Source organism: Artemia sp. Qi Xiang Cuo, chromosome 2 (genome assembly GCF_049724085.1).
Source record: "Artemia sp. Qi Xiang Cuo chromosome 2, ASM4972408v1, whole genome shotgun sequence".
In the NCBI taxonomy this organism is placed as follows: Eukaryota; Metazoa; Arthropoda; class Branchiopoda; order Anostraca; family Artemiidae; genus Artemia; species Artemia sp. Qi Xiang Cuo.
Window position 1 is genome coordinate 11,909,762 of NC_142795.1, and position 72,089 is coordinate 11,981,850.

General features: G+C 35.3%; 1 protein-coding gene across 1 annotated transcript; it reads right to left on the minus strand.

Annotated features, from left to right (window-relative positions):
• Positions 1 to 5,052: 5,052 nt before the first annotated feature.
• On the minus strand, positions 5,053 to 53,623 carry byn (T-domain transcriptional activator brachyenteron). Its single transcript, XM_089107980.1, has 8 exons — positions 53,375 to 53,623; positions 45,126 to 45,224; positions 38,113 to 38,281; positions 36,411 to 36,545; positions 31,678 to 31,792; positions 29,701 to 29,859; positions 7,760 to 8,031; positions 5,053 to 5,962 (listed from the first exon to the last, which is right to left on the minus strand). Exons 1-8 carry the CDS (start codon positions 53,578 to 53,580, stop codon positions 5,732 to 5,734), a joined length of 1,386 nt encoding a protein of 461 aa, XP_088964106.1. The 5' UTR covers positions 53,581 to 53,623; the 3' UTR covers positions 5,053 to 5,731.
• Positions 53,624 to 72,089: the final 18,466 nt, after the last annotated feature.

Below are 72,089 nucleotides of genomic sequence, written 5' to 3' on the forward strand. Positions count from 1 at the left end.
ATGTCAAAGCCAAGTTTCTCGTTCAAGAGAAATCTGACTTGTCTACCCGTGAAAAAATCGAATGTCGCTTATGTTTATAGTTGTTTAAATGTTCTTCGAGCACTTGCATCTCGGTCCGGGTTTTTATAACGGTTGAAATAGGGAAAGATCATACTGTCTTTTATTTATATACAGTGGTATTTATATGCCAACTAATTATCGAAATGCGACATCTAGCAGAAAATATGTGTCAGCTTGCGCGTCCCAGTCAAAATTAATGCACAAATTTAACTCATCAAATAAATCGCTTGTCATGTGTAGTGCCTTCAGCTCAGATCTAAAAGGTGCAGCTGCAGTTGCCCCTTTCTTCAATGCCAAGCGACATATTTTTCCTTTCCAAGCCCAAATCTTTCTCTTACGTTCAACATTCTGGTTCCACTTCCGATCTTTATTTTGTCCTCTCGAATATCCTGGAACACCAGAGTGTCATTATTGACGTGTCTGATGATATGTTAACAAGTGACCATTTACATTTAAAGTTTTGTATGAATTTGTTTATTCTACAAATGAATCAAAAGCCTCAGTGGTTTTGGAAGATGCATTGTAATAATATTGATATACCACTATATCAAAGTATTTTGGATTCTATGCTATCTAAAATCAAAATTCCTTTTCACCTTCTTTCTACAACGCTGAATGGCAGCATCCTGGATCTAGATTGCTATTAAATAAAAAAAAAAAAAGTTTTTTTTTTAACTGAAAGTAGGAAGCGACATTAAAACTTAAAACGAACAGAAATTATTCTGTATATGAAAGGGCCTGTCCCCTCCTCATTGCCTTGCTCTTTACGCTAAAGTCTTTAATTGTATTAAAAAGTAGAGTTGTGAGAAAGAGTCAAACTTTAACGTAAAGAGCGAGGCGTTGCGGAGAGGACAGCCCCTTTCATATACGGAATAATTTCTGTTCGTTTTAAGTTTTAATGTCGCTCCTTACTTTCAGTTAAAAATACTTGTTTTTTATTTAATTTCTGAACATTTTTGAATTAATGCAGGTTTTGAATTTGGCTCACCATACATGAATAATCAAAACAAAATTTTAATTTTACTTTTCTTTAAACTAATAATAACTTTTTTTTATTATTAACTAATAATAATCATTTTTTTTACAGCAAGGTTTTTTCTCTGACAAGGACTCCTGAATCACAAAGGCTGTTTAATTAGAATAATAACCTATTTTAAAAGTAAAAAAAACTTTAGCATAAGAGCGAGCTATTGAGGAGAGGCAGCTCCCCCTTATATACGTAATATTTTCTATTCGTTTTAAGTTTTAATGCTGGTCCTTACTTTCAGTTGAAAAACTTGTTTTTTTTTATTTAATTTCTGATTGTTTTTTAAATAATGCTGGGAAATTCAGCACCCCTTCATAGGAATTCTCTTCCCCCATGAAAAATTCCTACCTAAGAAATCATCCCACGTAGCTCCTCCCCCTGACCACCCACCACCAGAAAAAAGCCCCCGACAACGTCTGTATACTTCCCAATAACCAATACTATATGTAAACAATGGGCAAAGTTCATAACTTGCCACCCTTTCCCCTGGGACTTTAAGGGATTAAGTCGTCCTCAAAGACATGGTCATCATATTTTTCAGCTATGCTGAAGAAAATGGCTGCCTCAAAGTTTTGATCCGGTAGCTTTGTGAAAAAATGAGCGTGGAGGGGGCCTAGTTGCCCTCCAATTTTTTCGGTCACTTAAAAAGGGCACTAGAAATATGAATTTTCGTTCGAATGAGCCCTCTCATGACATTCTAGGACCACTGGGTTGATACAATCACACCTGAGTGAAAAAACAAGAAAGCAAACAAAAACAAAAAAAAAATAATCCGTGACCTTTCTTCTGGCAAAAAAATGCAAAATTCCACATTTTTGCAGATAGGAGCTTGAAACCTCTACATTAGTGTTATCTGATACGCTGAATCTGATAATGTGATTTTCATTAAGATTTTGTTGTAGATACTTAATATAGATGTTTAGAATTGTTTAATCTAACTTATTATTCCTTACTTTTGGTTTGGTAAAACAAATTTTTTCCTTTGAATGAAGAATTTCCTATTAATTTGAAATATTTGCCAAACACGCTCCTTTTTCTGTGAAATAGCCAGCTTCCTATTCGTACGCTTAGGGGAAAAAAAAACAACAACAAAACAAACAAACACGCATCCGTGATCTTTCTTCTGGCAAAAGTACAAAATTCCAAATTTTTGCTGATAGGAGCTTGAAACCTTTACAGTATACGTTGAATCTGATTATGTGATTTTCGTTAAGATTTTATGACCTTTAGGAAGTGTTTTCTCCCTTTATTTAAAAATAGGACAAATTTCTCAGGCTCGTAACTTTCGATGGGTAAGATTAAACTTGATGAAACTTATATATTTGAAATCAGCATAAAAGTACAATTTTTTTATGTATCTATTTGTATTAAAATTTAGTTTTTTAGAGTTTCAGTTACTATTGAGTCGGGTCGCTTGTTTTTTACAGTTCGTTACCACGAACTGTTTGATCTTGCTGAGATTACTCATTCGCTTGAAGTAGCCACCTCAGCGGCAGTACCATCTAAGAGAATTAGGATTGGTACACGGATAAAGAGCTGGAGCGATGACCCAGCAGCTAAGCTCCTGGCTCTGACGGACTCCATATGGCAATACTTTTCCAAGCTTGTAATGTGCAGCAATTTGTACTGACTGCACTGTGCGAGGGCATCGTGACGTGTCCCAAAAAAGAATAGGGACCCTCAATCTTGTGACTCTTATCGTCCGATTACAATTTGTTCAGCTTTTGCAAAACTATTTGAAAAGATTCTCCTTTTAAGAATCTAGAATAGGTGTGATCATGGAGACCATCAGTTTTGTTTTTGCGCGAGTCTTGACGTTGGGAATGCACATGGAGTATTTCTGTCTATTTTGGAGAGGTATGAAACCTTTATATGTTTGTGCAATATATCTTTCTAGAGCATTTGTTTCGATCCTACACTCCCAAGCTATTTTAGTACTTTTGAGGAATGGGGTAATCCATTTGTGCCTCTCTGTGGCAATGGTATCAAAACTTTTCTATTCCTGTCCGCGTCAAAAATCTTTACAGCAGCCGAATTTCTGTGCGTCTTAGAGCAAAATAGGGCTCAGTGTTAAGTCCTGCAAAATTCAATAATGCCATTCGTTGTGCAAACAGTAGAATACCATATTTTCTTATCAAGCCATCTATTGACGCGAGTCACCTTTCGTACGCGGATGACATTCTTCTGATGTCTGATATCCTGCAATCACTGTAGGCTGCTGTGAACAGCCTTTAAGCCGGATTGTCAGACATCGGGCTGTCAGTCGCTTCTGCTAAAACTGAATTTCTCCTTTTTGGTTGTCATCACCTTCCCGATTCCCAAATCGAGGTTGGCCCTGACTCAGTTTTTGCCACTGTGTCTCTCAAGCACCTTGGACTTGCATTCGATACCACGACAAGCGCTGGGTCGGCTTTATAGTTTGTTTTTTGCTCCCCGTGTACTTTTTCTGGTGCCATTATGGAAGGTTTTTACCACGTTAGAACGTCAATAAATTCGGTCTGTCTTTTTCAAATTTTATAAGTATTTGGTCTCGTAAAAGTTATATCTTCAAACGTTACGGAGTTTTTGAGATATGTGATAAGATGGATGTATTATAAGGCAGATTCAGACAGCGATCTGAATCAGTCGTAGATTTTCAGTTGGGTTGTATTAATCGTTTATGAGTCATTATTAGTGTATTTTTTAGTGTTTGCGAAAATAAGTGTTTTTATTATGTATGTTTCTTTCTCCATGCTCCTCTATGTGCATTTTTGTATGCATAGAGAGTTCAAATATATCATTATTAAAAGATGGAAAGGTGGAGAGAGGGCGTTATAAAACCCGCCAGAAAAGTTTCGAGGGGAGGGTGTACACCTTAAAAAACACGGAAAAATGATCCTATAATTAAGTTTAATATTTTCGATCCGTCCTAGCAAATATTTGGAGGGAAGCATCTTACCAGGAATGATTGTAGTTCTAATGTTATGTAAAAATTCAACTTGAATTTAAATTGGAAGTAAAGAGCAACCTCTGAGAATAGAAACCCCAAATCTAAAAACGTAGTTTTGATTATAATATATGCAACAACGAAATATATAATTCTTGTTGATTCTAAATATTCAAAATGTGTTAATTTTAATGCTACTCATGATTGATTGCAGCACATGAAAACTTGGTATGATTTTAATATCTCCTAAAAATGGAGCGATATTGATGGAAATTACGGAATGAAATTCAACTTATGAGTAGCTTAAAGTCACTATCTACAAGATATAAAATTTCGCATGAATTGAATAAATATCCAGATGATTAAGCATTTAACCTCTGATCATACCTTGACATTTATATCCCTCTAATTGCGTAGAAAATAGTTTATTTTGGATAATTATACTTTGTTTTGAAAATCTAATACACTAAATGGCTCTTTCTTGAAGCCTTGCTATGGAAAATTAATTTAAAGAATCGATTTTAAGGGTTGAAAACTGTTTTTGAATTTATCACTACCATGAATATGGCATTAAAACAAACAGAAATTAAATTTTAAAAAATTGAACCGACCTGAGGTCCAGTTCAGCCTTTCATTTTATTGGAGCCAGAACAAACCGAAATCAATTCCATTTTACACCACTTTCGTGAAAATCCATCCTTATTGGCAAATTGATAGGTTGGTAAGTTATGGAATGCCTCCATGGGTCCATGCTGCCTCCCCAAGTAACACCCCAGCTTGGAAATACAGTTTGTACTAGCTCTGGAATATTACTCTGTTCACAAACAATTGTTTAAAGCGTAATTGGCAATCGAGTAACCTGAGTTACCTTCTATTTCGAGGAATTTTCTTGTTTCGTTTGTAGGAGTCACTTTAAAGAACATACACATGAAAATTGATATTTTTAATTTCAGTGCTAAAATTATAAAGACAGAAAAAAATTCATTATCTTAAAATCTTTATTGCGAACCTTAAAAAACGGACGGATATAATTCACATACTCATAATAAAACATCTAACAATATATACAGCTGCATAACTTTTTTTTCGACAGCAATATAAGACTGAACTGAAAAAAGGCTTGGCTTGCAGGGCTGGTTATAGAGGTACTATAAAATATGTACTCATTAAGGGACGTACGTAGGTGGGGGGGATCTCGATACCAAGAACCCCTCCAAAATCCTACATTTCCCCAAGTTTCTGGGCACTTTTTGTTCAAATCATCAAAAAATTCCTTTTACTATTCCCCCCCCTAAAAAGTCCTGCTTATGTCCCTGTCCCATTTACAAGCCAAAGTTTCGTCCTTTTTTCTACTACTTCCCGCCCAATCAAAGTTTTGGTAGACTAAAGAACCTTGCTTCATTATCAATAGTCCATAAGAAATGGTCTGGTCACAAGCACTTGAAATTCTTAGCTACACTATCCATAGTAAAATACAAGATTCAGTGTACTTAGTCTTCACAGTCAACTATTCTGTCCTAGATTTGAGCTTTTCAATCTCCACTACTCCGGTGATCTGTTTTCCGGTTACCGGTTACCCGGTTGTTTGTTAATTTTACCAGCAGGTACTTACTTTGTGCACAAACTGTGGATCACAAATTGGATAAGGTGCAAAATACTCAACTGTATTTCCTATTCTGAGTCACTGAATATTGTTAAAATATGTTCACAAAGCACCACTAGAGACCTTCAATACTTTGTGATCCCCAATCCCCACTTTGAGGGGAGCTGTGATTGCTAAAAGAGTCACTTTCTAACTTTGGCACAAACTGGGAGTCATTTGTCGAACTATCTTCATGTGGTGAAGTTGTGTAGCGCCCAGAGTAGTGAGGGTAGTACTCATTTCGGTAAGGTTGCTGGTACGACGGGTAGGAGAAATCTCCTGCTGGACTTGGATATCCACTAGATACCTAAAAAGAATGCAATAAAATAGATTTAAACTACGGAACATATTTTAATTTCAGTGTGTTTTGAGAAGAGTGAATTTCACAATTTTTAAAAGGCAAGATATTATTGCTAATCGCTACATTCAAAAATACGATGAAATTATATGATATATTTTTCAACTTTCGAAAGCTTCAATGGTTTTCATGGAGACCTGTACAAGGGAAGGTGGGAGTATTTTGAGCATTCTATCATATCTTAATCTCTTCTTAAACAGACAAAAAAAAGACAAAATGCAAAACCTCCAAAAAAAAGGACAAATGTATCCCTCCAACATTTCATTGAACGTACATATGGGTTTACATTCTATCTAATTTCAGTAGCCAAACATGCAATTAAAGTGCTGTTAAATTTTATCAGTCAGTGGCCAGGATTTTGTCTGAATTAAACAAAGTCAGATTTTTGGATTTTTGTCTTCTGAATATAATCTTTCAAATTTTGTGTTTAAAACTTTCGCTGGAAAGTTGTGTCATTAAAGATAATTGTCTCATCCCGTTTGAGTACATGTTTGCCGAGCTGCAGAGAAACAAAACCTGTATTTGGACTTAGGGAACTAATATCAACGTAGGAAAGGCCAGAGGACCCATCACAAAGTATCCTTTTTTTTCAAATTTTCCATGATTTCCCTTGATTTTTCAGTAATTTGCCTTTTGCTGTTTTTTACGGATTTGAGCAACGTAAAATACAAACGCAATAACAAATTTAAGCTTAGTTACCGGGTAGAAATATAAAAAATCTTGACACGTTAAATTAGAGTAGATTTGTATAGTAAAATCCTATTGGTAATACTGTCCCGTAATTAGAAATATTTTACATTATTTTGTGAAGAAAATGTGTAAATATCACTTCACAAAAGTTGAGCTTTTGTATAAAGAGTCGAGGTTGATGGGATTGCAGTCCCCTTTACTCTTATAATAACATAGAAATTATATTAAAGAGGAAGAAGAATTAAATATCCTTTCCTCAAATCTTAGCAAAGAGCAAAATTAAAGGTTAAAGGTACTAGAAATTATCACAAATGTGAGTTGGGCTGCTGCCCTCCTCAAACTCAACTAAAACCTGAATTCTCATTTATGTTTTACAGGAAACTAAATACATTCTGAACGGCTTTATTTCGTTTTGTAACACTAATTCAGATACTAATAAAATTTCAAGGTAAAAAAAAAATACATAAAAAATTATTATTTGCTTTTATTCCATTTTATTCATAAGAATGGAAAATTTATTGCTCAATAAAACTTTTAGAGCGACGATTGGCAATTTTTAAAGGAATCTTCTTAGTTTTAAGTAAAGCACAAACGGTACATCGGTCATTTGGGGGTTTAAGGGGGGAGGCAATTATTGAGTTTTAAGCTTTAATGTATTTTTACTTTCATTTGGCAAAAATAATATTTTGGTTTTATTCAGAAGGCAGAGTTTATGATTTACTTTAAAGTTTCTTTTGAGCTGTAATAAATTGCTTGACAGTGTTGCTGCCTTGCTTAACCTAACTAGAACCTTGAATAAACAGAACTATTTTTGACTAACTGTAAATATTCCAGCTGCCAGGAAAGAACCAAGGAAGATGTTCAAGCCCATACACTCTCTTCTCCAATCAAATATCTCCAAGATTCTTTCTGATTATTCCAATATGCTCCTATAGTTCGTATGTTATTCGCTTTTTCTTTTCTTTTCGGAAAGCATTATCCCCTTCCCGAATTTTTTATTCGTCCTAAAATAAATTCTTCCACACATCCCTGACGATAATATCCTCTTTTTTTTACCTGGAATTGTTGCTGTTGATGAAATCCCGTTTGTCCTGCTGGTTGTAACAGCTGATTTTGATAGAAATAATATCCAGACTGTGATGCAGTATCGTACACAGAGGTTGGATATAAATGTGGAGCCCAAGTATGTATTCCTCCTTCTGGAGTTGAAGGAGTTCCGGGCCAATGTCCGTGACTTGGACCAAACAACCAGTTAGAAGTAGAAATTGTAGATGGATAATTGCTCGTTGGAAGTTGATGGTGCTGTACAGGAGAAGATGGGCTACCGTCTGAAATGACAGAAATTACAGAAATGACAGAAATTACAGAAATGAATTACAGAAAAGTATGCTGTATCCAAAATATTTTCACAAGTTTGCAATAACTATAATATTAAAACCATACTCCGTTAATGTTAAGGAATGGCTAAGGGAACTTAATTCATTATTGTTTACAATTTATTATAATAAGATATATCCTGTCAAACATTGCAGTAATATTGTCGTAGTTGGATCATCGCCAAAGTGAGGTTGAACTGAACAAAAGAGGTCTGATAGAGGTCTGCAATTTATTGGTCTATTAGAAAAGGTACTGAACTAAACATAATCCTGGCTCTGAAGTGGCTTTTTCCAGGAAAGAATGTACAGAGAAAGAAACAGTGGAAGATCTCTTCTCTACGACTTAGACTTATAAAAAATAAAGATGACGATTAAATGAAGTAGATCAGAGATGGCTCTATTGTACCAGATTTTTTTTCACTGAGATAACCATACCAGGAGTTGAGCTTTACATAATTAAATCTATTTTAAACAAAGTTTTTCGACTGAAAGTAAGGAGCAATATTAAATCTTAAAGTGAATAGAACTACTCCGTATAAGAGGGGGGCTACCAATTCCTCATCCATATCTCCTATCGCTAAAGTCTTAAAGCTCTTTCAGAACAGTTCTTATCCATATGCAACATCTCTTGTGTTTGAGCAGTTTTTCTTAAAGAATTGCAACAAAAAGTCAGACTTTAACGTAAAGATACAGGAATGAGGAAGGGGTGACCCTCCACACATGCGGAATCATTTCTGTGCGTTTTAAGTTTTAATGTTGCTTCTCACTTTCAGTTGAAAAACCCACTCTTTAAAACTTAATTTCTGAACATTTTCCTTATCATTTCAGAAAATCCCCCCCCCCCCCTGTGTAAGATTTTCCCATTGAATCACCTCCACAAAAAAATTATATATCCTAATAACAAGTACTACATATAAGCAATGGGCAAATTGCATAACTTACAACTCTTCCTCCAGGGACTATGGGGGGGGGGCATGTCATCTAAAAAAGCATAGATACTGGACTGGATACTGGCATGGGAGGGGAGGGTAGTTACCCTCCGAGATTTTTGGTCTCTTAAAAAGGGCACTAGAAACTTTTCATTTCCGGCTGAAGGAATTTTCTCTCAATCCTCTAGGACCATTGGTTCAGTACAATCACTTCTGAAAAAAAAAAAAAAACACACACATCCGTAATCTTTCCTCCGGCAAAAATTCCATATTTTTAAATAGAAGATTGAAACCTCAATAGTAAGGATGTCTGATGTTTTGAATCTGATGGTGTGATGTTCATTAGAGTCGCTTAACTTGCTGGCGGTGTTTAGGCCCTTTTTTTAATAATCAGGCAAATTTCTTAGGTTCGTAACTCTTGACGAGTAACATTAAACTTAGTGAATTTTATATGTTTGGAATCAGCATTGAATGCCAGTTTTTTGACGCATTAACTGTTTCATATGTATCACTAGCTACAATTAGCTAAAATTATACACCTTGTCAAAAGCTGCTTTGAATGTTGCTTGAATGGATGCTTTGAGTATCAATTAAATAAAAAAAGCAAGTTTTTTTTAACTGAAAGTAAGGAACGATGTTAAAACTTAAAACGAACAGAAATTATTCCGTATATGAAAGGGGCTGTCCTCTCCTCCATGCCTCGCTCTTTACGCTAAAGTTTTTTATTGTTTAAAAAAATAGAGTTTTGAGAAATTAAAACTATAGCGTAAAGAGCGAGGCGTTGTGGAGGGGACAGCCCCTTTCATATACGGAATAATTTCTGTTCGTTTTAACTTTTAACGTCGTTCCTTACTTTCAGTTAAAAAAAACTCCCCTAAAATAGTCTGAAGTAGTGTAACTTACTTAATTAACGCAAGTTTGCGTTAATTAAACTTGCTCCTAACGCAAGTTTATCGGATCAACCTATATTGCGCCCCCAACCCCCAAAATAAAATCCTGTATCCGCCACTGCTTGTAACGGTACTAATGCAAATTTTCCCCTACTTGTCTATCATTGATTCAGGTAAAGTAAGACCTGAATCAACAATTAATCTGTGCTCCACCTACGAAGCATGTTCTATAAACGTGTTTAAACTAATATCTAGATATTTGCCCCCCAAAAATTGTTCCTATTTTGCCCAAGGAAGAGCTATTAAAAACCCTAGTTTTCGAGCTATTTAGGAAATTCCGGAAAATCCTTTGATATACCCAGAAATGTGGGATATGTGCATTGATACATGGTAGTATATGTAAATGGCTCTGAAAAAAAAACGAAAACATCTGTCTCCATTAAAGATGACAAGCATTAATTTGTTAATGTAACTGATTTGAACTGACATCTGGATCCCTTCCCATCAGGTGCCATCTAAAACATAAGAATTCATTAAGTTTGGAAACCGTTTTGTAGGACGAGTTTGCCGCCATTCTCCATACTGCTTATCATTTCTTCCGTCTTGCTCCCCCCCCCCTGTCTAAGAAAAGGTTAAAAAGCTGATTCTGAACATACCGACGTACTATATAACCATATTAAAATGTTCCTTGAGGCTCGCTTGCAATTACAAGGATATAAGCATTATTGCGTCGGCAGAAAGAAAGCCGAATTTATAGCCGTGACTATAAGCTTTTACAGCCGATAATAGGTTGCGGTTCAGGTAAGTAGGTTGCATAAATGACAATCGAATCTTACACCCTCATCTTAGAGCCAAATAAAAAATAATGTTTGAATTGCTCTTTGAAGTTTCCTTTTTTGGGGCTGGTGACTATTTTGAATGTTGCTAAGTGGTTGTATATTTTTAAGATTTTTTAAAGTTTTTTCTTAAACAAGGTTGTATCCAGGGAGGAAGGAGTTTTGAACTCTTCCTTTGCCCAAAAATGTTTGCCTGACTCGTAAAAACGTAACAAAATGCATACAAACAAACTTTAATGTGTTTTTTAAAGTTTTTTTTGTAACCATTCTCCCCTCCAGAAAAAATTAACCCTCCCAGCAAAAATCCGAAACGGCCCTGGTTTTAAGCATGTGAAACATAGTTTATAGAAGTAAAATGACCTATAAATTCACTTTTTATTATACTCATCAGAATTGTATCCAATATTTTATTTTCGGGGGGGGGGGGGGTAAAAAAAGATTTTTTTTTGGGGGGGGGGATGGTGTGCAAAAAAAATTAAAAAACGCATTAAAAAAATTTTCATATTCATTTTTTGTTATGTTTTTATGAGCCAGATAAACATTTCGGGGGGTGGAGGGGGTTAACCCTCCCCCTCCCTAGATATGGCTTTGAAGCTCATTGGCGCTAATTTACCAGAATATATCAGCAGGTAGAAGCATTATCAATCCTGACGGCCAATACAAAACCGGTGGCCGGCGTTTACCCCCCCCCTCGGTGATTACCCCCCTTCGGAAAATACCCCCGGAAGATACGCCCCCCCATAAAAAATGAGGTTTTCCAAATTTGAGAATTTTATTTTCTGAATTTGCGTAGGTGGAAGGAGTTTTGGTACTTGTGTATTATGGGCCATTAACTCAATTTTACGCTGTGTACAATTCGAGAACACACCGGTATTTTCGTTAGTTTTTTTTTCAGCTTAGCGCGAGACAAGACAAAAACAAGTGACAGAATATATGGGAAATATATTCTTTGGGATATATATTTGCACGTATGGGGGGGGGGGGGTAAAGTACTTGGACAGTTTGAAGTAAGAAAACAATTTTTTCTAGGAATATATGGCCACAAAAAAATATAGAAGAATAGCGAGGTATCTGGAAATTTTGTTAACTAAAAACAATCCCTGTATAAAGCAAATGTAATGCTTCATTTAAGTGTTTTTTTTTCCAAATGTAAGTGTTTTTTTTTTCAATGACCGTTTTTCCAAGTATTAAGTACTATTATTAGGTTAATGTAATTTTTCATTCAAGTGTCTTATGATGATCGCTCATCAAAGCTTATGGTATTTGTGCCTCTCATTTATGTTATTTTACTGTGTTCATGGCCGTATATTTGGCTTTAAAATACACTTATCTATCTATCTATCTAATATGCAGAATAAATGTGCAAAACATATTTTGCATGCAGACTCGCTATACTTTATCCCCCCCCAATGTGCAAATCTATAGCCCAAATTTATTTGGGCTATAGTTAGAAACTAACAAAAAACCGATGTGCTCTCGAATTTTACGCAGCGTAAACTTGAGTGAATGGCGCATAATACACAAGTTCAAAAATTCCTTCCCACTACGGAAATTAAAAAAACTCAAATAAATTCTCAAATTTGGAAAGCCTTATTTTACACGGGGGGGGGGTATTTTCCGCGGGGGTATTTTACGGGGGGATATTTTCCGGGGGTATTTTTCGAGGGGGGTATTTTCCACGGGATATATTTTCCGGTGGATATTTTCTGCGAGGGGGATTTTCTGGGGGTGGGGGTAATCGCCGGGAGGGTAAACGCCTAGAACCGCAAAAACATGATATTTGCTTGGCTGTTATGATGTAATTCTGGGCTATTGTAGACAACCCCTCAGTTTCAAACATTATTTAGTCAGGTACAACCTGTGGATCTTACATTGTAATTAAATAAAAAAAAACACAGTGTTTTTAACTGAAACTAAGGAATGACGTTAAAACTTAAAACGAACAGAAATTATTCCGTATATGAAAGGGGCTGTCCCCTCCTCAGCGCCTCGCTCTTTACGCTAAAGTTTTCATTGTTTAAAAAAAATATAGTTGTGAGAAAGTCAAACTTTAGCGTAAAGAGCGAGGCGCTGAGGAGGGGACATCCCCTTTCATATACGGAATAATTTCTGTTCTTTATAAGTTTCAATGTCGTTCATTACTTTCAGTAAAAAAACTTGTTTTTATATATTTAATTTTTGAACGTTTTTAATTAATGCAGGTTTTGATTTTGGCTCACCGTACATGAATAATTAAAAAAAATTGAATATTAATTTTACTTTTCATTGGTTAAATGGCTTTCTCGAAACCTGTTCAATTTTATTTACTAACGTTTTTGTTAGTAATAAATATACGTAACTTACGAATTAACTTACGTAACGAACCTCTATATTCTTATATTTCTAATACGTATATTAGAGGGTTCACCTCCTAGTCAATACCTTGCTCTTTAAGCTAAAGTTCGAATTTTGTTCCAGTTCTTTAAAATTAACCCCTTAATCACAAGTGCCGTTAATTAGAATAAATAGCTCTTATGAAAGTACTAAATAACCTTTGGCTTAAAGAGCGTGGTATTGACTAGGGGATGAACCCAATAATATACGTAATGTTTTCTGTCGTTTTAAGTTTTGATGTTGCTCCTTACTTTCAGTTAAGAAACTTGTTTTTTTATATATATATAATTTCTGATCTTTATTTAAATAATGCTGGGAAATCCGGCGCCCCCTTCATAGCAATGTCCCTTCTCCCATGAAAACTTCCTTCATGGTGAGATCCTCCCACACAACCCCCGACCCACTCCCCCCACTACCAGAAAAAATCTCCTCTGGAAACGTCTGTATACTTTCCAATAACCAAAACTATATGTGAACATTGGGTAAAGTTCATAACTTTCAGCCCCCCCCCGGGGAATTCGGGGGATAAGTCATCCTAAAAGACATAGTTATCCTATTTTCGACCATGTTGAACAAAATGGCTATCTCAAAATTTTGATCGGGTGACTTTGGAAAAAAATGAGCGTGGGAGGGGGCCTAGTTACCCTCCATTTTTTTGGTCACTTAAAAAGGGCACTAGAACTTTTAAGTTCCGTTCGAATGAGCCCTCCCACGATATTCTAGGACCACTGGGTAATACGATCACCCCTGGGAAAAAAAAAACAAAGAAACAAACACGCATCGGTGATCTTTCTAATGGCAAAAAATGCAAAATTCCACATTTTCGTAGATAGGAGCTTGAAACCTCCGCAGTTGGGTTCTCTGATACGCTGAATTTGATGGTATGATTTTCATTAACTTTCTATAACTTTTAGGGGGTCTTTTCCCTTTTTTCGAAAATCAGCGAAATTTTCTCAGGCGTGTAACTTTTGATAAATAGGACTAAACTTGATAAAACTTATATATTTGAAATCAGCATTAAAATCTGATTCTTTTGATGTATCTATTGGTATCAAAATTCCGTTTTCTACAGTTTCGGTTACCATTGAGCCGGGTCGCTCCTTACTTACAGTTCGCTACCACGAACTGTTTGATAAAATGTTTTGTACAAAGAAAGCTTTCTTTCAATTTTTAAAACTCAGTGGTGCCAATTCGCGAAAATATAAAGATGGAGGTTGTGTTCGATTTTTAGATGAGGATACAAAAACCTACTTTTAAAATCTAGAGGGAAAGTTGAACCCCCGCCCCCCCCCCCAAATTAGAGCCACTAATTCTACTAAAATTAGAAAAGACAATCATAATTTTTCCTTCATGTCTTTGTTAATTGTTTTGAAAATCAACTTTTTAAAGATTGTGTTTTGTTAATTTAGAAGAACTCAAGTATTTTGAATTTAATTGTCATTGTTTTTTTTTAATATTCCAACGATGTTTCGTATTTTGGATTTAGAAGTTAAGGCTAATATGCCAATAAGCTATGGTTTAGTCAAATACCATAAATATGGCGAAGGCCAATGCTGGATTTTTGATTAGATAGCTAGAATATGTAACTCAAAAAAAGATTTTTTGCGCTAAATTTGATAATATAATTAGAATTTTTCGATCAATAATTATGCTTGCGTGGTGATTTTTTTGTTTTTTGTCCGAACACCAAATATACAATAAAAAAAAGCGTTATAAAGGAATTAAATTTCTGGAAAGATTTGATAGTATTGTATTATTTGGCATATAAATTTGTCTTGGAAGGCTTTCGTAAACAATAAGAAAATATAATTTGAAAGATCAAACATACCGAAATTTTACATAATCACAAATCTAAAATCCGTGTCCTAGGGTCTAATTAAGGTTTTAGGTGATGGAATTATTAATCTCAAATTGCGCACAATTTCTCACAAGACGTTTTTCGAATTACCGTTGAAGTTTAAACGTTAACGCGAGTATTGACCGACGCATATGTGTATCATTTCTAGGTTAGCCAACTTTATTATTTTAGCAAAAAAAGTTAATATTTTGAGCTACGGGTATACCCCCCCCCCCTCAATAAAAGGTTTAACAAATTACACCAACTTTTTAGTTACAGGGCGCGTGTGGTGTTTTTTTCTTTTATTGTGAAATCACCAATAAACAGTCAAATTGAGAAATGTGAGGGGGAGGGGAAAATTCTGAAAATAAGGACAACAAAAAGCGTACGTATCTTGTAGGGCACATGAGCAAAAGAATTTTGAAGTGTGACTTTATGAAAATAACGACCACAAAAAAGTTACATGCCTGGTTGGTGGATCTAATAAATAAATTCATTAGATTAGTTAGATTCTAACGTTATTAATATTATAGGATGACTTTATTATTAAAGTTAGGATAACTAATGAATATTATCTGCTTAATGCCTATTCACCGAAAACTGTTTAGTCTAAAATATGGAAAAAGCTTGTCATGGAAGCTGGGATTCAGTCAAACAGGCGTGTAACCTCTGTCACAAATCTATTTCGCTGGACTCGTAAAATACAACAATCGTTTTTGTGAAGTCTGGTTTATCAGTTTAAAAAAGACGGGATAGTAAAGCTTTAAAACTAAAATGTTTGAATAAAGGATAGAAATAATGATATTGTTTACATAATGACATAAAGTATCCCGATTTTAATACGCAAGGGGACAATTGCGATTTTGGAAGTCAAGTAAAGTTAATTAACACCTGGGACACAAAATCTATATAGCGTTTTCTTTTTCTTTTTACTTTTTTTTAAATTCGTTGAATCATGAATAAAGTCAAATAAGAAAACTGCGACAAGAAATTAAAAAATTAAGGACATCACAGCGCCTACGCGCCTGGTAGGTATCTCTTTAACAAATATAGATATTTAATAATATCTCCTTAACACCTATTCCCAGGAATAAGGGATTCAATCAAACAGCTATGGTACCACTGTCATATATTCAATATACTGGGCTCATGGAACACACCAATCGTTTTGTGAAATTTTCCTTTAAAAAACAAGTGGAGAAGATTAATATTAAAAGTGAAAACATAAATTTGACCTGAAGAAAACGGCATCAATTCACAGGAATTTAGGGGGGGGGCAAAATGTATTTTTCAATATATAGGTGGGACAATTTTAGCGTTTTTCATATTTCAATGAAAATACCAATAAAAGGTATTCTGGGAACCTAGGGGAGAAGAAACAAAAATATATAGGTCAATCCTCCCCCCCCCCCAATCGACACGCCTGCTTTAAGATTGATACATCATTTTAGATTTTTTAATGATTTGGATTATTCCAACCTTTAGTTGCAGAGCGGCAAGTGCGATTTAGGAAGTCAAATAAAGTTGATTAACACCTGGGAGACAAAGCCTATATAGTGGTTTTCCCTTTAATCCCATGTGTAAACCCCCAATAAATATTTATAGTCGCGCTCATTAACACTACTGCTCTAAAATCAACCGCGATGACCAACCCAACTCGCTAGGTAGTAAACGCTATGAGAGAACTGAACACACGACAGACAAATTCATTTAGTTTTAATTTTAAGTACTGTGTATTTACAGTTTTCAATTAAATTAAATAAACCTAGGGCAATATCAAGGGGGTGAGCACTCAAAACGAAAAATATCTTCAGCTCGTAAATTGATCGTAAAAATCCAGGTGAAACGACTATTTATCCCCAAAAAATGTTTCTCAGACTCGTCAACTGTATTTTAAAATGCAGGTAAAGAAATCCTCCACCCCCCCCCCCGCTTACCTGACAAAATTTGGTTTTGATAGCCCCTAGAATATTTTTTGTGGTATAACTCCTCCCTCGCCCAACTCTTAATCAGATATCTATTATATGGTCCTGGATAATTTTTTGCTTTACTGCAGAAAATTGTGAAGTCAACCTCCTAAAAAGTAATTTTATCGTTTAAATTGAATTTAAAACCCCTATTACCAAAAAAGGTATATTATGACATGAGGAGGTGTAGAAATTGCACAAAACATGTTTTGAGGAAACTTGCTTTTTCTCAGTTTTATAAAAGAAACATTTAATCAAAAAGGTTAAAAATTATTGGAATAATATTACTAAGCATCATGTTTTTGACTAGTTTATCTATAATTAAATGCAATCTTCATCAAAAATTTCTGTATAAGACAACGCTACTAGTCATACTATTGACAAGTCATCGCAGTACCCAACCGTGTCCGACCAACACTCCTGTGCACCCTCCACCTCCTGCCCACTCTTCAGAGCTATGTCACTCACTTCTTCTAGGGCCCGACTGATATATGGGTAAGTGTCATTAGCGGATATTAGAAAAAGAAAAATCGGATATCGGCCGATTATTATGATTATTATTGTTATTTTTTTTATGCGCAACTTATCTAGAAGATGGTGCCAGATTTCCTCATGTGGCTTTTGCTTGTACAGTACTTATGGGTATAGCCACCAGCCAGTGCCGAATTCAGGAGGGTGATGGGGGGGGGGACCTCGTTCCCCCCAAGACTTTTTTTGGCACCCTTGATCCTTGTGTTTTCTTTTTTACTCTTTTTTAGAATAAAATTCGTCAATATGGTCAATTATTGCCCCCCTATGTCACTTTGCACCTCCCCCATAAGATTTTGCTCATTGACAAACTTTTCACATTGGTCCTCCCCCAAGAGTTTGCTCTAGATCCACCACTGGGCACCCGCTAAGTTTGACCATGATGTAGACAGCAGCACAGGTGATTCAAATGAAGTAAAAAGTATGTTTGCTTTCAATACACACATGTTGCAGCAGCGTTCAAAATGTATGGTGAGTTCAAGAATGTACAATTTCTACCAAAACAACTAAAAAGAACACAAATATACCATAATTTTTGTTTAATGAAAGTTCACTTGCGTGGGTGAAAGATCCAATATTCAATCGATTAAATACCCAGTCTGGGGTGCAGCTAAGGTAGAGAGGGGGGTATCGCAAGGTGGAGAAGGGGGAATTTCCATGGTGTCGAAGTCACGTGCCGACACCTTGGAAAATTTACTCTGGAAATGTTGCTTATGTGTTCGTATTTGTCGGCATATTGGACGATTTTATCGACACATTCTTTAAATCCCTCCTCAAAACTTAAAACCCTAGCTACACTCCTGTATCCAAATCCCCCCTACAGAAAGATACTCAAGACAATTGCAATCAGTTAAAAATCCCCCCCCCCCTGAAGAATTTGCCTCAACCTCACCAGATTTAAAATTGAGTCGGCAAAAAGAAAGTAAGACAAATAAAAATAATTTTGTATAGGAATTCTGGCAAATACCCCCAGTCTAAAATCTCCTCTGGAAAGTTTACCTCCTGTAAACTTCCCTCCTCACTAAAAATTTCTCCCTTGGAAAATCAAACCATCTGAAAATTCACCCCTTCCCCCTTAAAAAAATGTCTGTATACTTCTTAAAAACAAATACTATACGTAAACAATGGAAAAATTTCACGACTTACAAACCTTTTTCCAGGGCTGTGAGGGGTCATGTTCAGCCACGTACGCAGGAATTTGTTATTTTTTTTATTTGGGGGGGGGGGGACCAAATCCTTCAAACCCTTATTTTGTGAGAAGTATCAGAAAGTTATGGGAAAATAAAAATCGTGGGATTTCGACCGGGGATGAGACCGGACCCCCCCCCCCTGCGTACATGCCATGTCATGTTTTCCCTAAAAGCATACTTATTGGGCTTTTTACATATTCTGAATGAAACGGATGTCTAAAGATTTTGATCGGACGACTTTAAGGAAAGAAGGGGGTAGGAGGGGAGCTAGTTGCCCTCAAATGTTTTTGGTAGCTTAAAAAGGGCACTAGAATTTTTAATTTCTCTTCAAATCTGTCCTTTCTCAATATTCTAGGACTATTGGTTCGATGCGATGAGTCCTGAAAAAAAAAACAACAAACAAACAAATCAACACGCATCCGTAATCTTTCTTGTGTCAAAAAATACAAAATTCAACATTTTGTGGATGTGAGTTTGAAACTTCTACAATAGGGTTGTCAGATACGCTGAATCTGATGCCGTGTTTTAACAGGCTTTATCCCCTTTTTAGAAGATCAGGCAAATTTTCTCAGGTACATGCGTTTTAATGGGTAACTCTAAATTTAGTGAATCTTATATATTTGAAATCAACATAATAAGCCGAGTCTTTTGATATGTCAATGATATTAAAATCCCATTTTTTAGAGTATCGGTTACTGTTGACCCGCGTCGCTCCTTACTTGCAGTCCGTTACCACGAACTGTTTGAAACTGCTGAAAAGCTGCACTTTTGCATTACAGCTTGCCCCAGTTGGACTGGACTTATTAAGCACTGTTCACACTAGAAATTTATTTGGTTTTAATTGTTTTTTGAAACCTTTTTTAAATAAATCTTGTTTGCATTATTTGGAATCCACAGTGAATTATTGAGGGTGTTCTTTGCTGTGTAATACACCAGGGAAAAGATAAGAGCATGAATGTGGGCAGAGAATGTAGGGTTTAAACTTTAGGTAAGTTTTCTTTCCGGGGGGGAATTTATCGGCAAATTATATCGGTGTCATATCGGTACGATATCGCCTATATCGGTATCGAATCCCAAAAATTCATATTGGTCGGACCTTAGTTCCTACTTCCTTAATGATTTTTTTCTTATCTCATTATTGTGTGAAATTCACCACCAAAAGGCACATTTGATCTTATATTTAAAATTTTAAAACCTATTTTAGCAATATGAGGCAGCATTAATAATGGGAAAAAATTTGTTGTGAATACCTTTATTTTTCTTAATGAAAAATGAAGGTTGTTCTGTAAAACAGAAATAAAGAACACAAACCGTTATCGGAACAGCAACACTACATTTACGTTTCTGACAAGTTTGTCCATATTAAAAAACAGTGGTTTCAATTCACAAGATTCCTGGGGGTGGGGGTGAAATTTATTTTTCAATATCTAGAAAGGGGGGCAAATTCGTCGTTTTCTTAAATTTTTCAACGAAAATACCAAAAAAAGGCATTTTTCTATGAAAACACCACTCAAAAAGTATTTTCAGAATCTAGAGGAAGCATAAAAATCAAAAGGGGGATCCCCACCCCCTAATAGATACCACTCTTAAGATGGAGTGTTTGGAATGCCATTCTGAAAAAAATGGTCCTATCCCTACTACCTCAATGCAGCACCAGTCTACTAGAGACCAGCCTTAAGTAGACGCTCTTACTCAAACCCACTCTTTTAAGAGCTGCGTTCCTGACTCCCTCTCATATAGATTCTAATTCCTTTAACTTTTTTCTTATGACCTCTTGAGAACCAATTCAAGGAGGTTTCATTTTTTCCCTATTTTCCATTTTAAGAAGGGAGGGGGTTTATATTAATTAAAACAGTAAACAAACGAAAAATTACACGAATATTCTAGAAAATTATGTGAAAAACGAAGATGCTCGGATATGTTTTTATGTTTTCGTCGATAACGAATGGATTTAAGAAATGGACACTAACCATAATAATTAAAATACTCATGATTTTATCATAATGGTCATTTTTCAATAATCTGAATGGTTTTATATTCATTTCATCCGAAGGGCACTAATTTCCCGCAAGACGGTGGACGTTTCAGAACGCCACGTGTGCTGCACACTTCCGCCAAGCTTTACTTACTCTTGAAAACACTTGGCACAGTTCAAACACCCTTGGTGTACAAGATTTCTAGAGAAAGTAATCCCTCGATTTCAATAGTATTAGAAATATTAAATCCTAGGTATCGACTAAATTGAAACTTTTCTACTAGAAATTGTATCACCATTAAATATATTTATTGTACTTTCTTTGATTTAAACAATCCATCCGGCTAAGTTCAAATAAAGGCGCCAAAATAAGAAAATCCGTCTCCTTTGAAACTTAAAATTAATTGTGCAGTTTTATGGGCCCTAAAAGACAAATGTTTTTCAGTAGGCGGAAAATATTGCACTGTGCCAGGTGTTATAAGGTAGTTTGTTGAAACAATTGTTTCCCGGGACAAACAATCGGGGAAATTAATCTCACTCTACTGTAAACAAACTTCCAAGAAAATAAACAATAATATTTATAGTCCTTTCCCAAGTCCTTTGCTTAATGATAGACAAGAAAAGGAATACAACTTCTGATTTAATTACTTTTATTATGTTTTATTTGGTGTTCCTCCATTCTTATACCTAAAAGACTTAACCCGAAGAAAACCTTAGATAACTAGGCCATATCCTAAAAGAACGACCCTCTTAAGCCTAGAATTGGCTCCAAGTTTTTTTTCAATTGAAAGTAAGAAGCAACATTAAAACTTAAAACGAACAAAAATTATTACGTATATGAGGAGAGTTGTCCCCTCCTCAACACCCCTTACTTCACGCTAAAGTATTTTAGTACTTTTAAAAAGGCTTCACATTGTTCTAATTAAACGAACCATATGTTTCAGGAGTTGTTCTTAAAGATTTTGGACAGAATTCAAACTTTAGCGTAAAGAGCGAGATGTTGAGAAGGAGCAACTTCCCTTATATACGGTATCATTTCTGTTCGTTTTAAGTTTCAATTTTGCTCTTTACCTTCAGTTGAAAAAACTTGTTTTTTTTAAATTTAATTTCTAATCGTTTTTTTTAAATAATGCCAGGAAATCTGGCTCCACCTCCAAGGAAAAATCCTGAATCCCCATGGATATATCCTCTAGATAATTCAACCCTGGTGAAAATATATCCGGGACACCTCCTTAACACCTCCTTAACACATCCATACGTAAAATTGAATCGGCAAAGAGAAAGCAAGACATAAGAAGAATTTCGTTTAGGAATTCTGGCAAATTCCCCTAGTGTCAAATTTCCCCTGAAAAACTCACCCCCCCCCCCGGACAAATCCCTCCCCCTCGAAAATTATCTTCGTGGGAAAACCTTCCAGCAGAAAATTCGTCTCCCCCCTACCCAAAAAAATGTATGCCTACTTCCAAATACCAAATACTACACGTTAACAATGGGCACATTTTACGACTTAAAAACCTTACCCCAGGGGCTGTGGCGGGTCATGTTATCTCCAAAAGCATAGTTATTCAGCCTTTCAACTATGCTGAACAAAATGGCTATCTCAAAATTTTGATCGTACCATTTTGAGAAAAAAGAACGTGGGAGGAGGCCTAATTGCCATCTTTTGGCCGCTTAAAAAGGGCACTAGGACTTTTAATTTCCGTCCGAATGAGCCCTCTCTCGATATTCTAGGACCACTGGGTCAATACAATCATCCCTGGTAAAACAACAACAATCATATACAAAATTCCACGCTTTGGCAGATAGGAGCTTGAAACAACTACAATAAGGTTTTCTGATACGCTGAATCGGATGGTGTATTTTCATCAAGATTCTGTCACTTTTAGGGGGGTGTATTCAATTTCTCTTTTCTAGAAAATCAGGCAAACTTTCTCAGGTTCGTGGTTTTCGATGAGTAAGGCTAAACTTAATGAAACTTATATATTGGCAATTAGCATAATAAGCAATTCTTTTTATATATATCAATTGGTAGCAAAATTCCCTTTTATAGAGTTTCGATTACTATTGAACCAGGTCGCTCCTTATTTGCTGTCCGTTACCACGAACTGTTTGAAAGCAATACCTTTGATTGGGCGCACAGTTCTTTATATACGGAATAATTTTTGTTCATTTTCAGTTTTTATGTCACTCTTTACTTTCATTTGGAAAAACTTGTTGTTTTTTCTAAATTTAATTTGTGTCGATCTTAATAGCATATCCAGGGTTACCCTAAATACCAAGAGGGCTACCGCCCCCTCAAACCCGACTCTACATCAAAATTGAATTTTTTCTGATGAATGGCTGTAGAAATGGAGCTTATTTAGCGTCTTTGCTTTTATCCCTTTTGGGGGAAATCCTGTCACTCTTTTTGGGGGTATTTCCCCTTTATCTCGCAAATTGAACAAATATTCTCACGCTCGTAGCTTTTGTTGAGTAACATCCAGATTATTGAAATTATGTATATGAAATCACCAAAAAATTCTGATTCTTTTATTGCATATATCGCTAACGAAAACCCCTTTCTTAGAGTTCTGGTTAGCATTATCACGAGTCGCTCCTTACTTTCATGTTGTTGCCAAACATTGTCAAAAATACAAAATAAACATAAAGCCCAATGTTTCCATTTAAACGTCGACAAAAACATAGTTCCCGGCAACACCTCCCCTCCTTGGAAATTCCTTTACGAAGCTCAAAATCCCAAAACAGAAGCTCAAAAAAGAGGGGGAAGCTCAAAATCCCCCTCTCCACCTTTTGTGCCGGTAAGCAAATATGAATGTAATCTTTTATGTTACTAAGAAAACATTTTTCTGCAATACGAAGGGAGCTATCACCCCGAAGCTCCTTCACCCCGCAAATTTAGGCTTAATCCAAATATAGGGATACTGAGATTAATTCATGCTCCCCCCTCCCCATGCTATCTTCTATATTTATCTAACGGCTTAAATAGCTAGAACATTTTGGCAACAAATTTACTTTTTGACGTATCAGGCTCAGCCCCCCCCAAAAAATTGACCCACCGGCCCAGCTCCATAATCGCTGATGCACAATTATCAGCTATAATTGATTACTTAAAAAGGGAACCAGCGCTTTCAATTTCCGTTTCAATCACCGTCTTCCAGTTTTTTAGGACTATTGATTGGATATGATCATCTCTAGGAAAACAAAATCAAATAAATTACGCATCGTGATCTTCCTTCTCGAAACAAATGCAAAACTTCGCGTTTATTTAAATCGAAGCTTCAAACCTCTACAAAGGGCTCTGTAATGTGCCAAATGTGATGGTGTAATTTCCACCAAGATCAGTTTCCTTCCTGGGAATGTCCCCCCCCTTTTTCCAAAATCAGGCAAAACTTCTCATGCTTGTGGCTTTTGATGAGTGACTTTAACCTTGATGAATGTAATATATTTGGAAACATATTGAAAAATCTAATTCTTTTGACGTATATATTGTTATCAACACTCCTTCTTTTAGAGTTTCGGTTACTATTAAGTCCAGGTCGCTCCGTACTTACAGTTCGTTACCATGAACTGTAATTCATGGTGCTGAAATCATGGTAAACATGAACTGTGTACCAAGATTTTATCTTTGGCGCCCTCATTCTTTTTTTTTCTTTCTTTCTTTCACTCTTTTTTTTATAAAAATTCATCAATTTGGTCAATTATTCGCACTTTTGTCACATTGCCCCCTCCCCAAGACTTTCCTCATTGGCACCCTTGCCACATTAGCCCCCCCCCAAGATTTTGACCTAGATCCACCCCTGATGCATTGGTTTTAAAGAGTTTTTGGTCTAACAAACATTTTTAAACTAAATCAATATTTAGTTGCCCAAAATGAAATATTTTTCCAGGATAAGTTGTATTTAAGTTCCAATTTCGAAGAAAGAAGCAGTATATTCTCAAGGAAATCGAAAGTGGATTGTTCTTCGATCTTACGGAGATAGAACATGACGACAAGGTTTGAAATTATAACTACGGTTGGTATTATCGGCCACTGGGCAAGACAGCGTCAATAGTCTTGAAATCAATTTGTTTCAACAACATAATGTAATTTTCACAAAAAGAGATGTCGCCGTAGAAAACTTACCAAGAAAATTATACATTATCCAAAGTAAGCAGTTAAAGCTAGACAATAGTTTTTTTTACCTAAAGCGTGCCCGGATGAGCCCACATAGCTTCTATTCGGGGGGACATTTGAATAATTTTGTTAAAAAGCTCGTGAAAGTGGTTCAAAACTGCAGAGATTCGGGCTTAGAAATGAATTTCCCTCTTTAGACTCAAATTCCCACATAAAATTCAGATGAGGAATTACAAAAAGGCTACAACAAAGCGAATAAGATATTACTTTGCTATAGCCCTGTTGTAAAAAGTGTGCTTTGATTTCATTGGTTTACGTCAAGACTTAGTTTCGGAAACTATCCACATTATTCCTTAAGTGTATATCAGACAAAGAAGCACTTCCGTAAACACAATTGGGCTCCGGATTACATTTTACGCCAGTGAAAAAAACTAAGAGGTGAATTCCACCGGATTAGTTCTTCTGTATAAAGTTTAAAGCCAATGAAAAGAATGAAAAGGTTTTGAATCACAAGATCTTGTACAAGCAGTCTCTGTGGTTGTATCTAGCACCTGGGATAGGCGTAATCCTTAGCACAAGTTTATGCTTGTCTCTATGATTTTGCTGCTTCAACCGCTAAACTGAGTACGAAAAAAAAAAAAAAAAAAAAAATCACGCAGCATCCAACGGATTGAAGTATGGGACTGAAATGAAACTGAAAAGGGTAAGGAATTTTTCTTATCGGTCATTAACTAACAATCACTAATGTTACTGTCTCAGTTATTTCCGTTTCTTTTGTCACTCTGTCGGCTGTGTAGGATAAATTTTAAACGCCAAAAGGCGTCAATGACGTGAACATCTGCCCCACTTGTTGGAAAAGCTTGGTCTACACCCAAAATATCCGTTTTGTGTAGAAAATTTTCTATTGGTTTCATTGGTCAATTGGTTTTAAGATTATGTCGATAGTCTCTTTGGGATAGTCTCTGCTTTGCGGAAAATCGGAAAATTTCGGGGATTTCCCTGAAAATCCACGGTTCGTACAAGTACTGCAGCTAGCCAAACTCTAGTCATGCTCACGCATATTTATGCCACAGCCACATTCAAAAGACCGAGGAGACAACTATGGCTTCGAAGCTGCGCTTCCACTGAGTCACACTGTAATGCCAATGAACAAACAAGGCAAAAGCAATGAGTATAAGAACCGAAAAAGGAATTTTTAAACGTTGACTACCCCCCTGAAGCCAGCTTCTGTGTATAGCTCGACCCCACTTTGTTGGATCACACACATCATAGGAGTGCATTACCAATCTTATACCATACACCTCTTTCAACATTTTCCGTTGCTTTCAATTTAACATCACTTTATTTAACAGTGTATTTTTCATGACGCAACACAGCTTGACTTATTACAGAATGTGTAAACTTAGTGGGAGGGTTACACCCATCTTTACTTAAGCAAATTAACCAGGAAAGATCCGAAAACCCCACGTCCGGTATAAAGTAGTTAAGGCAAGAGCTACCAAATTTTGTCTACCAGAATATCACACCTTACTGCTAATTTAAGCATTTTAATGAGCTGCTTTAAACACGAATCAGTATGAACATATTTGCAAAATAATATTTGAATGAAAGTAATCATTTTCTTCTATCCTGTATGCGCATTGATTGCAAAACGTAAGCAATTTTATTGCATAAGTTTAGAATACCGTCACGCTAAATACAAATAAAGGTTGTTCCTAAACTCGTAAAACATAGAAAAATAAACATTTTTAATGAAGTAATAATTAAGACATTCTATAGATAAGAAACTTAAATAAAGTAAAAAAAAATTGGTGTTTTTATTGGAAATTTCAACATTTTAATATGAAGTTAGATGAGCCTTGCGAGATCCCATGATTATTGCAAAACTGCACTAATCCACGGGTGCGCACTTGCTGTTCCGAATGGTATTGATCATTAGTCCTAACTCAGCAAAATTGTGATAAATTTGCCATTTTCTTGTATAAATGTAGCTAATTTTCAACAAACTATTTACCCGATGCAAACCCAGTGGTAGCACAGTGGATTGATTTCCTGGTTGGTAACATGAGGTCCAGGGATCAATCCCAACTAAAGGGATCCTTTAAAAGGACCCTTTTAAAAGCAGGCCCATGAACTAGAACGTTGATTCGACGCTCTTTGCGCCAGCAATGGCTCTGGAGGATGTTTATCCTATATACCCGACGGAACCAACTTTTATGAATTACAGTAGCCAAGTACAAATTTGGCAATAAAGAATTCGTGGAAACTAGCACAACCTTGCAGTACTGATCGCGGGTACTGATACATATTTACAAGATGCTATCATTATATATGCTACATGGAATTTTCTGCAGCAGGGATCTACAGAAATGTTTTATTGGGCTATACTACCTGAAATGACAAACTTCATTGGCAAAAATTGAACCAATTTGTATCAATAAAGTTATTAGTTTCAGCTGTCTATTCAACTTTAAAAAAACTAAGTTTTTTCAACTGAAAATAGGGAGCAACATTAAAACTTAAAAGGAACAGAAATTATCAAACAGTTCGTGGCAATGAACTGGCAAGTAAAGAGTGCCCCAGCTCAATAGTAACCGAAACTCTAAAAAACGGATTCTGATATCATTAGATACATCAAAAGAATTTGCTTATTAAGCTGATTCTAAATATATAAGTTTTATTAAGTTTATTCTTACCCATCAAAAGCTACGAGCCTGAGAAAGTTTGTCTGATTTTGGAATAAAAGGGGGAAAGATCTCCTAGAAGTTATAGAATTTGACTGAAAATCCCACCATCATATTCAGCGTATCAGAGAACTCTACTGTAGAGGCTTCAAGCTTCTATCTGCAAAAATATGGAATTTTCTAATTTTTGCCAGAAGAAAGATCACGCATGCATGTTTATTTTGTTTTTTCCAAGGGGTGATTGCATCGACCGAATGGGCCTAAAATGTCGAGAGAGGGCTCATTTTAACGGAAATGAAAAGTTCTAGAGCCCTTATAAGTGACGAAAAAATTGGAGGGCAACAAGCAGATAGGCCCCCTCTCATGCCACTTTTTTCAAAATCGTCCAATCAAAATTTTGAGATAGGTATATTGTTCAGCATAGTTGGAAGGCCCAATAACTATGTCTTTGGGGGTAGAATGACCTCTCAAAGCCCCTGGGGAAAAGTCTTTACCTTATAAAATTTGCCACATTGTTTACGTACAATATTTGTTATTGGGAAGTATGCATAGACTCTCTTTTTGATCAAAAATCACTCTCTTTTGGTCTTGACTTGCACCCTTTTTAGACGTCGGCAGTTGGCAAACTCTGTCTAGTACCCAAGTCCAAACACCAAAAAATGAACTAATAAACTGAACCAAAGTCGTAAACGGAAATGGCCTGTAAAGAAGATGGCAGCAAATTTTGACCTGTGAGAAAATGCTCTATTTTTGAGCATATAGTGTTCCTATTTGTTTTTATGAGGAAATGTTTTGGGAATTCGACCTGGAAATCGTAGCATATCTCAAGCGCCTTCACTTCATAGTCTAAGTTCATTTTGAACAAAAAAATTGGTTCAACATGCAGCTTGCTTGCCTCCTTGAACGAGCTCTCGACTTGATAGCAGAAACGTGGAAAGCTAAGTGGTCGAAATTCAGTTGGGTATATTTGATGTAGACAATACTATTCAACTCCAGCTCTCACATTTTAGGCTTTAGCTCAAGAACAAGCAATAATAATCCTTCTTGACCCCTGGCAGGAATTATACACACCTTTCCAAAATATAACACTGAATCTCCTGGTCTTCTAGTCCCTAAAGAAATCTGTATTTTCTGTAGCGTTTTGGTAATCATTTTATATATGGGATGATATATCCCATATTGGTTGAATAAATTAATTGATTGATTGATTGGGAGAAACCGTCTTCATCGAGCAACAAAATTCCTGTGTAGTTTTACTAAAGCTTGATGCGTAACTCAAGTAAGCCTCTTTTCCGGGCAGTACGAAAGTTTTTGCTGAATTTTTATAATTTGTTACCTCTCCTTTCTAATCATTTTATAACATTTCTTTTCTTTCTAAAGAAAATAAGCCTAAGTCTCCTTTTACAACCAAGTTTCGTGATATTTTTACAGGCTTTACTACAGCTTCTGGAGCCACCACAGCTACCCACGCTCCTCCTCCATCGCATCTTTTCAAAGCCCCTCTCTTTACACCCTCCCTTTGTAGTTCCCATTTCCTTTAAATATTTCCTTATGACAACCTTCCACCCCGTTCGGGGACACTTTACTTTTGGCCCTACAAGTTGGCTGACAAGGACAATATCTTTACAAGTTATGCAACCGTTTAAATCACTGAATTTAAATGCTCCTGATACCTAACTTGGTCTAACCCTTTGTTCCTACAACTTTTTTTTTCTCTGTTGGCTAGTGCTACACAGGGAAAAACTGAAATCAGTTTTAATTGAAAAACTTGTTTTAGCATCTTTAATTTATTGACCTCCCTCGACTTGCTTTTTTTTCACAGAGCAATTATGGCTGCTTGAATGGTTGCAACGCATCCTTTCCAGGAACCCTTTTGTGAAAACAGTTGCCCATTTGAAAGCCAAATACTTGTCATATCATTGATAGACACAAAGACAAAAAACCTACGACTGGCTAACAGGTAAACCTCTAAAAGGACAGAACACTTACTTGGGATGTAGACTCACTGCCCCCAGTAACTCTAAAGGGATAGATCAGTCGAAACAGTGAGGTTTGAGGAGAAGATATAAACAGAGAAGATATCGAGGACAAAGCTTTGAGTCGCCTCAGGACACAATACAAAAAGGTCTTACCGCTGTTTACAAGTCCACTGATTCTTTAATCAGAATAATATTTCTCACGTAAAGGTTTACTAGGGTTAGATACAGTTTTATCCTGCAATTGGCTATAGCAAGAAGTAATTGCATGAACAGACAAATTATTTTAATTTTCCGTAAGCACAAAACATTAAATACTCACCAGTGCTCACTCTTTTTCCTGATTGTGGGTAAGGCGTTTGTCTATGTGAATGAGGCTCGTGTTTCATAGCGAGCGAGGGTCTAGCTGCTGGAACTAAAGGAACGCGATGTGGAGTAAACATTTGAGGAGAATGTTGGCTGGAGAGGTATAGTTGACTATCTGAAAGAGGAAGGAGGTCACATACGAATAAAGCCCATGTTTAATAGTAATAAAACCCAGATTACCGTTAAGACCTTGACTTTACATATATTACAATGGAATATAGTTAGTTCTTTAATATAATTATAGTTTCTCTCTTAGAACAAAAAGGATGCTATGCAATTGTCTTCAGTTTAGACAAGTGCAAATAGAGAAATTATGTTCGGGGATATTAATAGTAAGATGAATGTCAATTTTTATTTATTGCTTTGACGTTAAGAGACATGAAAAATATCATCCCCTTCGTCCTCCCAACCAATAAACTGGGATTCTGGTTCAATACGGGCTTGAGGCAGAACAAACAGTTGGGTAATAGGATCCACCAGGGTATTGAGGTGAAATGTAGCCACCTCCAACACCGGAACCATACGCCCCTTGACCGCATTTCTTTTAAAACCAGCCATTAAACAGCACTCTATGATTTTCCAGTGTCCAGCTAGCTGAGGAGAAAGAAAAAACGGAAAAATAGATGTCGTCAATACAGAATATCGTGGTTCAAAAAAATTTTCTTATTTTTCAAGCCAACATATTTTCTTTGTTGTTCAAGCCAAGAGACTGTAAATTTTCCTATACAGAAGTTTCGGACAAGGCGGTTCTAATAGTGTACTGTTTTTCGATAGGATACTACTTTTAGAATATATGGGTTATTGTAAATCTCAGAATGGGACGTGATCGTCTCTTACTAGGTTGCTAGCTACCGCCGCAACTCGGATTACATTGGGGTATAGTTTGCTCTTTAATAATTCTTACTAAATCTAAAATGAAGTGCCCGGGCCTCATGGATAAATTCTATCAAATATGTATATCATCTCCAGTTAAAATTCTTTGCCATACAAACGTTTCATGGTGTAATGGTTAGAACTTGAGGGGGAGTGGGTATATTTACCAAAAATCCATTTCAGGCTTATCATTGTTTTGAAGTGGATTTCTTCGAAAAATGTAGGGAATGGTTTAATTTTTCACAAGAGAGAAATTGGCCTACTGCCCATCCTTATTTGACAATAAAATGCAAAGCAAAAAATGAAGAAAAAATAATACCTATGAATTGATCTAACTTTTTCCATGGGCATAGTTTTTACAAAAATAGAAATTAGAAGCTTCTCGACAACAGCATCTATATAGTTTTGTATTCATCTACAAAATGAATACAAAATTCATTCGATTAAATAAAAATTAGGAGATTCTCGACAACAGCATCTACATAATTCAGCATCAGCATAATACAAAATGAATACAAAATTCATTTTACTAAATAAAAATTAGAAGCTTCTCGACAATAGCATCTACACAATTTTGGGTTCATCTACAATATGAATACTAAATTCATTTTACTAAATAAAAAATTAGAAGCTTCTCGACAATAGCATCTACATGATTTTGTATTCGTCTACAAAATGAATACAAAATCCATTTTACTAAATAAAAATTTGGAGCCTCTCGACAACAGCATCTACATAATTTTGTGTTCTTCTACAAAATGAAAACCAAATTCATTCTACTAAATAAAAATTAGAAGCTTCTCGACAACAGCATTTACATAATTTTTGAAAATAAAATTTAAGCAATAAAGAGAATTCGTTAATAAAGATAGAATCTTCTATGAGGATTTCCTATATTCTAGATTTTTTAATTTATTTAGTAAAATGAATATACAAATAAATCAGTATAACAACATAACTAATATTCTTCAGGAATTTGTTGCTTCCTAGAACACTAAAGTCAAAAAACTAGAAGCTCACTAAAAATTACTTGGAAATGAAAATAAAATCGTATACTTACATTGCTGTAAACCACACTGGTTATGGTTTTCACTAAGGTCGTTCCCAGAAGTCCTGTCTTTAGAATCGAGGAAGGCTTTGGCAAAGGGATTGTGCTTTATTTTCAAAGAAGTCACCTAGAGTTTGAGAAATCATAAATTTTGGAATATAAAATATAAAATCCATGTTTAGAAGGATTCTTTAAATCCATCACTTAATAATCCCTCTAAGCATGGATTTTATATTTTCATTGCATCAAAATAAGGTAAATAACGAAGTCTAGTGCTTTGATCATCCCTTAAATAATGAACAAGTTTTTTTTGCAAATGAAAATGAAGATTTTAACGAACTGAAATTATTCTATATATCAGGGGGCGTGCTTCCCCCAACCTCTCTCCCACTTTTTTTTGCTAAATTCAAATTAATACTTTCCAAAAAGTATTTTAGAGTACTAAAAATAGCCAAATGGTAATTGTAAGTGTTTTATTTTTCGATAGTTTTCCAACGTTTGGGCTGAAAGTTATAACTTGATTCATTCTTAAAGTATTGTAATACAGGAAGTCAAACTTTTATCATAATGCTCTTTTGCTAGATTTTTCATTCTTCAAAGTATTTAGCTTAAAAAAATCAAACTTTGGTGTAGAGGACCTAAAAGCAAAATTTGGCGTAAGGATGGTTGGAAAATTGAAGAGGCGACGGTATGGACAGGGTATGCATCCTGATAATTCCTGTTCTTTCGAGTTTTAAGCACCATTTTTTGTTTTCATTTGTAAAGACACGTTTCAAAGATTTAAATTTTATTTATTTCTAAAATTTCCTAGGGTAGTCCTAAATTTATGGTTGGATACCGCTCCCTCGATTCCCAGCTCCATTTAGACTTTTTAAATCAAACTTTGGTGTAGAGGACCTAAAAGCAAAATTTGGCGTAAGGATGGTTGGAAAATTGAAGAGGCGACGGTATGGACAGGGTATGCATCCTGATAATTCCTGTTCTTTCGAGTTTTAAGCACCATTTTTTGTTTTCATTTGTAAAGACACGTTTCAAAGATTTAAATTTTATTTATTTCTAAAATTTCCTAGGGTAGTCCTAAATTTATGGTTGGATACCGCTCCCTCGATTCCCAGCTCCATTTAGACTTTTTATCACACAAAGATTACTTAAAGAGTACACTTACAATTCCTCTCCACCAAAACTACTTTATGAATTCTGAGCCTGATGACCCAAAAAACTTAGGCTGATATTAATATGTAAACGTCCAAAATAAAAACATTTGAAGTACATAGTTGACACATAATAACTATATAACGTTTAGCTACAATCTGTCATGCAAGGATTTTAAATCTGTATGATTGGAAGATGAGAAGACGGTCCCACGGGGAGTTGTCATCTCAACATCTCCCACACGCAAACTTGATGTTGACAAGTTGAACCTTTGACCCCTCAATCAATCAGGGACTGTTTAGGAAACGGTCCTAAATTAATAAATGTTAACAGAAAAATTACCAGTTAATTAAAACTGTCGTTGATGCGGATCATCATGTAGAACATAGCAAGAATTCATTCTTCTAATACCGAAGAACCAGGCCCTGATTAAAACCTTTTAGCTACACCAAGCTCACTAAAATGTACTTGCAACCAACTTTGAACACTCTTCCGAGTTATAAGATCAAGTGAGTATTCACTATATAAAGATCAAGTGAGTTTGATATGAAATTCTTTTAAAAAGTCTAACTGTTTTACCCGTAGGCTATGTATTATCCAGTGATGAGTAAATAAGCAGTAATATACAGTGTAAAATCTTTCGCTATCCTTACTAAGTGAATAGGGACAGAGTAAACATCGAGACCAACATCTACTTCCCAAAGTAGAAAGGAATAACCTTTCGACACATTCCTTTGATCAGGCCTTAAGTTCCACTCCATTATTTAATTAACCTAGGGCTCTCAGTCAATTCCAATCAATTCGAAAAGTAGCCTGACCTTGAATGAGATGTTTCGTTCCTTTTCTTTGGTATAGAAGTCCGACATAAGTATATTCCGAACCAAAGCCCAAATACAGAACTGGGTGTCCCCCGCTATCCTTATTACAGATTCATCTCCGGAGATTCATCTTTCGGAAATATCTTTAACCACCAGTCCTGATCTAGATCAATAGCCAGGAACCAATGTCACGATTCCCATGCCAAAGAGTTCGTGGTAACGATCTACAAGTAAGAAGTGACTCGGCACAGTAATAACCCAAAATCTAAAATGAAATTTTGATAACAATAGGTACATAAAAGGACTTTCAGGAAATTTCAATGAAAATCACACCATCAGATTCAGCGTACCAGAAAACCCTACTGCAGAGGTTTCAAGCCCCCATCTGCAAAAATGTGGAGTTTGTAATTTTTGCCAGAAGAAAGATCACAGATGCGTGTTTATTATTTTTTTCTGTTTTCTTTTTGATTCCTTGTGTTCCCCAGGGATGATCATATCGAACCAATCACCTTAAAAGATAGAAAGAGATCTCCGTCATTCTAACAGAGATTAAAAGTTTTAGAGTCCTTTTTAAGTGATCAAAATGAATGGAGGGCGCGATTGAAGGTGGTTGCCCTTTAATTAGGTTTGACCCTTAAAAAGGGCACTTGAAAAAGGAACTAGAAATTTCAGTTTTCAAAAGAATGAACCCTCTCCAAAGTTTATGCAACCAACTCTCCACAGAAAAGCTCCAATATGCTAACAATTGGCAACTTACAGAAGTTACAGCCCTTGCCCCAGGGGATGGGGGGATTTGTCAACCCTTGAGTTATAGTAATTTGACTTCCGATTTTTTTTTTTAACACAATGAGTATTTCAAATTTTGATCGGATGCATTTGGAGAAAGAAGGGTGCGAGGGGGGCTAGACACCCCCCGATCACTTAACTCTTAAAAGTGCAGTTGAACTTTCGATTTCCAATCGAACAAGCGCCCTACAAATATTACACAGTCACCCTTTCCATAAGAACCTTATGTGTAAACAATGGACAACTAGCATAACTTCTAGCCCTTGCCCTGCCGGCTGGGGGAACTATCAAACCTGGAACTATAGTTATTTAGCCTCCGGAGTATTTTGAACAAAATGGCTATCCCAAAATTATGATTGGATGTATTTGGGAAAAGAAGGATGTGAGAGGGGGAGGGTACTGTTTACCCTCCGATTACTTTTGACTCTTAAAAGGGAACTAAAACTTTCAGTTTCCAATCAAATGAGCTTCCTCCAAAGCTTATACAGCCTCTCTCCCACGCCCATTTTGCCCCAATGTCAACTGATGACAATTTTGAGATAGCCAACCTGTTCAGAAGAGTTGAAAGGTTCAATATTTATACCGCTGGGTGTGACATAGCCTCCCATAGCCCCCAAGTAAAGGGGTCTAAGTTGTGATTTACCCGTACATTGTTTACTTATAGTGTTTGTTATTGGGATGTATGCAGACATTTTTCGGGGGGATTCTGCGGGGGGAGGGGAAGAATTTTCCGCGGGAAAGAATTTCCAAGGGGTGAACTCTCTTGGAGAAATTTCATACGGAGGAAATTTACTAGAATTCCTAACGAAAATTATTTTTATTTACCTTACCTTCTTTTTGGCGACTCAATTTTACGCGTGGAGATTATTGAGGGGTGGGGCGGCACCTGGAAAATTTTCAGCAGGGCTTGAACTCCCTTGGAGGCTTTTTCTTGGGTGGGGTGATCTGCGGAAGAAATCCTCTATGTGGCTTTTACCACAGGAGAATTTCTCTGTTGGGTATTTTCCACGGTAAAAGTTTCCATTGGGAGCGCATTTCTGGCGAAGATTTTCCGCGAAGGGGGAGATTTCCAGCATGATATGAAACACGATCAGAGCTTAAACAAAAAGCAAGTCTTTTCAAATGAAAGTAAGCTAAGGGAAACCTTCCAGGCGGAATTGTCAGCACGAAATTTTCAGTAAGGATAGAATGGTCTGGGGGGATTTTCTGGGAAAATTTTTATGCCGGAATGACTTTAAATAGAGGATTTTTCCGCGTGGGGGAAGTGTTTTTGGACGGGAGAGGTGGATTTCCCGATATTATTTGAAAAATGATCAGAGATTAAATAAAAGTGACAAGTTTTTCACCTGAAAGTAAGGAGCAAAATTAAAACTTAAAACAAACAGAAATTATTCCATATATGAGAGGGCTGTCCTCTCGTTGATATCTCACTTTTTACAATAAAATCTGACTTCGTCAACTGAAAGAAAGGTGGTGAGGGACGTGCGTTCATTTGTTTTAATTTGCCTTTTTTTTACTTAGGGTGGTCATATCGAACCAGTGGTTTTAGAATGCCAGACTGGCGCTTCCGAATGGAAATTTAAACCTGTAACACCATTTTTGTGAAACAAAAGAAATCACAGCTTAGACATAAGTCAGGTCAACATCTAATGAAATGAATTTACACATTAGCCTCTGAAGACGCAAATCGAAAATTCTGTTTAAATTTCATAGACTATTTTCCTTAGATAGGTGAAAAATATGCCTTTCGAAGTAAGTAATTACGCATTAAATTTTTCGGGAGGGGGTTGGGGGCTCAAACAATGGTAAATAGGCAAATTATATAACCAAAATAAACATGAAATAAGTAGATTTTATTAAAAATTTACAGATGTTTGTCTGGCTGCCTCCCTTGTACTTGTCTGTTTTCAAGAAACGAAAATTGTAAAGAGTCTAGTAAATTCATATCCATAGCGGGCTTGTTTCTCACAAAGGAGGTACAAATTTTACCTCAGGGTTCTGGTAGGCAGTCACTGCAATAAACTGTGTTTCGGGAAAGGAAAATGTTCGTATACTCCGCTCTTCTGATCCAACTCGAATTATGTGAATTCTTGCTTCGTACTTGTGTAACGAATTTAACATAATCTAAAATAGTAGAAACAGTTAAAAAGGATAATATATATCACTACAATCAAGTGAATGCTAGTTTTTTTCATTTTATTTACAAATTATGCACAAAGGGCGTTATTACAAATAATATACATTTCTGAAGTAACTAGTTGTTGCCGTAGTAGTATTGCCTCTAGCCACTGTCAAATTTGCGAAATTAATCAATTTCTAACAATAGTTTTACAAAAACACAATAGTATGGTGATGGCCAATTTACTGGATTGTACTTAAAATTTTGTACTTAATTTACAGGTCAGTTTGTTATAAATATACTGATTTTACAAAACCTTATTGAATTTAGAAAATGACTTGTTTTAAATTTACCAATTTTTACTTAAAATTTATGCTAGTTATACCATAGAGTTATTGTTAATTTACCAATTTTATTAGGTTTAACAAACTTTTGTCAGGGGTTCGAGTAACCAGCAAAATAACCATAAACTTAAGACTCATCGTATTAAATAATTATTAATTAATATGTTATTAAAATTAATTTGGTTTTGCAATTAATTAGCACAATTATTAACAATAATTACCCTGTTTACTGGGTTCCCCAAACCAAAAGCCAAAGAATTTCATTTCAGATTTTCCCTAGTCCCTATTCCAAACTGTTGCATACAACTGTGCAACAACCTTACTTTAATTTAGAAATTCATCCCTATTTACAGAATAACCAAAGAGTAAAGCAAAAATGGAAAAAGGACTGCAGGAATTTGTTCGTTTCTAAAGGACTTTAAATTTTTTGTAATCAATTTTTAAGTAAAAATTCTTGTAGCTATAAATTTACGGAATGAACAAATTTTCAATGAAAATGAAAACGAAACTTCCTAAGTATTTTTTTTTATGTTTGATTTTTTTTTTAAAGTAAAGACAGGAATGCCACAGATTAATCTAGCAGGACATAATCTGAAATAACCCAAAAGTTTTGAGTTCTTGGGAGATAAAACCTGGACTTCGTTTGGATGAGACAGACAAGGAGTATTTGCCTGTTTGTCACCTGTAGGTGAGACAACACTTCAGAAACATATTTTTTTTTGTATTTTCAGTGAGAAAATAAAAAAAACAGTCAAACCTCCCCCTCCTTGACTGATTTTTTTATTTCTTTTTTGTATTAAAAATTGAACAGAAATTCATGGCCCTAAAAGTTTAGAGTTCTTGGGAGAGGAAACCTGGACTTCGTTTGGGTGAGACAGACAAGGAGTATTTGCTTTCAATAACACTAAACTTTCATTAATATATATATATATATATATATATATATATATATATATATATATATATATATATATATATATATATATATATATATATATATATATATATATATATATATATATATATATATATATATATATATATATATATATATATATACTTGCTTTCATTTACATTAAATTACCATCAGTAAAGTTCTTTTTCAATCCTTTTGTTAATCAGGCTTTAACTTAAGAATCAGCCGCGCTAAAATTAATAAATTGGAGGTCACAAGAACCACCAGTTCACAACTGAGTAATAATTGAGTCGGAAATATAGGGAAGCTTACCATAGATGAATCAGCTTTTTTGTTAGATAATTTCAGCTTAGCAAAAGTCACTGGATCTTTCATCCAATGATTCCCGAAGTTCGGTGACTCATGGTGAACATAGACTGTTGCTGCTGGCGATCTTTCTGCTTTGCCACTTGCCATCCAACGACCTTCAATGTAACGACATCTAAAATTGGCAACTTTATAATTTCTGGCAGAAACGGCAGTGTGTTCCTTTTTATAAAAAATAAAAAAAACAAGTTTTTTAAACTGAAAGTAAGGAACGACATTAAAACTTAAAACGAACAGAAATTTTTCCGTATATGAAAGGGGCTGTCCCCTCCTGAGCGCCTCGCTCTTTACGCTAAAGTTTTTTATTGAGTCAAACTTTTGCGTAAAGACCGAGGCGTTGAGGAGGGGACAGCCCCTTTCATATACGGAATAATTTTTGTTCGTTTTAAGTTTTAATGTCGCTCCTTACTTTCAGTTTAAAATTGTTTTTTTTATTTAATTTCTGATCGTTTTTTAGTTAATGCAGCTTTTATTTTGGCTCACCGTCATTGAATAAGTAAACAAAATTTGCATAAAAATTTTACTTTTCTTTTGCTAAATGGTTGTCTCTAAATTTGGTTCTGACGTAATTTACAAATTAACTTACGGAACCGTAGTCAATACCTTGCTCTTTAAACTAAAGTTCGAATTTTGATCAAATTCTTTAAAAATGACCTCTTAATCACAAAGGTCGTTAATTAGAATAAATAGCTATTATGAAAGTACTAAAAAATCTGTGGCTTAAAGAGCGAGGCATTGACTAGAAGTTGAACCCAATCATATGGCTAATATTTTTTGTTCGTTTTAAGTTTTGATGTTGCTCCTTACTTTCAGTTGAAAAACTTGTTTTTTTATATTTAATTTCTGATTTTTGTTTTAAATAATGATGGGAAATCCGGCGCCCCCTTCATAGCCATGTCCCTTCCCCCATGAAAACTTCCTTCATGCAAAGATCCTCCCATATAACTCCGACCCACCCACCAACCCCCCAACTACCAGAAGAAATCCCCCCTGAAAACGTCTGTATACTTCCCAATAATCAATACTATATGTTAACATTGGGTATAGTTCAAACTTTCAGCCCTCCCCCTGGGGGATTCGAGGGATTAAGTCATCCTAAAAGACATAGTTATAATATTTTCGACCATGCTGAACAAAATGGCTATCTCAAATTTTGATCGGGTGACTTTGGGAAAAAAAGAGCGTGGGAGGGGGCATAGTTGCCCTCCATTTTTTTGTTACTTAAAAAGGGCCTAGAACTTTTAATTTCCGTTCCAATGAGCCCTCCCACGATATTCTAGGACCACTGGGTCGATACGATCACCCCTGGGAAAAAGAAAAAAAAAACAAGAAAAAAAACAAAAAAAACAAACACTCATCCGTGATCTATCTGCTGGCAAAAAATGCAAAATTTAACATTTTTGCAGACCGGAGCTTGAAACCACTGTAATAGGGTTCTCTGATACGCTGAATCCGATGGTGTGATTTTCCTCAAGATTCTACTAATTTTAGGGGGTCTTTTCCCCTTTTTTCGAAACTCATCCAAATTTTCTCAGGCGCTTAAATGTTGATAGGTAAGGCTAAAATTCATGACACCTCTTTATTTGAAGTTAAAACCAAAATCTGATTCTTTTGATGGATCTATTGGTATCACAATTTTTTTTCTTAGAGGTTCGATTACCATTGAGTTAGGTCGCTCCTTACTTACAGTTCGTTACCACGAACTGTTTGATTTTCTAAATTTAGGGATCAGAGGAAGAGGTAGGGGAGGGATCTTGTAGCCCAACTGACCAATCCCAAATGACGTTGCTGTTCTTTATTTGCCACAATAAAACATCTAAAACTTTTGGACACCCCAAAAAAGAAAATTTCATCATAAACCAAGACCAAAGATTATGATGTAGAGATATATGCCATTACATTCCAATTACCTTTATCACAGTATTATTGAAAAAGACCACATGCAAAAATTGTTCTATGTAAAGTAGATCGCACTGTTGTTTCAGTTATCATTATACATTTTACTTTCTATTTATTCATTTATATTATTACTTGTTTTATATTTTTTGTTATGATTGTTTATTTAATTTCTGTTTGTTTTGGGCTTCATTTATTCTTCAATAGTAATTTCTGGTCGTTTTGAGTTCGAATTTTAACAGTTATTTGTATCTGCTGAGCTTATGTTTAAAATGGTCTTTAAATTTCTTTGAAAAACTTATTTTTCGGATAGTTTTTTTTTTTAATTAATTTTTGTTAGTTTTTATTGCAAAAAGTTTCAAGTTTTTAAAAATTCTTTATTTCAAAATCAAACGTTTTTTCGAAGAAATCAAATGTTCATCAAAGTATCAAAACCGGTATCAAAGTAACAATACCAAAGTGAAAAAATGGGTTTGTATCAACCTCGGAGTTTTTTTATTATCTGATGTTTGAACTATTTTTAGCAAAATGGCCATCTCAAAATTTTTATCGGATGGGTTTGGGGAAAAGAGGGCGTGGGGTAGGGGTTGGGGGTTAATTTCCCTTCGATCTCTTTTGACTCTTTAAAAGTGAACTAGAACTTTCTATTTTCAATCAAATGAGCCCTCTCTGAAGTTCATACGAGCATCCCTTTTTTTAACAAAATGGTCGCCTCATATTTTTATCGGATGGGTTTATCCATCCATTAAACCCAAAGGCGTGGAGGGTGGGAGGGGCTAGTTGCCCTCGGATCTTTTTTACCCTGAGAAAACGAACAAGAAGTTTAAATTTCCATTTAAATGAGCCCTCTCTGAAGTTTATATGAGCATCCCTTTCATAAGAACCATATACGGTCCCAGGACATAGCTTACAATGGGTGTTTGGGGGGAAAGGGTGTAGGAAGGCTAGAGGCCCTCCAATATCTTTTAACTTTTAAAAATTGAACTAGAACATCCAATTTCCATTCAAAACAGCCTTCTCTGAACTTTTTAGGAGCATCCCTTCCATAAGAACCATATATGCCCCCAGGGCATAACTTGTAACGCCCGACCCCGGGCCCTGGGTGGTTTTGTCGACACTGGAGTTTTTTTTATCTGACCTTTGAACTATTTTTAACAAATTGGCTGTCTCAAAATTTTTATCGGATGCATTTGGGGGAAAAGTAGCATGGAGGATAGTTCTCCTCTGATCTCTTTCGACTCTCAAAAACTGAATTAGAACTTTCAATTTCCAATCAAATGAGCCCTCTCTGAAATTTATACGAGCATCCCTTCCATAACACCTATATATTTCCCCAGGAAAAACTTAAAACACCTACCCCGGGCCCTGAAGGATTGCGTCGACCCCAGAGATTTCGTTTTATGATCTTTGAACTATTTAAAAAAAAAAAATGGCTCTCTCAAGGTTCTTATAGGATGGGTTTGAGGACAGTAGGGCGTGGAGAGGGGGGCTAGTTGACCTCCGATCTCTTTTGAGTCTTAAAAAGTGAACGAGAATTTTCAATTTCCCACCATATGAGCCCTCTCCGAGGTTTGTACAAGCATCCCTTCCATAAGAACTATATATGCCCCCAGAGCATTACTTACAACGCCTGCGTCCGGGCCCTGGGGGGTTGTGTCGACCTCGGAGTTTTCATTATATGATCTTTGAACTATTTAAAAAAAAAATCCTATCTGACCTTTGAACTATTTCTAACAAAATGGCCATACATAAAGGAGTTTTTGTTACATGATCTTTGAACTATTTAAAAAAAAAAATCCTATCTGATCTTTGAACTATTTCTAACCAAATGGCTATACATAAAGGAGTTTTTGTTACATGATCTTTGAACTATTTTTGACAAAATGTTTACCTCAAATTTTTATCAGAAGTATTTGAGGAAAAGGGCTCGGGGGGCTAGTTGCCCTCCAATAACTTTTGACTCTAATAAAGTGCACTAGAACTCTCGATTTCCAATAGAATTAGCCCCCTTTGAAGTTTATACTACGACCCCTTCTATATGAAGTGCGTCTACAAAAATAAATGGAGTATGGGGGGGAGGCTAGCTGCCCTCCGATCACTTTTGACTCTTAAAAAGTGAATTATAAATTTCAGTTTCCAATCAAATGAGCCTCTATGAATTTTATACGAGTATCCCTTACATAACAACCATATATGCCCCCAGGGCATAACTTACAATGCCTATCTCCGGGCCTTGGGGGGGGGACTGTTTGACACCGGAGTTTTTGTTATAAGAACTTTCAACTGTTTTTAACAAAATGTCTATCTCAAAATTTTTACCTGATGCATTTAGAGCGTGAAGGGGGGGGGGGGGGCTAGTTGCCCTCCAATCTCTTGACTCTTAAAAAGTGAACAAGAACTTTGAAATACCAACCAAATGAGTCCTCTCCGAAGTTTATACGAGCATCCCATCCATAACCTGCATTCAAATTAAAAAATCTGTGACAGGGAATTTCGCCATTGCTCTCAGTAAAATGGAAAACTCATAGCGCCCTCTGAGTGTTGTAGAGCAACTTGACTTGCTTTGACACCAAATAACCTCTTGTGGTATAATTTCGTTAAAAAACGGCATAGCGTAAAAGGATGTACTTTGTTTAACCTCTTCTGTTCATTTCAAGACATGAACTTATACCGAATCTATTTTCTGAGAAAGCCTTATTCATTAGCGTTCAGATGACGGGATGTTTAAATTTTAAATGAGGCTTAATATGACAGATGCGTACGATGGCTGTGTTCAGGTGGGCCAAATTATAAACAAAAATTATGCCTTGAAAATAAGCGCCAAGAAATTCTGGAAGCCCCGTCTTTTCCCACGTACAAACGTCTATGGATTATAAGATTTCAGTGAGAGATTGGAAACCCTCATCCCAGCGTACTATACTTTAAAATTGTAACAAGGGCTTTTCCAACATCCCCGCTACTGTAAAATGGTTTCAAATCTGTTTTCGAGTACATATCTATGCGGTTAGAACTGGGACTAAAGTATAACATCAATTTGATCCCATATTGATATTGGTACAAAAATATACAGCCTAGCCTCTATGAACATGTCAGGGATAGAAACGACGCTCACAGTTACTTTAGCGTATTTAAAAGGCACATCTAATATGAAAAACATCACTTCAATATTAATAGTAGGTCAATAATGTTACTTAAGCAATTATGCTAGATCAAAATGTCATTCGAACAATTTTGCTAGGTCAAAACAGAATGAAAATTTTTTATATTGAGCCAAAGAGAAACAAAGGGAATATATGTAAAGCTTTTGGTTCTTTTTACTGACTTCAAATTTTACACAGGAACATAGGAGAATCAATCAGATTTTTAAACAGCGGGTTAACTGGCCTTCCTCCGACGATTCTAGGCAGATTTATCCCGAAAAAGCCCCCCAGAACATTCTACATCATATATTCCAAGGCCGTACCCAGATTTTTTTTTCGGAGGGGGTTATACTCAAATAAAGATTTTCGGGGGGGGGGGGGGGTGGGGCTACACAAAAAAAAACTCAAAAACGCATACAAAATTTGTTTATATCAATTTTTGTTGCGTTTTTACGAGTCAGGCAACATTTCGGGGGAGGGGGGTTGAAACACCCTATCCCCCCTGGATACGGCCTTGATATATTCCATCTATATTTTGGAATATAAGTAGAATATTCCAAAATTCTTTATTTTCTTAATTTTTTATTTCTTACTTTCTCTTTGACTGCTCAATTTTACACGTCAGGAAAGTAAGAAATATAAAAAGAACAAAAAAAAGGGGTTTTGGAATATTCTTCCAATATTACAAAATACAGGTAGAATATGTGGGTAGAATGTAGTATTTATTTTTACATTTTAGTGTTATTTACTTTTGTTTCGTGGTTTTTGGGGCTTGGGGGCTGTATTATCATAAGAGGGTAAGACAAAGGCTAGAGAAAATAATTTGGAAATATGAAATTAGTGGCAACTACGGAACGTGTGTCCCTTGATAGAAAGAACAGATTTACAGAATGGGACCAAAACGTCCGAGTAGTTACTTACCGTGGACTTGGTCTGGCACCACCACCCACAGTACATGATGCCAATTCATCTTTCAGGTGGAGTAAGTGTTCACTAATAGGTTTGTATTATAAGCGTTTCCCGTCTGAACTACCTTTCAGGGACGTTTTTTTTCGTTTGTTTCTCTTTTCCCCTTGTTTTAGTTAATGAAAATATTAATTATCTTGTAGTTAATAATCTTATTAGTCAATAAGGTATTAAGATAACATGGAGTCAAACTCCAAGCCAGGAACAAGCAAATTTAAAATGGAAAGAAATCGCTTTTTAAAATAAGCAAGAAAATTAATTTCATTCACCTTTATCTTACCCTGTTATAATAACTCAAACCCTAAAAAAACGAAAAAAGAATTAAAAAACAAAAAATATTAAAAATAAACACTATAGGACATTCTACACTATATAAGCAATCTAGGCTTTCCCTTTAGCTGCTCTATCTTACTTACGGGGGTATTTTCCGATGGGTAATTGTCTGCGGGGAGGGGGAATTTTCCACGCTACGTGATTTTACGAAAATGAATTTTCTGAGTGAGAACTGGCTGCAAGGGGAATGTTCCGGGGTGGGGGAAGATTGGTCAAAATAAACCCTCTGACATAGCTTGTGGAATAATGTGACAGGCTTACAAAAACATGTCATAAATGTAAACTAATGAGATTAAAGCCCTCTTTTTACCAGGGAACCATAGGAAGCTAATATCTTTTCTTCTCTTTGATAGAATCCATTGTAGGCATTTCCTACTCGTAAAGTTTGTGCACACTCAAAGATGTCCAGGTCTGCCTCATAGAATATTACATTCCATTTTCGCTCTACTTAATGCACCTTATATCTTTTGTTTTTACGACGCCTGCTCAAGTAAAGTTCCCCATTTAACGTAAAATGAAGAATCGTTGCCATGTAACGGTTGAGTAATAATGAAACAAAATTGAATTGTGCAAGGTAATAACTTACTACAAAATAAAAAGCCAAAAAAAAAATGGAGACGTTACCTTCCTTCATGATCAATTTGAACAAACTCAAGTAGTACTGAATACATAGCTTCAGGGTCTAAATTTGAAATATTCACTTTAACCACGGGAAACATCCTCCTGTAAAATTTAGCACTGATAATTTGTGAACATGTTACAAAACATCACTAGTTTAAATTCACAGCTTAAACTATTATCAACTATTATCCTACTTTCTATACCATTATCAACTATATCTATACTATTATCAACTATTATTTCAAACTATTATTCTTGAGCTCTTTAGTAATCGCCGTATTAGGGCCGTCTTTACGGCACAATTACCTTAATACAAGGCGTTGCAATTGGCCCCTGCAGGGTTACTTAAATTTTATTTAAAATACAAAAAATGTTGTGGATTTGTATCCTAGTGAGGGTTTTTACTTGTTTCAATTATAGACAACCCACCTATCGGCCGATCTGTTAATATTATCCTGGTTATGAACAACTTTTACGGTGTCTGAACACTGTTTTGCCAACATTAACGGAAAGCACAATTCACAGTGTCCTGATTAGGGTTGCCACAACGGTCAGTTCCTAAAGTGCCACAATTGCCAAAATAATCGTGCTACACAGCGATTTTCGGTGCTATAGTCAAAAATTCGACTGTAGTAGTGCTAAAATAGCACTAATATAGCATTTTTATGCTATATTAGCAACCCTGAGCACGTGCTACAGTGCTACACATAATGAAATAGTGCTACAATAGCACGTGCTACAGGTGGCAACCCTGGTCTTGACAGCTTCAACCAACTGACAGTTCAGCACTACGTAACTAAATGGCAACAGGACACTTGGTAAATGTTTCTGTCTTGTTGTTTTGGCAACTTTGACCAACTAGCCGACTTTGACCGACAATAATTTTTAATCATCTTCTTCCCAATCATCATCATCTTTCCAATCATCTTAGTTATTATTTTTTGTATTTTTTTAGTTATGTTTTTTTTTATTTGTTCAATATTTTGAAAATTAAAGCACTGTACAAACTACATGTAGTTTTTAATAAAACTCAAAGGAAGCAATAGACACTAGAAGGATTACATTTATGGGGAGGGGGTAGTTGCCAAAGTCCTTTTCGTCGTACTTTCTGTTCGTTTTAAGTTTAACTTAAGCATATATTTTAATTCCTACCCATTTTATGATTTATTTAATCGTCTGTATTAGTATGTGTTATCTTTATGTTTGATTTGATTATTCATTTTAATTTCTGTCTGACTTATGTTTCGTTTATTCTTTGATATTAATTTCTGGTCGCTTTAAGTTTGAGTTATTATAGGACTTTATTTATATTCGACATGGGTTTAATATGACTCTTGACTTTTCTTTGAAAAACCTCTTTTTCGGACACTTATTTTCAAAAACAAAAAAATTTTTAAACAAGAAAAACGGGTTTTAATTTTCTATAAAGCAGTGAAATACAAAACAATTAATTATGCACAAAAGATCCGAATATTTCGGCCCCACATCCGGGAGCCTTTCTCAACGGAAAAAATAAAATAAAAAAAATAAAAAAAAACAAAAAAACTTAACTTACATCACAATAAAACATACTAAACACATAAAGAGAAAGAAAAAAACAAAAGAAAAAATATTAATTAATAAGAAACAAAACTTACATATTAATTAAACCCGTTCATGCACTGAATGTCTATAATGATTCAATTCGCCTCCTTCCAGTATATAAATGGAAATATATTAAATAAGCACTTCCATGCACTGAATGTCTATAATGATTCAACTCGCCTCCTCCCAGTATATACTGGGAGGATGCGAGTTGAATCATTATAGACATTCAGTGCATGGAAGTGTTTATTTAATATATTTCCATTTATATACTGGGAGGAGGCGAGTTGAATTATTATAGACATTCAGTGCATGGAAGTGTTTATTTCATATATTCCATTTATATACTGGGAGGAGGCGAGTTGAATCATTATAGACATTCAGTGCATGGAAGTGTTTATTTAATATATTCCATTTATATACTGGGAGGAGGCGAGTTGAATCATTATATACATTCAGTGCATGGAAGTGTTTATTTAAAATATTCCATTTATATAATGGGAGGAGGCGAGTTGAATCATTATAGACATTCAGTGCATGGAAGTGTTTATTTAATATATTTCCATTTATATACTGGGAGGAGGCGAGCTGAATCATTATATAAATTCAGTGCATGGAAGTGTTTATTTAATATATTCCATTTATATACTGTGAGGCGAGTTGAATCATTATAGACATTCACTGCATGGAAGTGTTTATTTAATATATTTCCATTTATATACTGGGAGGAGGCGAGCTGAATCATTATAGACATTCAGTGCATGTAAGTGTTTATTTAATATATTCCATTTATATACTGTGAGGCGAGTTGAATCATTATAGACATTAAGTGCATGGAAGTGTTTATTTAATATATGAGTTTTTTTTCCTATTTATTTATATTTTTTGTTTTGTTTTTTTTTTTCTCTTTATGTGTTTAGTATGTTTTATTGTGATTTAAGTTAAGTTTTTTTTTTATTTTATTTATTTATTTTATTTTATTTTTTTAGTTGAGAAAGGCTCCCGGATGTGGGACCGAAATATTCGGAGCTTTTGTGCATAATTAATTGTTTTGTATTTCACTGCTTTATAGAAAATTAAAACCCGTTTTTCTTGTTTAAAATTTTGTTTTTTGTTTTTATTAGAAAAGCAGTGTGGTCTAACAAATTATTTACGTCTAGCCTACGGGTTGCAAAAGACCAATTAAATTTTATTATTTTTTAATTTAGCAAAAAAACATGCCAATATAATTAAACAACAAAAGTTTTTAGAAAAGTGCAAAGTAAATAAAATAATTCCGAAATTGTTTTGTTTTAATTATCATTTAAATGCATATAATGAAGAAAAGCACACGAGAAAGGTAAATTTACTAAACTCAAACCATATGCTGAAAGATAAACGTTTCCAGAGATCACAAGTTGTAAAGGAAATAGAGATTTTTTAAAACATAGCCTTGGTAATTTCCTTAATACAAATGATTTCCAACAAATTATATCAATCTTTAAAAATTCTTTTGAACATGTTCTAAGATTATCTAGGGAAAGACTAAACCAAAAATTTTTGCAGTTAAAAAGGGAAAAAGAAAAACAAAAACTATCACTGTATAAGCCTATTTATTTCCCAGGCCCTGGTTTGATTTATTTAATCAAACATTATTGAACAAATTAACACCCGGACATTCTTGACAGGTGTATAAATTTCTGACCTCATAGTTAAAATGTACCAACAGAGGAAACTTTTTCAAGAATTGTGAAAGTGATTCATAAGCTCAAAAAAGATGTAAATAATATAGATGAATTAAAACTAAGGGTAGTGAATATTTTAACAGATTTTGGTAGTTATCAAGAAAACGTTAAGAACAAAGATATAAAAATTTTAAAAGATTTAAAAAAAGATGATTCTCTAATAATAACGAAAGCGGATAAAAGCAAGACAGTAGTAATCCTAGAAAAAGATGATTATGATAGTAAATTAGAAAGAATTCTAAGTGATACTTCAACAAATAAAAAACTTAACTCGGACCCAACGGATTTGTATGTTAAAAGATTAAAAAAAGATTTAGAAGATCTTAAAACAAATGGAAGTATCACACCCCAGATGTATCACAAGTTCTTTCCAAGGGGATCAGTTAGCCCTAGAATATATGGTTTGCCAAAAATACATAAAACAGGCATCCCCTGAAGACCTATTGTTTCAACAACAAATTCACCAACGGTAAAAATAGAGAAATGGGCAGCAATGACACTTATACAATTATTATATCTCCAAAATTCGTATATAAAAAACTCGAAATTTTTAAAAGATAAACTTATAAGTGTAGAAATATCAGAAGAATCTAAATTGTTCAGTTTTGATATAAAATACATGTATACGTATATTTCTTTTGATAAATTGTTTAGTATTTTATCCAAAAAAATTGAGGAACGACAAAATGAGATAGACGAATTATCTTCGGGAATTGAACTGGAAACTATATTAAATTTAGTCAGAATAACTAGCAGGTATACTAACTATTTCACGTTTAGAGATAATTTTTACCATCAAATTAGGGGTTTAGCAATGGGGAAAAAAAAAAAAAAAACATATACTGGGAGGAGGCGAGTTGAATCATTATAGACATTCAGTGCATGGAATTTTTTATTTAATATATTTCCATTTATATACTGGGAGGAGGCGAGCTGAATCATTATAGACATTCAGTGCATGGAAGTTTTTATTTAATATATTTCCATTTATATACTGGGAGGAGGCGAGTTGAATCATTATAGACATTCAGTGCATGGAAGTGTTTATTTAATATATTACCATTTATATACTGGGAGGAGGCGAGTTGAATCATTATATACATTCAGTGCATGGAAGTGTTTATTTAATATATTCCATTTATATAATGGGAGGAGGCGAGTTGAATCATTATAGACATTCAGTGCATGGAAGTGTTTATTTAATATATTCCATTTATATACTGTGAGGCGAGTTGAATCATTATAGACATTCAGTGCATGGAAGTGTTTATTTAATATATTCCATTTATTTACTGGGAGGAGGCGAGTTGAATCATTATAGACATTCAGTGCATGGAAGTGTTTATTTAATATGTGAGTTTTGTTTCTTATTTATTTATATTTTTTCTTTTGTTTTTTTCTTTCTCTTTATGTGCTTAGTATGTTTTATTGTGATGTAAGTTAAGTTTTTTTTTATTTTATTTATTTATTTTATTTTATTTTTTCCGTTGAGAAAGGCTCCCGGATGTGGGGCCAAAATATTCAGAGCTTTTGTGCATAATTAATTGTTTTGTATTTCACTGCTTCATAGAAAATTAAAACCCGTTTTTCTTGTTTAAAAATTTTTTGTTTTTAATGGAAAAGCAGTGTGGTCTAAGAAATTATTTATTTTCAAAATCAGTTAAAATCAAAAGTTAAAAGTGAGTTAGACGGAAGCTTGATTTTCGACATGCTGTTTTTAGGCCATTACATCTAGTAGAGAGGTTACTGTACCTCTCTACGAGACATACTTTAGCCTGTAGACCCATTCCTTAAAGTTTTATTTTCCTAACCTAACCCCTTTTCAAGATAGCCAAAAGTAGCTAAAGTAGAATTTTACCCTTTCTTACAATGTAGCCTACATGGGCCGTGGGGAAAAATGGGAAATTTTTTGCAAGACATAAAAACTTAGCTAAGTTTTGTCTAATTTTTCGAGTATGCATTTTCGAAAATGGTGCAACATATAGACAACGTGTACAAAAAATCGGTAAATTTGCAGGTGGCACTATAATCTAGCTGGGATGAAAGTGAAAACATCATTTGATGCCCTTTTTTATGCTCTTTCATAATTCAGTAATCGCTTATGTCGTAAAATGCATCTTGAGCCCTATAAGGGGCCCCAAAGGTATTTCATTTTTGTAACCACACAAAGAAGTTATCAACACTAGTTAAGTTATTGAAAAATGGTTAAAAATATATCACTAGTTAATGAATAAGTTGTTCAAGAGTAACATATTCCAAAAATTATTATTTATAACAATTCAAACCTCATTTATTAGGCAACTCAAATATAAACCATTTTCCTAACGTTTCAAGCTTTTCAAATGCCATCAACAAAAATAGCGCTGAATTTTGCGGTTCGAAACTTTGCCGTCGCCGATTCAGGGTATATTCCAATTCAGGGTATACATTTGAATATTAGGGGGATGGGCTGGGTAAATTTTATAATAACTTTGCTGTGGGTCATATAATTTAGCTAGGGTGAAAGTGAAAACATCATTTGATGCTTTCTTATGCTCTTTCATTATTCATATAAAATACCTTCGGGGCCCCTTTAAGGGCTCAAGATGCAATTTGCGACAGAAGCGATTATTGAATTATGAAAGAGCATAAAAAAAGGCATCAAGTGATGTTTTTACTTTCATCCTAACTAAATTATAGTGCCACCTGCAAATTTACCAAAAATTCGAAATGAAACGACGGTTGAAACACTGCAGCTTATGTATAATAGAAGATGCATTGGAAATCAGAAGTCGATAAATTCGATGTGAAATATAAAAAGTTATTGAGTATGCCAATGTGGAGGTTTTGCACTGAGGGTCCAATGTGGATGCACAGAGATCAGTTATACGATCAACTTGCTTGATCTTGCTATTGTTAAGGAAAATATCCACTGGAAGCTTTTGTCACCAGTGGGAAAAATGCAGCTTCTGACTTTTAGGAATCAAAATCCAGACCAAATTTTCATGCTAAAATTGTAGCGACGAAAAGAAAAGTTATTTTAAGGTGTTAATTTAATTAACTAATTAATTTGACTTAGAAAATACATTGCGCCTATGGTCATATACGACTTGTTCTTATATTTTAACTAATATTAAAATAAAATTTTTAATGTTTTTCTGGGTTTTTTTTCTGAATAGTTTGTTTGCCTAATACTTAACACACATGATAGTATTAGCAGGGGCGTAGTTTGGGGGTGGCAAGGGGGGGGGGAGTTGCCCCCCCAATAATGTGGATTATACATACCATGCCCTTTGACTATCCAGATATGGACCCCTCTTGCCCCCCCCCCAATAAAAATGCTGGAGATTTGCCCCTGAGTGTTAGGCTACTAAAGTTCAAAATGACATGAGGATTCATGGAAAATGCTCAGAACGGTATCTTGGACTTTTATCTGTTGGGAGGGGGGGGGGGTAAGTCACTGTTTTACCCTTATTTTTAAAAGTAATTTGCGAGTCAGAGTTTCTTAGGTGAAATTGTCTTTTTACCTGTGCTTTTTAAACCAATTTACGAGTTACAGAAACATTTCAGGGGCAAGCTTAAACCTGGTAGCCCTCCACCTGTTGGTGGTTTGGATTCTCTTCTCCCAGGGCAGAATCTCAGTTAGCACCCCCTCCCCTCTGTCCCAAAAATTTTGTCATTGATATTTTTTGCATGTTACAAAAAAATTATATCGATATGGCATAGAAAACAGAGATTTATTATTTTCTTTTACAGATGGATATTGCGGCTGCCGCGTGTATATTTCGGAACCAAGCCCTCCCCTAATATGTCTTATATCTTCGCATGATTTGCCCTTTCCCTCACTTGATGCCCAACTGGAAACTATTTTCTGCCAATAGCATGGATTTACAAAACTGTAGGAGAAGGGGGGGAGCAAAATGTATTTTGAAAATATAGGGCAGCAATTTTGCCTTTTTTTCACCTTTTTCAACGGAAATAGAATAAAGGCATTTTTCAATGAAAATACTCTCTGAATTCACACACGGCAGCCGCTTGTACATTCAGAAACAAGCCCTCCCCCAATATGTCTTGCATCTTTGCATAATTTGACCTTTTTCTCACTTGACTCCCAATTGGAAACATATTCCTACCAATAGCATGAATTCACAAAACTCTTGGAGGACAGAAGGAGGGGCAAATGTATTTTGAATATGTCGGGGGGCAAATTTTTCATTTTGGTACTTCCTTCTTATATAGAACACACGGAGAATTGAATTTAGGTTATCATAATGAAATATACTATGAGAAAAATATAATAGTTTAGAAACAAATTTGGGCTATAAATTTGCACATTAGGGGGAGGGGGGAGTAAAGCATAGCATATATTAAATACGTAACCTAAACAAACCTATTCTAACCCAACCTAACCAGAATACCAACTAAATATTTAATTAAAATGTAGCTACATTGTATTTTCCCACTGAGCTGAAGCTAATTGTCTGGTATAAAGGCAGTGAAAACACGTTATTGTCTCATAACCGTGATCACCATGCAATTTCTCGCGTGTGTTCTATATAACAATGAAGTACCGTCATTTTTTCACCTTTTCCAATGAAAATAGTATTTTTCAATGAAAATACCCTCCAAAAAGGTACTGTACAAAATCCATGGGGTCAAGCTCCTATGTCCCCCTTGATTTGCGCACGCGTGCTTGTGTTGTATTACAGCAGGGCCGTATCCAGGATTTTTGTTCAGGGGGGTTTTACTAATTTTTGACTTTTTTTTGGGGGGGGGGTTACTAATTTTTGACTCAGTTTTTGACTAATTTTACTGATTTTTACCTACATTTTACTAATTTTCGACTTATTTTCGAGTCGGTCAAAAATTTTGGGGGGGGGGGTTAAAACCGGGTAACCCCCCCCCCCTGGATACGGCCTTGTAGTACAGTATTTGATTTCTTAAAGTTTCCTGAAATTTTCTTACCTCCCATTTTTGGTTACAATCATTTCATTCACAAGTTCCTGGAACTTTGCCCAGAGTTCCCTGTCATCTAAGGCCACTTTACAATTGGTATCCAAATTATTATTCAAAACAGTAGGAGAGTTGGCATCAAAGCCAGACTTTTTAATACCTCCCTCTGCAATAGCTATTAATTGACAAGCGTGATATCCTGGCATAATAGATTTCATTTTAAAACATTTAAAACAACACAGACTTCAAACACTTAACGCACTTCGTTAAATCAATTTGAGTCGCTTGAGAAACTAAGGCATAAAACGAAGAGAAGAGTTGACAAGTAAAATGCTCATTGGTTTGCTTAATATCAAGTTGGCTCCACCTTATTTTGGTTGCAATACCCAATGATTTTGCCGAAATTCTCACATTATGGTATATCTTATGCATCATTTTCCCCTAGGGAAGAGAAGCCGCTCCGCGGTTCGGCGGAAGTATTACTATAAACCAAAGCACTAGGGGGTGGTAAACACACAGATTAGCAGATTTATATGAAAAGCTAATTCTATCTTTACTTTTAGGCAACGCTGAATCTTAATAAGGTTGGATCATCAATTTTAAACAGGCAGGAAATACTATAAATGAAGAAATAAAACCTAAAAACGAACGTAAATTTCAATGGATAATGCATTCAGACTGAAACCGAACAAAAAGTTTACCACAATTTAGAGTTTGGCTGCCACCCCTTCAAAGCCCCCTGATTTCTAGTACAGTATTTGCTTTGTAGAACAAAATTATGTTACTACTAATAGCTCCCTTCAGCACAGGGGAGGATCCAGATTTTTTTAGGGGTGGGGGCAAAATAGGTCGATCCGAAAAATTTTTTTTTAGGGGGGGGGGGGTGCAAAATAGGTTTATCCAATAAACTTGCGTTAGGAGCAAGTTTAATTCACGCAAATTTGGTTTAATTCAGTAAATTACACTACTTTAGACTACGCTAAGGGTGGCCCTCACCCCACCCCCTAGATCCGCCACTGCTTCAGCACCAAGGCACCTGAGGTCAACACAGCTCTGAACGCTCCTCCCCCACCCCAATCTAGACAAAACTTGCTCTTCGCTTCTCCCATAAAACTCTTATTTCCTTCAAATCCCTTACGAACACTTAACGAACAATTTCCTTGAAAACTAAATCAATTACTCAAACTATTAGCAATTCATGTTTTTTATACATTATTTATCAGTTTTTGCGTTTAATATTGTGGATAAGAAGGGGATTGGAGCATGTGTCGTCATCGAAAAAAGCCAATTACTTGTCATAAAATACATTAAGAAACTTTTTTAGCATTAATTTCTTTTTTTTTATAAGAAAATCAAACACTCTTCGTTCCCATTAAATTTGCCTTGGCCCTCTTGTTTTTATGTAGTTTTGAGAAAGGGCTTGACCGCTGCCTCTATGTGTGGTCATTTCTTTTTGTTTAATTGAATTTAAAAAGAAAAAAAGTTATTTCAACTGAAATTAAGGAGCAACATTAAAACTTAAACGAATTGAAATTATGATGTATATGAGGGGAGAGGGGGTTCCCCCTCTCAGTGCTGCATTCTTCATATCTGTACTAAATTTGTTTAGTACTTTAAAAACAGCTTCTTATTGTTCTAGTTAAACGACACTTGTGTTTCAGGAGTCGTTCTTAGAGAATTTGGAATCAAATTTAAACTTTAGCGTAAAGATTGAGGGAGGGCAACCCCCCTCATATAAGTAATAATTTCTATCCGTTTTAGGTTTTAATGTTGCTCCATACTTTCAGTTGCTTTTTTCTAATTTTTCTTATCGTTTTTAAATAATCCTGGGAATTCTGGCTATCCCTCTACGAAAAGGACCTCTAGACATTTTAATCCTTATGGAAATTTACCCGAACAGCTACCATTACGATCACCCCTGGGGAAAACAAATAAACACACATCCGTGATCTTTCTTTTGGCAAAAATTGCAAAATTACACATCTTTGAAGATGGGAGCTTGAAACCTCTACAGTAGGGTACTCAAATACGCTAAATTTAATTGTATGATTTTTCTTTAAGATTTCTTGGCTTTCAATGGGTGTTCCCCCCTTTTTCGAAAATTAGGTAAATTTCCTCAGGCTCGTAGCCTTTGATAGGCACAATTAAACTTAATGAATCTTATATATTTGAAATCAACATAATAAGCCAAATCTTTTGATATATCTATTGGTATCAAAATTCTGTTTTTTAGAGGTTTGATTACTAGTGAGCCTTGTTGCACCTTGCTTACAGTTCCTTACCACGAAATATTTGATTTGCTATCGCACTTAATGATCATACGGTGATTGATCCAAGTCTATTTTGAATTTCCTTGTCCCCAGTGTCCCCGTTTTAAACTTAAGTTCATATAGGAATAATTTTTAAGTCTCTTTACAACTATCATTACTAACAAACCAATGCAGCACAAAGCCACCTGAGGCCAATACAGCTAACGACATTCCTGATTGGAAGATTGGTAAGGAAAGTAAAAGAAATGGGAACTTCTTCGAAGGATGTAAAGAGGAAGCTTTGATTGGATTGGGATGGAGGAGGAGCTTGCGCGGCTGTATTGACCTCAGGTGGGTTGGTGCTGCAGTAAGTTGTTAGTAGTAGTAGTTGATTTTTAAGAAGAATATTTTTTGAAGAAACACAAAATAACACTAAAACTTGAAATTGTCATAAGCTATACTGAGTATGAGGAGTTTGAATCGTGTCGGGTTTGCAGTTTCCTGCTGCAAAATGTCAGAAATTACAACTTTGCTTTGGCACAATCTATTTTTTTTTTTTTTTTACTTAAAAAGGGCACTAGAGCTCTCAGCTCCCAATTGAATGAGTTCTTTTTCAACTTCCTTTGGCTACTGAATCGATACGAAGAACCTGGAGAAAAAAACGAGATTGACGCGCATCCTTGTCAATGTTTTCAGTAGTGCAGCGTTTGTATTCTGTATAAAAAAAAAAAAAAAAAAAAAATTCTGGTTAGTGAATAAGGAAACGTTAAACCTTAATTTGAAAAACTGCAAAATTTCACGTATTTTCAGAGAGGAGCATGAAACCTCTGATCTTGGACATTGTGGATTTCACGCTTTAATTTCATATCAAATAAAAAGAAACAAGTTTTTTTTAACTGAAAGTAAGGAACGACGTTAAAACTTAAAACGAACATAAATTATTCCGTATATGAAAGGGGCTGTCCCCTCCTCAACGCCTCGCTCTTTACGCATTTATTGTTTAAAAAAAAATAGAGTTGTGAGAAAGTCAAACTTAAGCGTAAAGAGCGAGACGTTGAGGAGGGGACAGCCCCTTTCATATACGGAATAATTTCTGTTTCAGGTGAAAAACTAGCTTGTTTTTTATTTAATTTCTGCTTTTTTTTTAAATAATGCTGGGAAATCTGGCGCCCCCTTCATAGCACTGTCCCTTCCCCCATGAAAACTTCCTTCATGGAAATATCCTCCCACATAGCCCCCGACCCACAGCCCCCCCACCACTACCAGAAAAAATGCCCCCCTGAAAACGTCTGTATACTTCCCAATAACCAATACTATGTTAACATTGGGTAAAGTTAATAAATTTCAGCCCTCCCCCAGGGGACTTCGGGGGATTAATTCATCCTAAAAGACATAGTTATCATATTTTCGACCATGCTGAACAAAATGGCTATCTCAAAATTTTGATCGGGTTACTTTGGGAAATAAATGAGCGTGGGAGGGGGCCTAGTTGCCCTTCATTTTTTTGTTCACTTTAAAAGAGCCCTAGAACTTTTAATTACCGTTCCAATGAGGCCTCTTACGATATTGTAGGACCACTGGGTCGATACGATCACCCCTGGAAAAAAAAACAAAAAAAAAACAAATAAACACGTATCCGTGATCTTTCTTCTGGCAAAAAATGCAAAATTCCTCAATTTTTAGATAGGAGCTTGAAACCTCTGCTGTAGGGTTCTCTGATACGCTGAATATGATGGTATGATTTTCATTTAGGTTCTATAACTTGTAGGGGGTCTTTTCCCCTTTTTTCGAAAATCAGCCAAATGTTCTCATGCGCGTAACTTTTGATGGGTAGGATTAATTTTGATGAAACTTATATATTTGAAATCAGCATTACAATTTGATTCTTTTGATGTGTCTACTGGTATCAAAATGCCGTTTTCTAGAGTTTTGGTTACCATTGAGCCGGGTCGCTCCTTGCTTACAGTTCGTTACCACGAACTGTTTGATAAAGATAACATGCTTTTTGTGGGCGTTTTCCCATTTCGAGAAATATTCAAATTTTATCATACTAAGGACTTCGGAAATCTCAAGATTCCTGAGGCTAAAATACTGATGAAAACCCTCTCAATCACCTTATTCCTTTTGAAACCCCTGCTTTGACCAAATCCAAAAAAACAAACTTGCTGGACCCGAAGCTAAACAAGAATTTTTGAACTTCATTTACATTATATAACCTAACCTAACAAATTTGACGTCTTTTTGTCATCTACTTTACATAACGTAAACAAATCAAGGATATTTAGACCAATCCACCCATATTCTAATACCCCCCAATTCTAGACCAACCCACCCAAATTCTAAAAAAATCCATTGACATATTTATATTTAATGCAGGCACAAATAAGGCCAATTATGGGGAAAACACAAAAAAGGTTCGTAAAGCAAAGGCAGGGCGTTGTCCCTCTCAATACGTCTAACTTATCCAAAACCTGAAGGGAATTTGGACCAAAGGAAAGTGATCTAATAGCTCTAAGCTCTAATAGGTCTAAGAATGTCTTCTACTTTCTAAATAATGTTTCACAATAAGAATAAAAAGCTTACAAACATTTCAATTTCAAAAAATGCTTTAACTCAACTGTGCTAACAGAAGAGTCACTCCGTCGAAATTTGAAAACCATAATAAATGAATGCTCTTTCATTGCATAAAAATTATCAAATTAATAGTGTTCTTTCATTAGAGACATCCTTCCATACTGAGTGAACCCCTCTTTCCTGAATTTCCTTAGTTACACACTGTATCTCGGAATGGGTTCACCCCTAATGTCTTAATTATTTTTTTTTTTACTTCTTCCGCCTAACTCTTTCATTGGTTATTTTCCGAAATTCTATACCTGAACAGTTTCATGTTTTTAGGCGTATAGCTTAAAAAAAGATCCCCCTCCTAAATTTGCTTTCGTAGCGGTACGCATTTCACAGATGCTTCTCAAAAGTTTATCTCTTGTGAAGCAGCAACAGACACTTAAGTAGAATTTGCTTCTTTTGTCGTGATTTTTGGGAGGGAAAAATGTTACAAAAATTCGATAAATTTGAAAAAATATAGGATAGATAATCAACACTTAAGATTTCAAGGAGCTGTACATGGTCAAAAAAGCCTCCCCCATGTTTGAAAGTCTTTTTCTAATATATGTATATATAATCTTATAACTTTCTAAGAGACACATTTTATGAATCTTAATCCTGGGGGGGGGGGGATAGGTGGGTGAGAATAATGAATAGGTGGTCATATTTATGAAAAATAAACTGAAAACAGAGTGTTCTTAGGCTTGCATTTTCAGGTTTTTGTCGGGCTTCCCATGCGTTAATCTTCAGAAGGAGGGACCTCTTTTACTCTTGTTGTATATTATAAAATTTAAAACCGAAGAAAGGTGTTTAATGTATTCAAACCACAGTGATAAATCGGAAGAGTTACGGACATAATAACGTTTCGTGTGCAAAACAGACCAAACATGCAGTTAATTTGCTTCAGAGTTTGAGCTAGCTGTCTTAGAAGACATTTTGGATAACCTGACTACAGAAGGCAGAAGCAATGGGCGACAGGTGGTCAGAAAAATCCACCAAGACAAATGATCTTAGGGCGGCAGAGGAGCTACCCGTGGTATAATTAGTCTAGTAGAAGCACCCGACCTTTGACGGACTGTCGGCACCTATTTACCGACAAAACATATGACAATTTTATAGCTTGCTTCCTTTGGCGGTGTTACTGAAACTGTCCCCGCCCGTATTGTCTTAATTTGACTTTTATGATGGTGGAAATGTGACCTCGAAACACCTGAGAACCTACTGTTGAAACACGTTTTCTACTTATATATTGATCTCTGGCGGTGTCAGTGAAAGTGTCTCCATCGGATTGTCTTAATATGAGTTTATGATCGTATAGTGACCTTGAAACACCCGAGAGTCAAGTGTTGAAATACATTTTCAGTTAGATTTTGATTGCTGTGAAAAATTCTATACCAACTGTCAAATCAGCAAAAAAAAATCTTCTAAAAAGACTATTACCCTCCGTTCTTCTTACTAAGTATTAAAAGAGGAATTTTTGTTGTTTGTCTCTCCGTTTCTTAAACTCCTAACTATTTTATCCGTCACATTTGTATAAATCGTGGTTACGTCATTGATCGTCTTCATCAAAAGGGACGACTATCGAAGAAAGAGTCATAGCTCGCTTCCAGTTTAAAAATATAGTTTCTTCTAGCCATCTAGGTGTTTATATCATATATCCTTTCTATATATGGAAAGTAGTATATCTAGAATCGAGTCTAGGGGGAATCGCCCAAGAATGATCTAAACAAGCATTAAAAATTTAGTTATACAACATTCACTTTTTTTGTAATTCTGTGATTCTAGTAAACATGAGCATATATTCTAATTTTTTTAAATTTTACATAATTTCAATATATTCTTTTTACGAGTCAGACTAACATTTTTTGTTTGGGGGGGGGTCGAACCCGGTAACCCCCCCCCCCCAATGGATAAAGCCTTTCCCTCAACAAAAGAGAATTGCCTATCTGCCTCATCTGCCCATTTTTAATAAATCTTGGTTACATAAATGATCAACATTATCTAAGGAGGTTATTCTCGATGAATAAGTTGTATTTTTTTTTTTTTAAGGTCAAGACTTAATATTGCTTATTCATCCTATTTTGGAATCTATATTTACAATAAGAAATATGAATCCAAATATAAGTATATTTGTATAATATTTCATCTTTAAACTCAGGAACGTAGCCAAAACAATTTTAAGGGGGTTATATTATTAAGAAAATTTGGGGGGAGGGCAATAATAACTCCTTAGCAAAAAAACAATGATGTCCCGTCAATTGGCATTCAGAAATGCAACAGAAAACATTTTTCGATCCAATCTTTATTGAAGGTGACAGAAGTTTGAGTTTAAAAAAACTTAATCTAGCTTTTACGTTATTTCAATGGAAAGTAATATATTCATCTGTTAAAACAGATTCTTAATTTTTCAATACACATTTAGTTAACCTCTGAAATTTATTTGCAAGCAATCCAGGGGCGAAAATTTTCCCAAGTGACTTGTCGGCTTCTGTCAAAGACTTTATAGCAGCACTAAGTAATATTACCATAAAAGTTGTAATATCATTTGAGTATTTCATGCCAGTGGTCGTGGGAAAATGTCAAACTAAGGTAACCGTGATTTAGGCCATGAATATATTGGGAAGATGGGTCATCCTAGTGTGAAACCTTCCGCCGGTACAAAAGCTGATGAAGAGATTTCGCTTATTTTCAAAATGTATTTAGGCCAACAGGATGAGATGGCAGATTAAGCGAAATAAAATATGTTTGATACTAGTGTGATAAAATGAATTTAAAATAGTTCTGTATGAGAGATTTAATGAAAATGGGATGTTTTGAATTATTCTGAAAATGTACTTTTTTTTCATTTTCCTATTGCCTTATCAGCTTCTGTCAAAGACTATAGTAGAACTATGTAAAATTAGTGGACTAATGAAATTGGGATGTTTTGGAACTGTTAAAATATTTGAAGATACTAGCTTTTTGACCTGTTAATTACAGAAAAGTCGTCATTGCATTTCCTTGAGATTACACTCAGGGATAGCCAATGGCTGAGGTGAGGAAGGAGGAGTGGTCCTGGATATTCCCTAAACTATCATAAATAATAACACTAGTACTACTAACAACTCACTGCATCACCATGTCACCTGAGACCAACCAAGCTGCGTACACTCGTCCTCGATCTCAATCTATTTAAAGCTTTTCTCTTTACCGCTGCCCAAGAACTCCGAATTTCCTTTAAATTCTTCCTTGCAACTTATGCCCATCCCATTTGGGGACACCCTGCTTTACGTTCGGCAGTAGATGGATTATTGAAAACAGGGGCATAATTTGCTATGGGGCATGGGAGGAACTGCCCCTCTGAGACCTCGGTTTTGCCCCCATCTCCAGTTTGCCCCCTTGCTGAAATTTAGTTTCTTCCAAAGTCTTATCAAACTTAAAGTAAATCTACAGCGATTAAGGTAAATCTACATAATTCAAGCATCAACAGAAACAGATCAGTTTTTTAGTTTATATTTATCTTTATAGTACAATAAAGTACTTTTATAGTAATAGATAGTACCTAAATGGTATCAAATGGCTTATTTTTTAGTTTTCACTGTCATTTTCACTTGATTTCGAAAAATTCGCTTCAACGCTGTCCCCTCCCAGGATTTTTATGAAATTACGCCACTGATTGAAAAGGGCGATACCTGGCATTCTACCATTTTTATCCGCAAAACGTGTCCTAGCCCTTATTTCTCTCTTATATCTCTCTCTTAAAATTTTTTTTAGAATGCCGTAGGTATTGCTTATAGCTTCAGTAAAGCATAAGCTACACTTTAACAAAATTGTGGGATCCTTAGGAGGTAACACTTCCTGTTCTGTGTTGGCAAGAAAGATCTTCTAGATCAGGCATCAAATGTGTAAACAGAAAACCACCAGACCTTGTGATTTTCCCCCTTATTGAGTTACAGTTCGAATACTTTTATATAAACAGGTAATACTTTTATAAATAACAAAATAAACAACATAAATATAACTATGTTTTGATACCAATTGGTACATCAAAAGAATTGGATTTTATGATGATTTCAAACATATAAATTTCATCAGGTATAGTCCTACCCATCCACAGTTCATATAATTATCTGAACTGTGTACCCATCAAAAGTTACGAGCCTGAGTTTTGCCTGATTTTCAAAACAGGGAGAAACATCGCCTAAAGGTCATAGAATCTTAATGAAAATCATACCATCAGATTCAGCGTATCCGAGAACATTATTGTAGAGGTTTCAAGCTCCTATCTGCAAAAATATGAAATTTTTTTTTCAGCATGCGTTTTTTTTTTCAGGGGTGACCCGTCGACCCAATGGTCCTAGAATATCGCAAAAGGGCTCATTCGAACGGAAATTAGAAGTTCTATTGCCCTTATTAAATGAAAAAAAATAGTTTGAGGGCAACTAGGCCCCCTCCCAAGCTCATTTTTCTCAAAGTCACCGGATCAAAATTTTAAGATAGTCATTTTGTTCAGCAGGGTCGTAAAATCTACTAATTATGTCTTTGAGGATGACTTAATTTCCTACAGTCCTCGGGGGAAGTGCTGCAAGTCATGAGCTTTGCCCATTGTCACCGCAGATAGTATGACGTCAGTATTGTTATAAGCATCTTAGCTGTCAATCAACCATGACGTCATTTTGTTATGTTATGCTTATTGTATATATATACAATAAGTGTATATAATATATATATATATATAGTATAATATATATATATATATATATATATATATATATATATATATATATATATATATATATATATATATATATATATATATATATATATATATATATAATATATATATATATATATATATATATATATATATATATATATATATATATATATATATATATATATATATATATATATATATATATATATATATATATATATATATATATATATATATATATATATATATATATATATATATATATATATATATACTACTACTAACAAATAAAAAGCTACTGTCATCACTCTAGCTTCTAATATTCTAGTCCTGGTTTGCAGACTTATCTTCATATTCTTCCAAACTTTCTTTTTTAACTGTGAAAAAAACACCCTGAGCCTTTCTACTTTTAATAACTTCACTGCTGCCACCGTCTTTACTAATAATACTACCAAGGCAAGTGAAGCTGCCCACCTGACCCAAATTCACCTTTTCATCTTCACTTATTCCAAGCATTAGTAACTTAGTCTTCTTAACATTAATTTTCAAACCTATTCTAGCAACCCGAACTCGCTAAACCTCAAAAAGTTCATTCCTTTTGCTCAAACTTTCGTCTAGGATGCTTAAATCATAAGCATAATCAAGTTCAGGAGGCTTTTTCCTCCCCGTTTGATTCCGTGGTCTCCCACTGCCTTTCCTGTGCTCCTTAAGACAAAGTCCATCAAAATAATCCATATAAAGGGGGATAGAATACAACCCTGCTTAACTCCTCACATATATATATATATAATATATATATATATATATATATATATATATATATATATATATATATATATATATATATATATATATACAACTGAAGAAGATTGTTTATTGAAAAGGGACTTTGAATATAGGCCTGTTGTCACTGTCTCGCCAAAATGGACCAAAATATTGGAAATAATTGCCAAAATTTGTTTGCTAGGCTGTTCTCAAAGGGAGAATCATCAGGGAAATATACACTCAATTATACTTTGATCCCCCAAAAATAAATTTGTTGCAAATCTACTGTCAAGAAAGTTCAATAGTAGACGTGATTGGCATGGAGTAGATATCATTCCTAGAGTGCAAGATTTTCATATCTTTAAAAGTGATCAAACAATTTATGGTAAACGTAATTTTGATATCAGTAGAAAAGTCAAATGAATCAGCTTATTATACTGATTCCAAATATATATGATTCATCAATTTTAGGGTTACCTATCAAAAATTACGAGCCTGAGAAAATGTGACTGATTACCAAAAAAGGAGGGAAACACCCCCTAAAAGCCATGGAAACTTAATGAAAACCATACCGGCTGATTCAGCTTTTATCTGCAAAAATGGACTGGAGGGCAACTAACCCCCTTCCCAAACCCTTTCTTCCTCGAAGTTGTCTGATCAAAACTTTGAGATTGTCATTTTGTTCAGCATAGTTGAAACATCTATAAACTATGCCTTTGGGGGTTGCTTGACCCCCAAAGCTATGGACATGAACTATGTATACATAGTTTATAGACATAAACTATATCTGGGGAGAGACCTGAAAGTTATGAAATTCGCCCATTGTTTACGGATATTATTTGTTATTGGGAAGAATAATGACATTTCTTTAGGGGGGATTTTGTGCTTAGGGTGGTTTTTAATAGGAAGAATTTTCTCTGGAGAGGGAGAATTTTCTGGAGGTGAGCTTTCGAGGGGAAATTTTACACTGGGAGGATTAGGCAGAATTCCCATACGAAACTCTTTTTTTTTGTCTTACCTTTTCTTTGTCAACCCAATTTTGTATGTGGAGATTTTCCGGGAAATTGCTTAAGGATTGTTCTGGGTACCCAGCTGACTGACCGTATTTCAAACAAAAGGCTATACAAAAAACGTGGTTCAATACCGCTCTCTAGGGCTATAATGAAAGAAAGGTTGAGGTGGCTAGGGCACGTTGGCGGATGAAGGATAATAGATTGCTGAAGGTTGTTCTTTTCGGTCAACCGTCTAGGGCTAAACGGAAAGCAGGTCGTCCTTGTCTGGGGTGGGAGAACGTCATAAGGAAAGATTTAAAGAAAATGGGAATTTCGTGGGCGGGTGTAAAAAGGGAGGCTTTGAATAGATTGAGGTGGAGGAGGAGCGTGCGTAGCTGTGTTACCCTCAGGCGGCTTGGTGCTGCGGTGAGTTGTTAGTAGTAGTAGTAGTAGTAGATATCTCCGGGAAATCATCCAGAGGCTACTTTCAACACTTTGGATTTCCAGGGGAAAATGTCGATGGAAGGGGCATTTCTGGAATGATTGGGAAAGCGATTAAAGAATTAAAGTCTTTTTCACATTAAAGTAGGCTATAGAAAATTCTTCAGGCTGAATCGTCCGCAAGAAATTTTATGGTGGGGGGGGGATATTTTCAGTGAGGATGGTATTGTTCGGAGGGAATTTTACAGAGGAATCGCCCAGAAAGTATTTTCTGGACGATCAGAAATTAAATTAAAAAAAACAAGTTTTTTCAACTGAAAGTAAGGAGCAATATTAAAACAAAAAACGAACAGAAACTATTCCGTTTACGGTGGGGTTTCACCCTCATAAATGCTTCGCTCTTTACACTAAACTTTGACATTTTTCCCAATTCTTTAAGAACAACTCCTGAAATACTAGGGCCATTTAATTAAAATAATAAGCTTTATTAAAAGTTTTAATAAAAACTTTAGCTTGAAGAGCAAGGTAATGAGGAGGGGATAACCCCCTTCATATATGGAATAATTCCTGTTCGTTTTAGGTTTTAGTATTGCTCCTTACTTTCAGTTAAAAAAAAATTCTTATTTAATTTCTTTTAAAAAAGAATTGACTTACCAGTTGAAGCCTTGGGATATTTTCCTCCCATTTGTTTTGAACCCACTTTAATTTCTTCTACTTTAAGTTGGGCGTGTGCTTGTTTACGATTTTTACAATTCATTCTATACTTATCAAAAGTTTTCATGTATTTTCCTGTTTTCTATATTTCATTGACCAGTTCTTGCCTACGCGGTCACGCGCGTTATTTCAGTCGCTAGTTGTTTTTTTTTTTTATATATATATAAAAGGCTTCACTAAACCTCCAAGATTGGCAGGAAGGGTCGAAAAGCAAAAACTTAAAAAGAGCCTGAGTTTGAAAAAAACAGAAAACTGATTTTTTTTTTAACTATTATTAATTCACAAAACTTCAGTTCGTTTGGAATGTTTGTGATATATGTGCAGTCATAAAAAAAGGAGAAAAAGACAGGCATGATAAAACCCGCTTTTTGTAAGCTCTTAGAATTAATTCCTCGCGTTTTTAGGTGTGATAAAGCAGCAACGAGAACAGAAGCCTCAGGTGACGGCAGATACAAAGAGAATCATCACACCGCTAATTCACAGACCTTTTATTATTTCATTAAACCTATTATTGACGAACTGGGGACTTACAAGGCAGCCTTAAATGTCATTAAATAAAAAAAACAAGTTTTTTAAACTGAAATTAAGGAGCGACATTAAAACTTAAAACGAACAGAAATTATTCCTTATATGAAAGGGGCTGTCCCCTCCTCAACGCCTCGCTCTTTACGCTAAAGTTTTTTATTGTTTTTAAAAATAGAGTTATGAGACAGAGTCAAACTTTACCGTAAAGAGCCAGGCGTTGAGAAGGGGACAGCCCCTTTCATATACGGAATAATTTCTGTTCGTTTTAAGTTTTAATGTCGCTCCTTACTTTCAGTTTAAAAAACTTGTTTTTTTTATTTAATTTCTGATCGTTTTTTAGTTAATGCAGCTTTTATTTGTATAAAAATTTTACTTTTCTTTTGCTAAATGGATGTCTTTACAAATTAACTTACGTAACTAACTTCTATATTCGTATATTTTTCTTCTGGCAAAAAATACAAAGTTGCAGATTTTTGCAGATATGAGCTTGAAACCTATGTAATAGGGTTTTCTGATACGCTGAATCTGACGGTGTGATTTTCATTAAAATTCTTTCACTTGTAGGGGATGTTTCCCCCTCTTTAAAAAATCGAGTAAATTTTCTCAGGCTCGTAGCCTTTGATGAGGAATACTAAACTTAATAAAATTTATATATTTAGGATCAGCATTATAAAAACATTCTTTTGATACATTTATTGACATCAAAATTTCGTTTTTAAAAGTTTCAATTACTATTGAGCCGTATCGCTTGTTTTTTATTGTTTTTTTATTACGTATATGTTATTACTTATATGAAGGGGTTCTCCCCTTATTCAATACCACGCTCTTTACGTTAAAAGTTAAAAAAAATTTTGATTCAGAAACCCATTAATCACAATGTCCTTTTAATTATAATTTATCTATATTTTTAAAGAAATAAAAAAAAGTTTATCTTTAATACGTTGTTTTGTACTGGGGGGACACCCCCCTCACATATTTTATAATTTCTGTTCGCTATAAGTTCTAATATTCCTTCTTACATTTTAGTTGAAAAAACTTGTTTTTTTTTTATTTAACTTCTGATCGTTTCTTAAATAATGCTTGGAAATCCGGCGCCCCCTTCATAGAAATGTCCCTTACCCCAAAGAAACATCCTCCACGGAAATATTCTCCAGAGTAACCCCCTCCTCTAGCCCCCCCCCCTCCAGAAAAAATCCTTCCTGAAAATGGTTGTATACTTCCCAATAACCAATAAATAATGCTGGCAAGTCCGGCGCCCCCTTCATGGCAATTTCCCTTCCCCCATGAAAACTTCCTTCATGAAAAGATCCTCCAACATAACCACCGACCCACCCTTCCCTCCCACTACCAGAAAAAAAACCTCCTGAAAACTTCTGTATACTTCCCAATAACCAATACTATATGTTAACATTGGGTAAAGTTCATAACTTTTAGCCCTCCCTCTGGGAACTTCGGGGGATTAAGTCATCCTAAAAGACATATTTAACATATTTTCGACCATGCTGAACAAAATGGCTATCTCGAAATTTTGATCGGGTGACTTTGGGAAAAAAATAAGCGTGGGAGGGGGCCTAGTTGCCCTCTATTTTTTTTTGTCACTTAAAAAGGACACTGGAACTTTTAATTTCCGTTCGAATGAGCCCTTCCGGGATATTCTAGGACCACTGGTTTGATACGATCACCCCTGGGGGAAAAAAAAGACAAACAAACAAACAAACAAATAAACACGCATCCGTGATCTTTCTTCTGGCAAAAAATGTAAAATTCCACATTTTTGTAGATAGGAGCTTGAAACCTCTACAGTAGGGTTATCTGATACGCTGAATATTATAGGTGTGATTTTCATTGAGGTTGTATAACTTTTAGAGGGTCTTTCCCCCTTTTTTTTAAAATGAGCCGAATTTTCTCATGTGCGTATCTTTTGATGGATAGCATTAAACTTGATGAAAGTTATATATTTGAAATCAGCATTGAAATCTGATTCTTTTGATATATCTATTGGTATCAATAACCCGTTTTCTAGAGTTTTGGTTACCATTGAGCCGGGTCGCTCCTTACTTACAGTTCGTTACCACGAACTGTTTGATTTGACTTTTTCCGTAGCTTCTATAGATTGCAATGTAATACAAATTGGTCGTTTAGAGCCTCTTATCAAGTGCACTCATCTCTTAAAGAAGACTTGAAGATGCACTGAGAGTGAGAAAACAAAAAACCTGACTAGGAGTGTAGCGAGAAATTGATTTCAAAGAAAATTCAGCTCATTTCCAAGAAGTCCATCTGATTTGACATTTTTCTATGAAGCCTTTATTTGTCAACATGAAGACAGGGGTGTCATTTCGGGGGACAGTTGCCCCTGCCCCCAAATAATTGGGAAACAAAAACTACTATATAGCCCATGCCCCTTGACTATTCTGATATGAACTCCCCTCCCCCCAAATAAGAATGCTGGAGCCGCGCCCCTAAAGGGAGGCAAGACAGGCATGGAGACAGAGTAAAATGTTTTCCGGAGGGGTACTTGAGAGGGAGGGTGTTTGTCCCTGTTTATGAATTATGTTGCCAAGGGGGTAATAGTATCTTTGATCTGTCCATCAAAAATGTAAAATATCTCTTAGTTTCTCCTTTTTTTATGCCTCTTATTTCCACATTTATCTGACGGATCTTTCATATGAAGTTTGAAAGGTTGGCTTAAGAATGTATGTTTGGAGGGTTTGGGTACCCCCTCCATACCACTTCCTTAAAATAAACCAATCACCTTCAGTAATAAAAAGGAAGGAAGATTACGGATGCGCGTTTGTTTGTTTGTTTTTCCATAGATGTTAGGCTATCCTATCGAATCAACAGTCGTGGAAAATTTGAAGAAGGCTCATTCAAACGAAAATTAACAGTTCTAGGGGACTTTTTAAGCATCAAGAACGATTTTGCCACAGATTAAAATTTAAATTCAAACTTTTTTCGTGAAGGATGATTACAGTTCATGTTTGTTTGTTTATTCCCGCAGGGGGTGATCAAACCAATGGTGCTAGAGTGTTGGGAGACTGCTCATTAGAAAGGAAACTAGTAGATCTACTGACCTTTGTAAGTTGCAAAAAGATCCTGCCACAGCAAAGAGCCAAGGACACCACCCTTTACCCCCCTCCCCATAAAATTCACTCCGGGTAATTCCTCCGTAAAATTCACTCCGGAGAATACCATCCTCGCTGAAAATCCCCCCCCCATAAATTTCTTGTGGATGATTCAGCCTAAAGAATTCTTTTTAGCCTACTTTCATTTGAAATAGACTTTAATTTCTAATCACTTTCCAAATCATTCCAGAAATGTCCCTACCATGGACATTTTTCCCTGGAAATCCAAAATGCTTAAAAACCCAATAACAAATAATATCCGTAAGCAATGGGCAGATTTCATAACTTTCAGGCCTCTCACAATCGGCTGTTGGGGCCATGTTACCTTCAAAAGCATAGTTTATAGATTTTTCAACTATGCTGAACAAACTGACAATCTCAAAATTTGGTCAGACAACTTTGGGGAAGAAAGGGGTGTAGAAAAGGGGCTAGTTGCCCTCCAATCTTTTTGGTCACTTAAATAGAGCACTATAATTTTCAACTTCAGTTCAATTTCACTCTCTCCCGATCTTCTAGGACCACTATTTTGATACGATCACCCCTGGTTAAAAAAAGAAGCAAATAGACACGCATCCATGATCTGTCTTCTGGAAAAAAAAAATGCAAAATTTCACATTTTTGCAGATAGATAATGAATCTGACAATGTGGTTTTCATTAAGAGGGAAAACGCGGTGTGTTTCTCTCCTTTTTCGACAATCAGGCACATTTTTTCAGGCTCGTAGCTTTTGATGGGTAACGCTAAGCTTGATGAATCTTATATATTTGGAATCAGACTAATATGCTGATTCTTTTGACATACCTACTGATATCAAAATTCCGTTCGTTACCATAAATTGTTTAATCACTTTTAAAGATATGACAATCTTGCACTCAAGGAATAATATCTACTCCATAACAACCACGTCCACTATTGAACTTTCTTGGCAGTGAATTTACAGCATTCCCAGAATTGACATAGCATTAAATTCCTAGAAATATTTTTGTTCTCGCTCTTAAACCGACATTTTATCGCTGCCGTCACTTCTAAAGGTCACATCTAATAGTTCCATACTTGTGACATAATTGCCAAAAAACATTTTCTAAGCTGTTCGCAAAGGGAGGAGCAGTAACAAAATCTATTTTTTGGGGGTCAAAGTGTAATTTAGTATTTATTACCCTGATAATTCTCCTTTTGAGAACAGCCTAGTAAACGAATTTTGGCAATTATTTCCAAAATTTCGGTCTGTTTCGGCGAGACAGTGACAATTGGCCTATATTTAAAGTCCCATTTCAATAAACGATCTTCTTCAGGTTTCAACAAAACAAATCTACAAATACATCCACTAACACAAAAATACCAATAAGAATAACATAAATATATTTCAGTAGTTTCTACAAGGATTTATTACTTACATTTACATTTTGTTGATCTTAGACGATAACAAAAATCTGCAATAGTGAGGATATTGTCTGTTACACTGCTAATTAATCCTTCTTTAAAAATTAGCACTTGAGAGCTAACAGGTGCACCATTTCTCACCAAGTGGCAGAAAGACTCACTGTTGGAGTGAGTTAATCCGGTGAGCCAGTTAAGCCAGTTGGGAGCCAGAAGCGATCTAAATTTTGGATTTTCTTTATCTAACTCTTTCCGAGCTCTTCGAACAATTGTATCCTCATGAAAGGCAGGATAAATCTCATCAAGAGAATTATTTACCCTCCATCTTCTGTTTCCCCACACTTCTTGAAGAGGTCCAATCATTACTTTGTTATTGTTGCTTGGTTCGACATAAGCCACTTTAAAATCACCCATGTAAACGGTCCACTGAGGAAGAGGATAACTATGTGAGTGTTTGAACTCAATCAGGTCTCCTTTTCTTAGAAACGCTTTACCCTGTGAAGTTTTGATACAGTTAGGTTTAGTCGAGTTTTCTATGCTCATATCCTGGTACCATGTTTTCTTTTTATGCTTAAACAGGTCAACAATATCTTCACTAAGATCACTGTCTGCTGTTATCAAAAATAAATCTTGGCAATGAGAATCCGATATTGCCTCGTCATTTTCAAGCTGTTTGCCATTAATAATTAGAAGTATTTCATCCTTGGGCATTCCTAACTGAACCTGTATTTCCGTCTTGACATTTTCAATAATTGCATTGGGCTCTACTTCAACAGTTATTATTTTTCCACAATAATTTATGAACAACTTACGTTTGTCACTTTCATCATTTATGGACGACGGTCTGACTCCTTTGAGACTAGGTCTGACTCCTTTGATTACGGATGACTCCTTTGAGACTAGAACATTAATATTCTGAGCTTCACCAGCTGATTTAGGTTCAATATTCTTCAACCTTTCATCCATTTTGGATTCTCCATACTTCTTAATGGCCCACGTGATTGCTATTCCGGCACAGGGAATCGCAATGGCTAGAGATTTAATGATCATCATCTTATTACTATTTTTAAATAACTATTGGAAATGCCAGGAAATGTTCGCATATATTGGGAAAATGACGTAATTGCTGATGCACAGCTATGCTGCTTATAACAAGACTGACGTCATACTAATCTACGATGATTTTATATTTATAGAACCTGAAATGGCTTCATACACAGAAAATGACGTCATGTTTTGTTTTGGC

What these genes read in the sequence shown, in the direction of transcription:
- byn (XM_089107980.1), bottom strand. Translation starts at nt 53,580, where the DNA reads ATGAAATCTATTATGCCAGGATATCACGCTTGTCAATTAATAGCTATT. An exon ending in ATTGTAACCAAAAATGGGAG is followed by an intron (nt 45,225 to 53,374) that starts GTAAGAAAATTT and finishes TAAATTTTACAG; the next exon opens with GAGGATGTTTCCCGTGGTTA. An exon ending in AGGAAAAAGAGTGAGCACTG is followed by an intron (nt 8,032 to 29,700) that starts GTGAGTATTTAA and finishes CTGTCATTTCAG; the next exon opens with ACGGTAGCCCATCTTCTCCT.